The sequence below is a fragment of the Vicia villosa genome, linkage group LG4, assembly GCF_029867415.1.
Source record: "Vicia villosa cultivar HV-30 ecotype Madison, WI linkage group LG4, Vvil1.0, whole genome shotgun sequence".
In the NCBI taxonomy this organism is placed as follows: domain Eukaryota; kingdom Viridiplantae; phylum Streptophyta; class Magnoliopsida; order Fabales; family Fabaceae; genus Vicia; species Vicia villosa.
The window spans coordinates 101,097,463-101,169,551 of NC_081183.1; the positions used below are offsets into that span (position 1 = coordinate 101,097,463).

General features: G+C 38.8%; 2 protein-coding genes across 2 annotated transcripts; one reads left to right on the forward strand and one right to left on the reverse strand.

Moving 5' to 3' along the window:
* Positions 1-11,081: 11,081 nt before the first annotated feature.
* On the reverse strand, positions 11,082-12,104 carry LOC131597577 (uncharacterized). Its single transcript, XM_058870268.1, has one exon. It carries the CDS (start codon positions 12,102-12,104, stop codon positions 11,082-11,084), a length of 1,023 nt encoding a protein of 340 aa, XP_058726251.1.
* Positions 12,105-26,793: 14,689 nt separating this feature from the next.
* On the forward strand, positions 26,794-28,697 carry LOC131597579 (uncharacterized). The gene is made up of 4 exons (XM_058870269.1): positions 26,794-27,373; positions 27,461-27,597; positions 27,685-27,760; positions 27,853-28,697. The coding sequence occupies exons 1-4, from the start codon at positions 26,794-26,796 to the stop codon at positions 28,695-28,697; spliced, it is 1,638 nt and encodes a 545-aa protein (XP_058726252.1).
* Positions 28,698-72,089: the final 43,392 nt, after the last annotated feature.

The following is a 72,089-nucleotide window of genomic DNA, read 5'->3' on the forward strand; positions in this document are numbered from 1 at the left end:
TATTTTTTATTATGGTTTAAAATGTATCACTTGATTATTTACTTTAAGTGGATATAATCGTGTTTAAATTTAAAAAATCAATAAAATAGTATTTTCTAAAATAATACGAAACTATATTTTTTTATTAAAAATCATGATTTTTAAGAAATATTTAGAATCATGATTCATTCTATACTTTAAGTAAATATAATAGAAATAAGGATCCTAATTTTTTAAGGAAATAATAAAAAGTTAAAAATATTAGAAATAATTATGTTTCTATTTATTATCAAAAGTGTGAGGATACTATTTTTATTAAGAATCATGAAAATCTCTATGTGATCATTATATTAAATTAAAATCATGAATTAGAAAAGTGAAAATATTAATATAATTTATTGATGCAATTTCATCCATCAATATATATATATATATATATATATATATATATATATATATATATATATATATATATATATATATATATATATATATATATGAGCTTAAAATATTGTAATTTAAAAAGTAAAAAAGCTTAAATTTGTTCAATGATAATTGTAAAATTACCATTAATATCACTTTAATTAAGAAATACAAAATTATTTTCGATTATTTAAAAAATATATTAATGAATTAATATTATGGTGTGAGTTGTCAAAAATTATCTATTTATTAAAAGTAAAATAAAAAACTTAGAATAATATTTAATAGATTAATATGTTGATATAAATAATATGAAATAATTATATATTTATATGATAAGATCAAATGACACCATATAATTTTACACGAAACCTCAACCGTTAATATAATTGATCAAACGGTAATACTAATTAAAATAAAAAATAAAAAAAAATATATAGCATATTTTTCACTTAAAAAATAGGCTACTTAATATCACAATTTGATCAATCATTTTAACAGTTGAGAATTGATGTCAAATTAAACTTTGACACATTTGTGTTATTTGATCGTATTCGATATCAGAAGATAATATATCTTAAATATTATACTTAGTAATAATAACTCTAATATGTTAATATCAGAAAATCTTAATTTTTTTTTGTTGAAACGATGAGTCTTAATTCGATACACATAAGAAAAAAACATGATAGCATACATTAAACATAATTGAACAATATTTCACTTTAAGATTAAAATATTCTCATACTGTTTCAAATAAATTTATAATATTTCTACAGGTCATAGAACTAAATACTAGATCAAATCATATAATATTTCTACAGGTCATAGAACTAAATACTAGATCAAATCAAATGCATACATTTGAAGTATTTATTAAATACCAATATATCTCCCTTATTATGAAGGACTATAGTTACAAACGCATACGTTACCATCAGCAAAGGGAACAGTACATTTTCCAATACCATCTTTTAAGTTTTTAGAACATCTTGCATTGCAACAAGTGATATCACAACCTGCATTGCAATCTCCAAACATAAGAGTGCACATTCTCAAGTCTCTACTTGGATCTTTAGGAGGTTCATAAAAACATTGACATATATTATGAAAATAACATGTTCCCTTTCCTTCGCTGTATAATCCTTTACATTCCTTATCACAGTCAATATTCTTACATGAACCCAAAAATTTTGAGCAGTAACTTTCTACTAGGATCAATTCAACTGCGAATGGGATACCACAAAAGAGAAGAAAAAAATGTTAAGGATAAAATAATTGGTAAAAATAAAAATGAATAGTAGCATTACATTGGTGGAGAGATTTACTTGTAGAAATTAAAATCAGGATGAGAAAGAAAAATGAAGAACTTGAGATGTGATTTGCCATTAGAGAATAATTTTGTTAAATTTCTTTTGGTTTGGTTCTCTTGTGTGGTTTTTGATGTTTGATAAATAAAATAATGTGTATTTATAAGGCAATGAGATTAGACTAAAGGTGATAAATACTATGTATTTATTACCTTCGGATATTTTATAATTATTTTTAACTTTTGTGAGTCAAATTTTTCTATATATCAACATGTATATTTAGTTTAGTAAAAAATCAAAAAACTTAACATTGTTTTATTGTGTTTAAGTTATGTCCAATTAAAAAAAAAAAAAAAAGCTATTTACATTCTAACTAGCTGCGTGGTCCAGTTTAAAAAAGTTCTCCGCTAAGACTATGTACAATGGTTTAGTTATTCAACACCCTACTTTTTCACTTTTTATGTTCCACATCATCTTCTCTCTTCCACCTCATCATTTAACACACATTCAAATTTTACTCACTGCAATGATTTTGTTTATTAAAATTCAACACCCTACCCCACTACTTTTATTTCTTATTCTTATTTTCTTTTATATATTTGTTTTTATGATTATATATTTCTACATCTCAGTTATCAATTGAAACTAAATTAAAATAATTAAGATTTTAATATTTTATTTTAATTTTTTCTAATTTAGTAATTTATTTAATTTTTTTTCTTCCAATTTTATATTTTTAATTTTTTTTGGGTAGTTGAAAGGATAATTAGTAGAATTTTGGGTGTTAAAAGGATTATTATTGGGATCCATTTCACTACAAAGATGTCTAGAACTACAAACAAGAATTTTTTGAAGGCTAAATAGAAAAAATTGAGAGAAAAAAGTGAATTTTTTTTGTGTGTCCAAATCAAATAAAACAAGTCTCTATTTATAGACAAAAAAAATTATGAATTTTGGTGAAAATAAAAATAAATAAAAAATTGATTTACTAAAAAATAATTTACATTAAATAATTATTATGAAATAAAAATCTAAACATACACAACAACCAATAATATTTTGTCACATACTTTAGGTGGCCCCCACTCTTTTCTTATTCAACATGTTGAAAGTATTCAACACCAATTAATCCACATCACATTAAACACATGATTCAACACACCATTGTAGCTATTCAACTATTGAATAAATTATTCAACAACCCCATTGTAAATGGTCTAATAAGTAAAGAGGAGGACTTCCACAGTTCCACTCTTGATCACACGATTCTTCATATTTCATATTGGGTCATCCGGTGTCGATTCTAACTGCAAATCATACATAAGTGTGACTTAGAGTCCCATTCAAATATTATTCTCATTCATAATTATATAATTTCACTTCTTCCATTTATCGACTTTAGTGTTACAGTGTTAATTAGAGCCGTTAAAATGGGCTAGTCGATAAGGACCGACCCAACAGGTCCAAAAAATCATAGGGTTTGGGCCTTAAAATTATATCCCATATTTTTTAGGGTTTTTTTAGCCCAGTTCTGAAAAGTCCGCTACTCATTAGGATTAGCCCATATGAACCGTGGGTAGACCATTAGGTCCGCATAACTATAAATTTTAAAAATATATATTAATATATATTATCTTACTACAAAATAACATATAAATTTTTCTCACTTCACTAAATTTCATCTCTATTTTATTCAATCTTTCTCTTTTAAATATTATACATTAATATAATTTACATTTTTTCATCGTATTATATTAGTTTTTCTCTTATAATAAATATTTAAGTATTATTTTATACAATTTTGATATATATTGTTTTTAGAAACACATTATAGTATTTATAAGAGATAATATATTACTTAAAATTGCATTATGTTTAAAATAACATAATTTTTAATTTTATTTATAATAAATATTATGGAGATTTTATTTTAACTTTTTTAAATAAAAAGCCCATTTAAGGCCGGGAAGCCCGAAGCCCGTCTAGGGCCGGACTCGGGTAGTGTTTACTGTGGAAATTGGTAAACAACCGCTGGTCCTCCCAAAACCTTGAAACTAAGGGTTACTTGCAAGATCGACCAGTTGATCTTAAGACCACGTGCTAAAGTTCTTCGGGATTGTATCTGTCTCGTCGAAGTGTTTGCCTAAGAAACAGTTTTCTAAGGCTGGTAGCAAATACAATGTTTTTCCACACTAACTGCTAGATTCGACCGACAGGTGACTCGTGACCGACGGTGCGAACTTAGACTTAGATTTTGTGATATTATGACTATTCCGACCCTGACCTTCTGGGGTGACTCGTGACCACCAGATAGCGTCGACTCAAGGGTGGTTTTCTGATGACAACAACCAATTTCAGTTTACTTGGTTGAAGCAATGATTAAAAGACAAAACAAATATTGGTTAAAAAGCACAATACAAATGAAAGCTTCGAAGCATATGAATAACAAGTAAAAGGATTGCATTGAAATTAAAGATGGTGATTCACATACATCAGAACTCTTAGCAACTCTTGTTTCCTGAAGGGTGGAAAATGGGCAGAGTGTAAGCAAGTAGTTTGATTGTAATAGTGAACACACCTTTTCTACATTATTCTAGCCTATTTATAGGCTTTACATGAAGTAACTATCTAGTACAAATCTACGGCTAAGATTTAAATTATCAGCAACCGCCTCACAGGATCTTTCTTTGTGTTTGGCGCCTTTGGCACACGATTCTGGACTGGTAACCACTTCCTTAATATTTCAAACTTTGAATTTTGAACTCTCGCGCTTCACTTGTTTCTGATAACCGTCTTCCGTCGACACCGTGTCCTACTATCGAACGCTTCATCTAAAAAACTGCTAAGTATGGAACCTCCAGGTTCGACTTCTGTTCTTGCTTCGACTCTTAACCATTTCGACATCATATACTATCGATATTTGCTTTGTTTTACTTTTGTGCAGGTTTCCTGTTAGAATGAGGGAGTCCTTTGATGAGAACACGTGTCTTGCTTTGCCTCTAGGAATTTTCTTAGGGTAACAAAATGCCCCTTCATAGATGTCACTTCGACCCACAGATGATGCGTGAAAGTGGCATCTATGAAAATCCTGAATTCGACCTAGCGTTTCCACTCCCCTCGTTTCGACTTGAATGTTTGCATTCACCTAGTGGAACAGGTTCACTGTAACGTCTTGTCCGCTGACGTCATGTCATTATTGCTTCCCCCACGTTTAGTGCCTCGAGACGTGGTTTCATTTAATGCGATGTAATGGCACTATTTTCGTGGCAACAGTGGGCTCTATGTGTGCAGAAACTTAGTTCCATCTACCCCCTTTTCCGCCACGTCTCTTCCTCCCAATGACGTTTTGTTGCTGGCTATAAATAGTCTTTTCTTAGAAAAAAATTCTCTTCTTTCCCGTCTTCATTGTTTCTCCTTCAGTTCTCTGCGTCTTCTGTTTTTCTCGAAACGTTTCTTCTTCCAAAAGTTTATTTGTATAACAATGGCGGCTTCTGCTTCAAACACATCTCCACCCAAGTCTTATGAGCTTCGCCTCATCGATGGCGAACCCTATGTCCCTGAACCTCCATTCGCCGACGAGAAAGCTAAAATCTGGCAATCTCAGGTACTTATTTCTTTTCATATTGAAGGCTCCCCCTTATCTTTCCTAGGTCCATTACCCGTCGATGCTCCTTCTGAAATTTATACCACTGATGAAGGCGCTTTCTTTCCCACTAGAAAAGACTCCAGACCATTAATAACTTCTCCGAGACCCCTCTCTCTGCGCTTTTATGATAGGAACTTTCGAACAGCTCCTCCACTGAAATGCCCTAAGTTTCCTGCCTGGATGGCACGCTTGAAACCCAGCAAGGGCAAACTGTGGGAAGATTTGGGTATCGACACCCTCCTCAACATGTCGCAAGAAGGCACTCCTTACTCTCACAGCATGTTGACAGCCGCACTCTTCTTCTGGGAAGGCTCAACGAACACCTTCCATACAGGCTGTGTTATGATTACTCCCACTCTTTTGGATGTTGCTGCCATTACAGGTTTAAAACCTGCCGGTCCCACGTTTAACCATGTGGACGTCGAAGTGATCCCTGTAAAGTTCGACGTTGGTGAAACAAAAAACCCAACCTTCAACAATTTTCTCACTCATCATCACAAAGACGCTCCCGACATTAGTGATGAGGAGCACGTCGCCTTCTTGACATATTGGTTGTCGAGATGCGTTTTCTGTTCCAGGTCCATGCAGGTGGCGAAGAAATTTGTCTATCTCGCCAGTCATCTACACAATGGTGAGGGCGTCGCTTTAGGACAACTGATATTGGCCAACCTGTACGTATCTCTGTCAGAAGTGGCCCGATAAATCAGACGCTACAATCCCAATGCCATAAAAAAGAAAAATGTTCTGGTGCATGGACCCTTCTTGTTACTGCAACTGTGGCTAAATGCCACTTTTACTGAAGAATTAAAACCCTTCAAGAATTTGAAGATAACTTGTCCTCCTGACAGAATCTGTAGTGTTTGGGAGCTCTTGTCAATGTTAACTCATGTCGATAAGGGTGCTCCCAAATTTTCCCTTTTCATATTGATGTTCGACCTGATGCTAAAAAGGGTCGATTTTCAACCATCTATGGCTCCTTTTGCTGATAGCAAGTCTGATCCTAAGTGGCTAGCCAACATCTTTCCTCCGGTGAGGGAAGAACATAAAAAACTTTCTGTCAACACCTGGCGTCGATTTTTGGTCCCCACTTTTCTATCATACTCCATTGCAAGCACAAACCCAAGTTTGGCAGCCTATCAGCCCAATTTGGTGGCTCGACAATTTGGCCTTTGTCAGTTGGTCCCAAAATCTCTGTACACCTCTCACGAGTTATTGCTGGACGTCCTAAACGACGAAGCATATGAACATGTTAAGGAAGATTACGACAATATATGGAAAAAAACGGCCCTCTCTTGTCTTCACAAATTTTAAACCATCAATCTACTGTACTTATGAGTTCGAAACCTGGTGGCGAACTTATTTTGTAACTTTCATTGGCGACCCTGATAAGAAGGTTTCAGAACTGACTCCTGCTATTGCTCATTTGTAGGGTAAACCCACTCAATGTAAGGCCACCAATATTAAACAAATTCAGGCTTTCCAGAAGTACTTTGGGGTGGTATATTTGCCCACTGATCTTCGTCGAACCATCTCTCAAGCGGCTGAGGCATTAAGGGAGAAGGTAACCAGCAAGATCCCTTCTTTAAAAATCCTTGGTTACGCGAAGGACAAATATCTCTTTGCACTTCATTTTGCAAAACTTAAATTTCCTCCCTTGCCCACTAGCCCTTTGGCTTTGGTATTTCGACCGCCAATCCCGGATTGGTACTATTATCCTTTGTCGGATGTCCAGAATGCTAATAAGAAAAAGGCCGCTAGAGTGGAATCGACGAAGTACAGCTTGGACAACTATCCAGGTGCCTTGCATATTGCCCCTCAATATGTGAGTACGCTCCCTGCCATTCCCAATGGTAACAGCTTCTTGGAAAGCTCCTTTCACTTTCTTCGACTCTTCGTGTTACTAATTTAGCCATTTCTTTAGCCATTCCTCTTGCAGCTATCAAAGACAATCCTCCCTCTAAGTCCGATAAAGTAGCTACTTCCAAGGCAAAGGTATGTCTTCGACCTTGCAGATTTCTATCCTCATGTTTTGCCTTGTTTTGACACTACTTTTGCAGCCAAAACCCGACACCCCCAGTTCTGATGACGAACCCATCTCGACTGCTATAAAGGTTCGATTTATGGTTTATTTCATGTCTGGCTATGTATTTGGTTTTTATTTTCTGCATCTGATTCTGATTGCCCGTCTTTGTGACAGAGTCGAAAGCATTATGTGGCTTCGACTGCTCCGTCTCCCCAATCCAAATCGTCCAAGAAGGACAAAATGCATGCTTCTGAAGGGCCGAAAGTAATTTTCTCTGACCTGACTCTCTGTGTCGAGTTATAATTTTGTCTTTGCATAACCTAATCTTTTTCCAGACATCTCAGGATGCTAAGACACTTCACCAATCCTCCCGCTCCACACATAAAAGAAAGCAGGAGTCTTATGCTGAAGGTGTGGCGGTCAAAAAACAAAAACCAAAACCCAAGGCCCCCGAGTCTCAAGGAGCTGCGCTTCTTGTCGAATCGGGTGAGGAATCAGAAGAAACTCATTCGTCCTTAGTTCTGAAACGGAAGAGTAAGATTTCTGTTCGAAATAACTCCATTTCAACTTTGTTTGGTACTAACTTTCAATTTCATACGTAGCTTCGGCAACTCTCTCTCCAAAAGCTCCAACAAAACAACCAGATTCTCCTATGGTTATAGCAGCTTCGAAAAGGGATGGAGCACAATGGACCTTCGACCCAGCGTTTCAGGTGCGAACTAAACCATGATGAGTTTGTGACTTTAGCCAAGATTTAGAATTTTTTTTTTGAAATTTTTTCTGTTCATTTCAGGCTGACCCTTCTAATCTACAAGCCGATGCTGCCGGTGTGGCTGAATACACTCCTCTCTCTAATGAAGCTTCTTCTCAAGAGGAACTTGCTTTAGCCGCTGGTGAGTTAATCGACTTAACTTTCACGGCTATCCGAAGTGATTCTGACTCTGTCACTAGTCCTGCTACATGCTATGCTTTTTATTCGACTAGTTTTAACTCTAGTCTTTCAGATCGCTCATCGACTCTGTCGTTTCTAGTCTAGGGGCTGCTGAAGGCAATATTGACCTTGTCGAAACTGCTCCTCCTCAACCTGATGGCGTGCAAAGTGATCTTCTGGCTGCCGAATCTACTCCTTTGACAACTACTGAAACTCCTCATGTCGACGAACCTACAGTCGTCTTGCCAACTACCGAGAAGGCTCCTTCGCCTCCGCCGACTATTGATGGTAATGTTGATCAGTCAGCAAAGAAAAACTTGGCTTCGACAGCTTCCATTGAAGATAGCGTTCAACCTTCTTCGATGGATATTGATATCGACTCTGGATTAGCAAGGCTGAACAGCTTCGTGAGCCAATATTCTTTTCCTTCTGATTCGGATCAATCCAGGGAGTACTCGGACAAAATAGGACCTGAAGCTGCCAAGGTCAAATGTTTAACCGACAAGCTCAAACTTCACGCCTTCATCCACGAACTGGTCGATTCACTGCATGATGATCCTAGTCTCGGCCAAGAGCTTCAGGAAACTTGTACTCAACTGCAGGAGTTGTAGATCTCTGATTTCTGCAGGCAAGCAGTAGAAGCTTTCGCTAAACTTCTTCCTTCTCTTATTGAGAATGTAGAGTTGACGAAGAAAAATGAAGATCTGATCGACGCTAAGCAGACAACTGTGAAGACCAATGTCGACACTGTAATCAAGGCGAAGCAGGTGATTGAAGAAATAAAGAATCAGCTTAGCCAAAAACGTCAAGAGCATCTTCCCAAGGCTGAGAGGTCCGTAGCAATTCGCCAAAGGCTTGAAGAGCTGTCGAAGGAGATGTCTGATTTAAACAAGGAATTAGACCTTATCAACAAAGAGGAAGAGGAGTTCTCTAAGGAGATTGCCCCCAAGCAAGAGCTGTGAATACAAGATCACAATCACAAAGATGTTTTTTGATTCATGGCAAACTCAATAAGCATACAAGCAACAAGGGACAAGCAGAAGAACTCAAGGAAAAGCAAGCATTGGTCATTTGTGACAGAGCAGGTCGACCTACTATGCATATAGGTCGACCCAACATAAGCAAAACAAGAAAAATGCAGAAAAGCAGCAGCTAGGTCGACCTACTGTCAACCCAGGTCGACCTAAAATGGAGAAAATTTCACATACCTCTGCTAGGTCGACCCACACATCAACTAGGTCGACCTAAACTGAAGAAATATCCCAAAAACTCATTTGAAGAGAATTTTGGTCGACCTACTTCCCAAACAGGTCGACCTAACTGGGAGCAAAATCATTTCAAGTTAATGCACCTCTGCTAGGTCGACCTAAGCTCTACAAGTGGTCGACCTAACTGATCAAAAATGCCAAAATGTCTGTTATTCTTGGCTCCAACTGATAGGCACTCATATATATTATCAAAGGTTCAATTATAAAATTAACACCAACGACTGAAAGATACACAAAGGCTTCTCATCTTCGTTCTTCGTCATCTCCAACACAATTACACATAATCATTCTTGCGTTGAGGGTTAGTGATCGAGTTCGATAACGTCCATGGAACGGAATTGAAGATTCCTAGTGGGTGAAGATTTGTGGGGTTTTTGGTGAATAAAATCTGCGGATTTTGTCCTCCAAGATAGGTGTTTCTTGGGGGTTTTTATCAAGAGGTTTCATCGAGGATCCATCTGAGTGTGAAGATTGAAGAACAAGGGTTCAAGGCAATTCAAGACACTGCAGAAAAGGGATTAAGTGAAGCTCTTGGATAACCTTGATCTGACTCAAGATTAAGGGGGAAGAAGATTCAAAGGATCGACATAATTGGTTTATGGTTTATCGCTTTGTTATCTTCTTTGTATAAACAGCTTTCAACATTAATGAAAGATTTCCCAATTTCAGTTTGGAATTGGGGGCAGACGTAGTCGTAGCGAGGACGATCGACGAACTGCCTAAACAAATATCGTGTTCTTGTCGCTTTTACCTTTTCATTTACGTTCTGTTCATATTTGGTTATAATAGCAAATTGATCAACGATTCGAGTGTTAAGATTGTGAATTAAGGTCTTATATAAACATGACAATCCATCACACATTGAACTACCATCAATTTGATCATTATCACCAAGTGTTTGTGTTTTTGCTTCTTTCACCATTACTGCATTGCAAACGTCGTTCATCATATAAGAAGTTAATTGATTTTCAATAGAGCTACGTATTGATTCTATAGTGTATTCTCTTATCGTTTATCTCAAGCTGGTTAGTGGTTTTAACACATATACAATCGTTTCAATAGTGGTTCGGAATAGACGCGAGTCGATTCAGAATCACTTCCGCTTAAAGTTCAATTAATTCCGCAAAACTGTGTAAGATCTATTCACCCCCCCTCTAGATCCTAAGGCCAGCGTCTAACAAGAGCATATGTTGAGGATGACTGTCGATGCCGTCGCCGTCAGCAAATCAATGGAACAAATTGAAACAGAGATTAAGATACTTAAGGAGGAATCCGACATCCTGGAGAACCGGGCCTCATACCTTCAGATCTCATTGCGCGAATTTCAAAAATTTTATGGCCGTTTGTAATCTTGTCGAGACCATCTGCGTATGGCTTAGTTTTGATGTAATTTCTCTTTAGTACTTTTTGTAACTCTTCGACAATTGGTCTCCGTACCAACCGTTTAATGCCATATTTTCATTTTACTTTCTGGTCTTTAATTTATTTAACCAGCTCTATTTCAATTTTTAATATACATTGTCGTAATAGTGAGCTCCTGAAGAGTAGGTTTGTATCCCTTTAAGTATTTACCATTTACCCATATGACCCGTCGATCTGGAGCTAACTCCTCTAACTCATAAGCGTTGTTGGTAAAAACTTGGATTACCTTAAACGGTCCCTCCCAGTTTGGTGACCATTTCCCTAGGAACCTGTCGTTTCTGTCCATAGGCAATATTACTTTCCAAACCAAATCGTTAATAGCAAACACCTTATTTCTTACTTTCTTGTTGTAAGCTCTGGCTACTTTTTCTTTTCGTCTTCTCAACGAATCTAGAGCCAGCATTCTTTCTTCATCTAAATCGAAGAGCTCATCTGTCATCATACTCCAATAGTCTTCGGATGGTATCTCATGCTGTCTTTGTATCCTTACCGATTGAGCGTATACTTCAACTGGTAACATGGCGTCATGTCCATATGTCAATCTAAATGGTGTAGTGCCAGTCGCCTCTTTGGGAGATGTTTGACATGCCCACAGGGCTTGACTTAAAGACTGATGCCAAATTTTTGGCTTTTTCCCTACATGCTTTTTTATCAGGCTGATTATCACCTTGTTGGCAGCTTCGACTTGACCATTCGCCTGGGCGTAGTACGGTGTCGACGTCAATAACTTTATGCCAACCTCCTGGGCAAACTCTTGCATTTTCTTCCCAGTGAACACTGTTCCTTGGTCGGTTGTGATAGTCTCTGGTATTCCAAATCGACATATAATGTGATCTTGTATGAAACCTATCACGACTTCTTGATCGACGTTTCTCAAAGCTACAACTTCGACCCACTTTGTAAAGTAGTCGATACCGACCAAAATGTACCTCTGCTGTTTCGATGAAGCTGGTTTTATTTCCCCAATTACGTCTAAAGCCCATCCTCTGAATGGCCAAGGCTTCACAATAGTATGCAATTCGCTTGCAGGGACGTGTTGGATGCCCCCATGCATCTGACACTCTTGACATCCTTTTGCAAATTCTATGCAATCTTTTAACATCGAGGGCCAATAAACCCCTGAGCGCATTAAAGTCCACTTCATTTTGTGGCCAACTTGATGCGCACCACAGGCCCCGCTGTGTACATTCGACACGGGCAGATAAGCTTCGCTCTCTCCCAGACATTTGAGCAGCACTCCTTCGGATGTTTTCTTGAATAGTTCGTTTTCCAACAAAACGAAACTAAGAGCCCTGTACTTGATTTTCCGATCTGTCGAACTTGTAGGGCTTCGCAAATATTCCACCAATGGCTTACGCCAGTCGTCTTCTTGTCCATTATCGACTGTAAAAATTTCGAAATCATGTCATAAGATGAATTTGTTTCCTTCAAATTAGGAAAATAAAAAGCATCTAAATATGAAGAGATTATTTTTTTTTTTAAATTAAAACATGGAAAAAATTTTAGGCAAATTTATGGAGCTAAAATGACGAGAATAAACATAATTAATTAAACGCGTACTCCCTGATGTAATTGTAACGTTAAGCCAAAGAAATTGAATAGAGAGAAAAATTGAAATCAATTTTAAAGTTATTGATTTTTTGACAATAAAATACGATAAATAAAAAATATTGATATTTTATTTATTTATTTTGGGAGATGTAAAAAATCTATAGAATAGACTAAATTTAGGCTAACATTTTAAAACGTTCGCCATTTGTCATCTAATAGGAATGTTTATCTAATATACATTTATAAAAATAAACGTATTTGGAAAAACCACATATACCCTTTTGAGTTCACACTACAAAAAGATGCTCTGCAGCGACGTGGATAACACGTCGCAACATGAAAAATCACGTCACAACAAAAAACTAGCGACGTGAGCAAACACGTCGCAGGAGCACGCGTGGCAACTCGGTAGCGACGTGGAGACCACGTCAGAAAGTAGCGACGTGATTCCAACGCCGCAATAAATTTACATGGGAAACATCCCACTGCAAGCAGAGCAGGTGTGGGAGAGTGTGATGTTGACTTTGTAGCGACGTGGTATTCACGTCGCTACATTAAATGCTATTTTTTTTTAAATTTAATCACGCAGGATATGAGTTGTTTTATATAATTAATTAATTAATTTATATAATAAAATTTATATATAATAAAATTTATATAATAAAATCTATAAAATAAAATTTATATAATAAAATCTATAAAATATAATTTATATAATAAAATTTATATAATAAAATTTTATAAAATAAATTCATATAATAAACTTTATATAATAAATTCAATTAAATAAAACTAAAAATTTAAAACTAATATTTTAATGAATTAAAATGTAGAATAAATTACATAAAAATAAATTAAAAACAAATAAAATACAAAATGTTTTTAAGAGGCATCATCATCCGGAAAATAATTATCCGGATTAAAATCATCACCCACTCCGTCATCCTCCGGCTCTTGCGGAGGAACATTACTGTAATTTCCACCTCCTTGCATAAACCGTCTTATCTGCTCCTCCATCTCAGCTTGCTTCTTCATAATGCCCTCTATCTGCCGCGCATGCTGCTCCTCCATATCAGATTGCTTCTTCCGCATCATCTCCATCTGGGCCTCATTTTCGCGTCTTGCCAATTGCCTTATTAATTCAGTTTGTTCCTGTGTCAGATTTGGTTGACGCAATCCACCCTCTCCATCCTAGACTCTTTGAAACAGATTGCGATCACCAGCTCTATAGTTGGACGCCAAATTTCCAGCCCCAAAAAAGCAACCATTAGGCCCTTTTTCTTTAATAACCTCACACCAAATATAGTGATCAACATCCGGGTGTAGCGGCTCCCCCTCTGCTGGCATGTATTGAGGATTATTTTCCAGAAAAATGGCAAGCAATCTATCATATTCTTCCTGCACACATATTCAATAAAAAAAATTTAAGTTAAATATTTACATTCATATTTAATTATACTAAATAAATATGTACATACTATAAATTAAAATATATTAAAAAGTTGCCACGTGATTTTCACGCCACAACTTATGATTTGCCACGTGATTTTCACGTGGCAATTTATTAATTGCCACATGAAATTCACTTCACAAATTTTTTATTAATTAAAAAAAATAAACAACGTAAATTTCACTTACAAGATACATCCTCGTGCGCTCGTCGACAAAACCTCCCGATCTCGTTGTCCGGGTCCTCGAAATCAGCTCAGGCATCAATGGTCTTCTCCCTAACTCCTTAGCCTGAATAATATAATAAAAATAATTAGTAAAATATATTATGAATAAAGATGTAACTTAAAAATTTTAAAATTTTTGCCAATCGTCGGGCATGCTCGGCGGTGCTAATACTTCCAACTGTGTTGACACAACCGCCCTTTTCAGATGCCCTCATCTTCTTAAAAGTTTCTGATATAACCCAGAATTCTGGAGTCCTCCAATATGTAACAAGCTCCTGAAAAACCTCCCGCCTATCCAGCTAGGACGGATGCCATGAAGCTCATAATTCTCCCTTACTCGCCGCAGCATATCAGACATTCTTTTAGAGCATCTGGTATTGAAAACTTTCTGAACCATTTTTTCACTCAATGGATCCCACACACATTTCTCCTGCAATAATGTTGTATGACATTAAAATAAAATGTTAATTAATTATAATGAGAATTTCATTTAAATAACCATAACTAAAAAAATAAATTAAATGCACAACTTAAATAAATAACAATACCTTAAACATTCTAAACCATTCATCTTTATTTTTGACGTCCCCATAGCTCTTAAAAGCTGATTTATACATCTGCTGAATTATATAGTTAACAATCCTAGCAGCAGTCCGACTCGGCGTAAAACTGAAACAAAAAATGAAAATGTTAGATATAAATTTATACAAAAAATGAAAATGTATACATACTATAAAAGTTTTTAAATAGGAAACTTACTTGCTTCCTTCGGGCTGAATCCAAAATCTACCGTCAACGACATGAATCTCATCGGGATCATCCCTCCCACGAAGATCAGCTCCATCTATCTCATTAACTGCCTCATCAACCTCACATGCTGGTACATGTGTGGGATGTGGGGTGCGTGAGCCTCCAACCTGTGTGGGGCGTGGACTAGGAGATCGTCCAGCGTGTGTCAGATGTAGACGGGGAGATCGTCTAGCCTGTGTGGGGCGTGGACTAGGAGATCGTCCAGCCTGTGTCGGACGTGTACTGCTTGATCCTCCCGTCTGCTGGAAGGATGAAGTCATCTGAATGGGATATGAAAAATCAGATCCTCTAGTCTGCTGGAAGGATGAAGGCATGCCAGTATGGGCGAATGGAAAGCTGGGCGGGGGGCCACCAGTATGTGTGAATGGAAAGTTAGGTCCTCCTGCCTGCTGGAAGGACGAGGGCACACCAGGATGCTGGAAGGATGGCGGTACCGCTGAGTACTGGAAAGATGCGGGTACCCCAGACGGGAATGTGTGGGAGGAGAGTAAAGTGGGTAAAAGCCTGAGTACTGGCTAAAGACATAGGATCAACATGACTCTGAGGGCGGGGACACACGGCCGAGTGAGGCACGTCACATACTACTATCCTCAGACGTTGGGACTTCTTACCACTATCTTTACTCTTAGGTGGCATTTTACCTATTTTATTATTCATCAACAAAAATAATAAATTCACTAAGATCAATATATATTCATTAACAAATAAATAGATATTCATTAACACATAAATAGATATTTAATAGATATTCATTAACACATAAATATATATTCATTAACACATAAATAGATATTTAATAGATATTACATTCAATGTTTAGTTATTCTTCATCTTCGTTATCCATATCATTCACTTCATCATTCTCTTCGTCATTCTCTTCATTATTGTCATCGGATTCAAACTCTTCATCATTCTCTTTGTCATTCTCTTCATTATTGTCATCGGATTCAAACTCTTCATCATTCTCTTCATCCACATTATTTTCAACCAACAATATAGATGCATCAACTTGATGTCCCTCAACAGTTGTGTCAGACAAACTTGTAATGTCTTCAGCTTCAACCACTTCATTAATTTGATCAACATCATCAACTTGATAGGCAACATCTTCTACTTGATCGCCATTTTCAATATGACCTTGCGGTTTTGTTTTTATTACAACACACCATCCTCTTTTACGTGTTACAAATGAAGGATAAGGTACATAATAAACTTGCCTAACAATATTTGACATTATGAAAGGGTCATACTCTTTGTATTTCCAGTTCATCTGAATCTCAACAGTACCGTATGACTTGTCTACTTTTGTGCCTCTACTTGGATCATACCATTCACAATAAAACAAGACAAATTTATTTTCTGAATCCAAGTAATGGTATACCAACTCGTAGATATGTTTAATAACTCCATAAAAGTCGTCTTCACCGCCATATGTAACTCCTTTTACAAATACACCACTGTTTATGGTTTTTTTCCCTTCGGTCCATGCCTCAGTGTGAAACTTATATCCGTTCACGAAGTATGTGTGCCAATCATTTGCGCTTTGGATAGGACCTTCTGCCAACTGCCAAGTTTCTCAAATGGAGTATTTCTGGAGTTGGTGGAAACACGCTAGACAATCTTTGCTTGAACCATAAGGGAAATTGAGCATGAATGACGCCGGATGTTGACTGTACATCGGTACTATGAAAATAGGCATTTTTAAATTCCCTACAAAATATACACCATAAGTTTAATAAGTTTGGTATACAGACATTGTCAACAAAGGTAAAAAAATTTGGGTAAACTTACTCAAGATATTGTTTAACTTCAACGCAGTTGATCAAGACATGGACATGTGCGGATTGCATTTCTTTCTGGGTCAACCAATGCACACTCTTCTTTCCAGAAGGTCGACCTGGAAGACCGAATACTGATAAGGTGAATTGACTCCTCTGATTTACATTTACCGGATTCCGTATGGTTCTAGGAGTTAACATCAAGTGATTCAAATAATGACTGCAAAAATGTGATGTTTCTCGATGCAGGTAATGTGCACATATAGAACCTTCAACTCTTGCTTTATTCTTCACTGACCGCTTTGAATCACCCATGAGCCTTTCAAACGGATACATCCACCTATATTGAACTGGTCACCAAGAAAAGCTTCATATGCAAGATGCACAGGTAAATGTTCCATGGAGTCAAAGAAACCAGGCGAAAATACTTGTTTTAACTTACAAAGAATGATTGCAATGTTTTGGTCCAACTTCATGATGTCTTCCACTTTTAAAGCTGGGGCACAAATATCTCTAAAAAATTGACTAATTTCAGTTAATGGATCAAGAACATGTTTGGGTAGCGAGCCAAATGCAATTGGTAACAATTGTTCCATAAAAATGTGACAATCGTGACTTTTCATTCCATGCAACTTCCCAGTGTTAGGGTCAACACACCTTGATAAATTCGATGAATACCCATCGGGCATTCTCAAATCTTTTAGCCATCGACAAACAGCTTTAGCTTCTTGGGAAGTCAGAGTGAAACAAGCCTTGGGTTTTAACAACTTTCCATTCGGTAGAGGCTTCAACTCCAACTCTCTTCTGTTACACCATTTTTCCATGTCTTGTCTGGCCTTTTCATTTTCTTTTGTTTTGCCTTTCACATCCATCACTGTGTTAAATACATTATCAAAAAAATTCTTCTCAATATGCATGACATCTAGATTATGGCGCAACAAGTTATCTTTCCAATACGGGAGGTCCCAAAATATATTTCTTTTTGTCCAATTATGCGTGACTTCGTATCCTTCAATTCGGAATTCTTTGCCAGTATCTGTAAATTTTGGTAGCTCACTAACTTGTTCCCATATAGCCCATGGTGGCAATCGAGGCGGAGGCAAATCTTTCACTCGTACATCTTTTTTAAAGTTTGTCATGTTTCTTCTATAGGAGTGATTTCGTGGTAGGAATCTGCGGTGAGAGTCAAACCACGAGCTTTTCCCACCTTTATCCAACGTGAACCCTTTGTTGTTTCCCATGCAAAGCGGACAACCCATTTTGCCATGCGTACCCCAACCAGACAACATGCCATATGCTGGAAAGTCGTTGATGGTCCACATCAAGGAAGCTCGCATTGTAAAGTTTTCTTTACGTGATATATCATAAGTCCATTCTTTAATCCACAATCTCTTCAAATCATCAATTAAAGGTTGTAAATACACATCAATTCCTGCTTTTGGACTCGAAGGTCCTGAAATGACGCACGTCAAAAACATGTATGGTTTTGTCATGCACATCTCAGGAAGGAGGTTATAAGGGGTTATAATAACTGGCCAACAAGAATACATACTTCCCGACGCTTGAACATAAGGAGTAAAACCATCTGAGCATAATCCAAGCCTGACATTTCTAGGTTCTGCAGAAAAATCAGGATTTATTCGATCAAAGTGCTTCCATGCCTCGCCATCAGATGGATGTCGCATAGTGCCTGGACTTGTTTTATTTGTGTGATGCCATGTCATTTGACTTGCACTGTGCATTGAAGCAAACATTCTTTTTAACCTTGGTATTATCGGAAGATAAAACATGGACTTTACCGCTACACGGTCTTGATTAGTGTTAACGGCTCTACTGCGAACTTTATATCTTGGACTCATACAAAACTTACATTCCTCCAACAATCCATCTTGAGTACCAAACTCATTATCGTAAAACAACATACAACCATTAATGCAACAATCAATCTTTCTTACTCTTAAGCCCAACTTCGACACCAACTTCTTTGCTTCATAAAATGTTGTAGGCAAGTTGTCTTTCATTGCAGTTGAGTCCAACATCATTTTTACGAAGAATTCCAAACACTGATCGGGAACATTCCATTTTTACTTGGCGGCCAACAATCTCACACACATTGATAACTTTGAGTCAGACGATAATCCAAGCCTGACATTTCTAGGTTTTGCGGAAAAATCAGGATTTATTCGATCAAAGTGCTTCCATGCCTCGCCATCAGATGGATGTCGCATAGTGCCTGGACTTGTTTTATTTGTGTGATGCCATGTCATTTGACTTGCACTGTGCATTTAAGCAAACATTCTTTTTAACCTTGGTATTATCGGAAGATAAAACATGGACTTTACCGCTACACGGTCTTGATTAGTGTTAACGGCTCTACTGTGAACTTTATATTTTGGACTCATACAAAACTTACATTCCTCCAACAATCCATCTTGAGTACCAAACTCATTGTCGTAAAACAACATACAACCATTAATGCAACAATCAATCTTTCTTACTCTTCAGCCCAACTTCGACACCAACTTCTTTGCTTCATAAAATGTTGTAGGCAAATTGTCTTTCATTGCAGTTGAGTCCAACATCATTTTTACGAAGAATTCCAAACGCTGATCGGGAACATTCCAATTTTACTTGGCGGCCAACAATCTCACACACATTGATAACTTTGAGTTAGACGATCCATCAAACAACGGCGTATTCATCTCATTTAATAACTGATAAAATTTCTGCGCTTCCTCATTCGGCAACTCTTCCCCATCAAAATCTTCAGGTTGATCATAGGTCACGTTCACACCAAAAGCATCCTCAACCATGTCACCAATCAGATTATAGTTTTCCTCATATTCCATAGGCGGTCGACTACTTGAAGCATGCGAGTTGCTAGTCTCTGGTACGTTACTAGGCAGTTCTTCACCGTTAAACGTCCAAACCCAATAATTTGCAATGAAACCCCTTCTATGCAAATGAGATGTTATTTCCTGTGGGTCACTAATTATTGGTCTACATTCACATTTAAGACAGGGACACCTAACTCCTCCTTCGCTTCGACATAATTCCTGAGCAAACGCCCAACTGATAAACCCTTCAACTCCAACTATAAAATTGGGTTTAAGTCCCATTCTTCTTGGAAATGTTCTATCGTACATCCAACTACGATAATACCGATAATATTTCATACTGCATATTTATACAATCATTGTCATTTTGAGTTTTAGTAATATTAATCAACTTAATATTATTCTTAGACGTATACTAGTGAATATTTATTATTCTTAAAAATATTATTTAATAACAATACTACTAATATTTTTAACTACACATGTTATATTGAACATATGTTAACCATAAAGTTACTATTTTATTAACTACACATTTTAAACTACACATATTAAAAATATTATTTAATAAAAATACTACTAATATTTTTAACTACACATGTTATATTAAAAATACTACTATTAAATATTTTTAACTACACATGTTATATTTTTAACTACACATGTTAAAAATACTACTATTAAATATTTACTATTATAAAAAATATTATTTATGATGCACGTGATTACTTATATTTTTTATTTTAAATATACATATATAATATATATTATACTTTTAATATATATTTTAATTTAAAAAATGTATTTTCAATTTAATAACAATAACATATATTTCAATTTTAGAAATATACCATATAATCATATTATATTTTATTTAATTTTAAATATACATATATAATATATATTCTACTTTTAATATACATTTTAATTTTAAAAAAAATGTATTTTTAATATAATAACAATAAAATAACATATATTCTTTTTCTATTTAACATATATTATTTTTTAGTAATATTCAGTTTTTAAGATTAATATCATAAAATACATATATTTTATTTAGAAAATAAAAAACAATTTTAAAAATAAATCTAAATTTATGATGCACGTGATTACTTATATTTTTTTATTTTAAATATACATATATAATATATATTATACTTTTAATATATATTTCAATTTAAAAAAATGTATTTTCAATTTAATAACAATAACATATATTTCAATTTTAGAAATATAACATATAATCATATTATATTTTATTTTATTTTAAATATACATATATAATATATATTCTACATTTAATATATATTTTAATTTTAAAAAAATGTATTTTTAATATAATAACAATAACATAACATATATTCTTTTTCTATTTAACATATATTCTTTTTTATTAATATTCAGTTTTTAAGATTAATATCATAAAATACATATATTTTATTTAGAAAATAAAAAACAGATTTTAAAAATAAATCTAAACATTTTTCTATTAATTTTTAAAATTCTAAAATACATATATAATAGTTTTTCTATTAATTTTTAAAAACAGATTTAACATAATATATATATATATATATATATATATATATATATATATATATATATATATATATATATTATGTAAATTAATAACCTAATTAAATTTAAACAACAACATAATATTTAATTTATAATTTCGTTTTATAATAACCTAAAAAAACTATTAAAAACTTACCTCTTCTTCAATCTACTCCTCCTCCTTCTTCTTCTTCTCCTTCACCTTCTTCTTCCTTCAAATTAAATGGAAACAAAAAAAATTAAACTATTGACAGCATAAAACACAGTATGAACACAAAATTATAAAACAGTATGAATACCTTTTAGTGCGATTGAATGGGATTGAAAGTTTGGGGATTTTGGGAGAGGAGAAAATTTGGGGTTTGAGGAGGAAATGGGAGAGTTGCAGAGAAATATATGAAATGGTTTGAAATGGTAAAGGGGAAGAAGAAAAACGTGTGTATTGATTAACACATCAGCGACGTTAAAATCACGTCGCAACCTTGACACGTGGGTTCCACGTCGCTACACTCAAACAGTCATAACAATAATTACACACTCTGCCACATCTGTAAAAGTGGCAGAGTTATTTTCCCAAGTAAAAGGTTGCGACGTGGGGGTAACGTCGCTACTAAAATTTAAAAAGTTTCAAATCTCCCTCCAGCTACAACGTTGAAGTTTGTATTTTTTTTTATTTTTTACTTTTTATTAGCGACGTGACTTAAACGTCGCAACTGTTTTAAAAAAAACCAATCTCTGACACGTCTGATTATAACGTTGGATTGATTTTTTATATGTCGCAGGAGAACATATTTCTTGTAGTGTCACGTTTAAATTTTTTTGATTTCAGGGTTAAAAATGACTAATCAACGCCATGCTTGAACCACATTCATTTGACAATTAATATTGTTGACAATTAATATTGTTGATGTGTGTCATCATCAAAAATTTTGTTGAATTTTATATTATTTTTAATTCACTAATTATTTATTACTAATTAGGTAATTTGTATCAATTGAAAATCACAAATGGAACAATTGGAAAAAGCAAAACATTTAAACATCTTTAGAAAAAGAAACGTCTTCGAATAAACCATCCTTCTCTGCTAAACCATTAAAAAGCCATCTTCATCTAAGATCTAATCTAACTCACCAACTATTTTTTCTCTCTATATAATCTGCAACTTTCAGTGAGCAATAGAGAAAGGATTTATCCTTACTGCATTCAGAGAGTTTTTGATGTTCTATCTACTCTTTTTCTTTCTGTAGGTTCTTCACAAGAGTCATGGTTTTGATTTGCGGTTTCACAGAGAGAAAAAGACAGCAAGGTTTTTTTTTTCTTTTAAAATGAAAAGAGAGAGTCATGGTTGATGTTGACGATTCATATTGAGAGAAAATGAAATCATATTTTTCTGAGATGTGGTTTCGATTTGTTCTAAAAAATAAAAGAGGAATTTGTCGACTAACTTGCGTTGTTTTTTAGTTTTTTATTTTGTGGTGTTTTGCAGTATTTTTTCGATTTGTCCAAAAATATCTCTTCTCAAATCCCATGTCTTTGGGACCAAGAACAAGTAACCATATTCTTTTATTCATTTCATATAAAAAAGATTTGATCTTTACCCATATCATGTTTTGGTCACACAATTTTTAACCTAAAGTTGTGGTTTTTACTTTCTAGAATATTAATTTGAAGTAATATTTATTTGATTAATTAGTTGAGTTAATAGGTTGATGTTAATTTGTGGTTTGTGATTGGAGCACTTCACTGATAACTTACAGCCGATGGCATGGTTTTAAATTGCGGGCAGCAACGCATCGGCAATAGACCGCAATTGCGGTGTGAATGAAAATCACACGCAACAGCCGCATCACCACCGCAACAGAACGGTAAATAACGCAGTATAATGGTGTTTCAACTGCAACAGACCGCAACATACACTTATTCAGTTTAAAATTATTCTTAATAAAACCAAAGCAAGAGAATAAGAATATTAAGTACAAACTGAAAAGTATCTAAAAACTTACAGAAGAATCTTAGATAAAATAGAATAAGAATCTCTGATACATACCTTTATGTCATTTATCAGCTTTTCTTAGATTCCAAATGAATATTATACCAGTTCATAACTTCATATATATCAGCTTTTCTTAACTTCATTTGCTCAATAATTTTCTTTCACCACTGCATAACTTCAATGAATATAATACCAGTTCCGAATCTCAAACTTCATTTCACTTCAAACTTCCATCAATAAGTTTCTCTCTTTTCTCTCAAACTTCATTGTAAGTTTCTCTCATTTCACTTATATATTGGAATAGTTTCTCTTTGCTTCACTATATGCTTGATTTTTTATTTCAAATTAAGAAAAAAACTTGGTCATTATTGTTGTAGTTTACTGGAAAAATTAGAGAAAAAGAAATGAAGAAAATATGGGTTGTTGTTTTAACGCAGGAACAATAGGTAGAATAGAGGGAAGAACATAAAAAATATTTTCTATGATATGTTAATTTATTTATGATTTATGATATGTAGGCCCATGTTATCATTTATTTCCTGAAACATGATAAGCCACGTATGGTTTTTCTTAGCCACAAATATGAAATGTGATATAAATGTCATAGTTTAAATTTAATTTAGGGTTAATACTACTTTACCCCCTGCCATATAGGCGAGATTCGGTTTACCCCCTCTAAAAAAAACTTATTGGACAAACCTTGCAAAATAAAGATTCCATCAAATTTGACCCTGATCAATTTTTTTGACCAAGATTCTTAGAATCTTGCCTACATGGCATTTTTGGTAGTGCTGACTGTACAGCACATAAGCAATGTGGCACAGTCAGCACTGCCACGTGGATTTTAATTTTTTTTAATTTTTTTATTGATTTTTTTTAAAAATTTTTTTAAATTTTTTTTGTTGATTTTTTTTTAAAAAAAATTTAATATTTTTTTTGTTGATTTTTTTTATTATTATTTTTTAAAAAATATTTGACAGTACCTGCGGATTTACATACGAATTTGACAATACCCGCGGATTTACCTACGGATTTAAAAATACCTGCGGATTCACCTACGGATTTGACAATACCTGCGGATTTACCTACAAATTTGGCAAGACCTGGGGATTTACCTTTAAAAATACTTGCGAATTTGACAATACCTGCGGATTTACCTGCGAATTTACCTGCGGATTTACCTACAAATTTGACAATACCTGGGGATTTACCTTTAAAAATACCTGCGAATTTGACAATACCTGCGGATTTACCTGCGAATTTACCTGCGGATTTACCTACGAATTTGACAATACCTGCGGATTAACCTACGAATTTACCTGCGGATTTACCTACGAATTTGACAATACCTGCGGATTTACCTACGGATTTAAAAATACCTGCGGATTTACCTACGGATTTGACAATACCTGCGGATTTACATATGGATTTACTTGCGGATTTACCTACGAATTTAAAATTACCTACGAATTTACCTTTAAAAATACATGCGGATTTACCTGCAAATTTGACAATACCTGCGGATTTACCTACGGATTTGACAATACCTGCGGATTTACCTACGGATTTGAAAATGCCTGCGAATTTATATATAATAAAAATAAATTTTAAATAATAATTAAAAAATTGGAAAAAAATATTAATTTTTAAAAATTGGAAAAATATTTAATTTTTTTTAAAAAAAATAAAAAAAAAGTTCTAAAAAATCAACAAAAAAAAAAAAAAAAAATCAATAAAAAAAATCAATAAAAAAATTTAAAAAAAAATAAAAAAAATTAAATTCCACGTGGTAGTGCTGACTGTGCCACATTGCTTATGTGCTGTACAGTCAGCACTACCAAAAATGCCATGTAGGTAAGATTATAAGAATCTTGGCCAAAAAACTTGATCAGGGTCAAATTTGATGGAATCTTTATTTTGCAAGGTTTGTCCAATAAATTTTTTTTTATAGGGGGTAAACTGAATCTCGCCTATATGGCAGAGGGGTAAAGTAGTATTAACCCTTTAATTTATTTATTTAAATTTTGGTTAAAATTTAGGAGGGAATTTATAGAGGGAATATGGTGTGTGTAGAAAATAAGTCAAAAAAAATATCTTTGAAGTTAAGATAATTTTAATTTTTAAATAGTTTATTGATTTTTTTATAAGTTAATTATGTTAATATTAAAAATATTTTTAAAAAATTGTTAAATTTTAGTCACCTAAAACTTAAATTTTTTATTAAAAAAAAAACTATTTTATATTTTTGACAAACAATTTTTGTTATGTTAGTTAATTTTTGAATAATTTACTTCTTTTTTTATATTTAGTTAATGTTAAAAATATTTTTTTTAAATTGTTAAATTTTAATCATCTAACACTTAAATTTTTTGAGTAAAAAACTATTTTATATTTTTGACAAACAATTGTTTTATGTTAGTTAATCAATTAGTTTTTAAAAAAATATTAGATTTTATTTAAATTTTATATTTATCTCTAATTATTTTTTATATTAAATTAATAGGTGTTATTAAATATACACAATGCCACCAAGAGAAGAATTCCCTACAAAAGCTTTGGATGGTGCTCCAAGTAATGATATTGGGTGGTATTTTGGAACGCCAGAACCCGGAAGTCGCAACAATGTTCGTTGCAAACTTTGTAATGTGGTAGTAAAAGGTGGCATTACAAGATTGAAGCAGCATGTAACACATATGAAAGGACAAGTTGCAGGTTGTGCTAGAGTAACAACTATGGTTAGAGAAAATATGATGAAACTTCTACTTGATTCAAAAGCAAAGAGAAATGATTCTAAAAGAAGAAAAGAAGAATTTGAAGAACGTTTAAGAGAAGATGTTGAACATGAAGATGAAGATGTGGATACTCTTATTTATGATCAATTGAGATATGCAACACAACAAAGCCTTAGATCACATCAAGAATGGGAAAATATGCAACAGTTCAGACGAGAAACAACAAGCTCTGAAAATGTAAACGAACATGGCGGAAGCTCTCGTGTTAGTGTTAGTGGGGCTGAAAGTCCAGAAGATATCTCTTTTTCTTTGAGATCTACTAATATTGATCTTGTTAGGAGCAAAAGCATGAAGCAACCAAGAGCTGGTAAAGGGTTTTTGAAGACATGGAGGAAAAGGCTTGGAGAGGCTGTAAGCAAATTTATAATTTATGAACGTTTGCCTATGAATTTATCTAACTCTCCTTGGTTACATAATTTTCTTTATACTGCTTCTGAGGTTGGAAAAGCCAAATGTCCAACTCCTTATGAAATCTCAAATGTTTACTTAGAAGCTGAATATAAGGAAATGTTGGAGTGGATAAATGGTATGAAAAAAATTTGGCAAGAAAGAGGAGCAACAATAATGTGTGATGGTTGGATAGACAGCATCAACCATACTCATATTATGAATTTCTTGGTATATTGTCACAAAGGTACTGTGTTTTGGAAGTCTGTTGATGCTTCTGATGTTGATAGTAGAAACACTGAATACTATTTTCAATTGTTGGATAAAGTTGTGGAAGAAGTGGGTGAAGAGTATGTAGTTCAAGTGGTAACAACAATGAAGCCGCATTAAAAGCGGCTGGTCAAAAGCTTATGGAGAAGAGACCCCATTTATATTGGTCTTCTTGTGCTGCTCATTGTTTAGATCTTTGCTTGGAGGATATAGGAAAAAAGAAAAGCATACAAAACTTATTAAGTGAAGCAAAAATGGTGACAACCTTCATCTATAACCATACGTATATTGTATGTCTCATGAAAAAATATACTGGCGGTAGAGATATTGTTCGTCCTGGTGTTACCCGATTTGCAACACAATTTCTACAACTTCAAGCAATTGTTAGACAAAGGGAAGGTCTTGAAAACATGTTCAATTCTGAAGAATTTAGAAAAACAAAATATGGTAAAGAGAAGAAAGGACCGGGATATGAAACAAGAAAAATTGTTATGAGTAGGGATTTTTGGAGTAAGGCCAATGACATTTTGAAAGTATTTGAGCCTATTGTAAAAGTTTTGAGACTATTGGATGGTGACGAGAAACCAACAATGGGTTTCATATATGAAGCCATTGGTCGAGCAAAACAAGCAATTCAACAAAATTCTCGTTATCATTCCAAATACAATGATATCATTGACAAACGTTGGAAATTCATGCACTCTGATCTTCATTCTGCTGGTATGTCAATATATTTTATAATTTTAATTTTGTCATGCAATTTAAATTTATAACATCATAACCTCAATAATTGATTTTGATTTCTAGGTTATTTTTTTAATCCACAATTTCAATATGGAATCGAGCATGGAAAAGCTGTTTACAAAGAAACATTTAATGGAACAAAGAATGTAATCATGAAGCTAGAAAGAAACATGGAAGATCAAATCAAAGCTCTAAACCAAGTAAGTAGTGGATATTATATTCTCATATAATAAATTATTTATTAAGAAATCTATTTATGTATTGATATGTTTTGTTATATTACCTAGCTAACACTTTTTAGAGAAAAGAGTGAAACGTTTGGTACACCTCTAGCTCAAAAATCTTGGTCTAAGATGGATGCAGGTAAAATATAAGTTTTTTTTATAAGTTTTTATAAATATACTTTATTTTTTAAATATAAATAATAATTTTCTTTTTTTTCTTTACTTAAAAAGCTCAATGGTGGGAATATCATGACTCATGTGCTCCTGAACTTCAACATTTGGCTATGATAGTTCTCAGTCAAACAACCTCTGCCACAAACTGTGAGAGAAATTGGAGTACATTTAGCTATATTCACACAAAGACAAGAAATAGATTGAAGTACAAAAAATTGCATAAGCTTGTCTTCACACATTACAACATGAAGTTGAGAATGAGAGATAAATTAAGGAAGAGCCGGGAAGAAATAGAAGCAAGTTTTGATCCGATAAATCTTGACTATATATTTCAAGAAGATCCGTTATCTCAATGGATAGAAGAGAGGGAAAATCCATTATTGGATGGAGTTCAAAATGCAGAATGGTTACCAATAGTTGATACAGATGATGAAAATGTTGATGATAATAGTGAATCTAATGATAGTGGTGGCTTAAGTCCACCAAGCGGTAATAGTGGTGATGGGGGTGGTAATGAAGTGGGTAACGAAGGTGAAAATGAAGGTGGAAGTGGGGGTGGTGATGATGAAGGAGAAGATGAAGAGCAATTAGAACTTGATCCATATCATGAAATACCACCTGGTTATAGGCGTTATAAGAACTTGAATGATATAGATCGTTCTGACAACTCACTACTTGACACGAGAGGAAATGTGTCACAATCTGGAAGAAAGGGGAAAAGAAAAAAAAATGCTCCACTTGAAGATTCCTCCTCTTCTAGTATTGCTCATAGTTTTAGTGATTTTGGGATTGGTGATTCTTCACAAAGTAGTCAACAATCGTATCCTCCTGTTTATCAGTATCCTTATTTCAACTTCTATAACCAATATCCTAGTGATCAAGCTCCTTCGTACTACCAATAATCAATGAATTATCACAATCCTTGTCATCAACAATCAAATGGTAGTTTTTTTGGTTATGTCTTTGGACAAGAAGCTACACAAGATGATAGTCAGAGTGAAAGTACAAGTTATGCTCCTTCACGTCATTCCACTATGTGGTAGCAAGAGTCATGTAAGTTACATTTTCAAACATTGAATTTATATTTAGTAAAATATATGTGATGAAAAGTTTTAATATTAGATGCAATTTAAAGGTACTAATTAAGAGTTTCATCTTCTTCTTGTCTTTTTTTTTTTTTGCAGTGAAGACATCAAGATGGCAACAAAGGATATTAATATAATATTTGTGTCTCTAGATCTTTTATTTAAAATAAATTGTAACTTATTTGTATTATGTACTTTAAAATTACTTTCAAGGTTATGTTTATTTAAATAACTTACAAGAATGATTATGATAATGCTTGTTTTATTAGAATTCATTTTAAATTATACATAAATACCATATAATAGACTAAAAGTGAATTAAAACTAATGTAAAATTATAAATACAAGAAAAATAATTAATTACAATAATTTTTAATTTTTTTTTAAAATTTAATGCGTGTATAAAATTATTTCACGCCGCAACGGCCGCAATGCGCAACGCAGTGACCGCATTGACCGCAATCGCAATATCTGCAACCGCAACCGCAATTTAAAACCATGGCCGATGGATCTGATGCCATCGGAGAAGATGACTTTTGTTCAAATCATCATTCCTGCCAAGTCTGTTCCGCATGTTGTATCCTATTTAGGTGAACTCGGAAACGTAATGTTGAAACATAAAGGTCATAGTCAGATGCTTTGTAATTTTTTAAAAATATGTCTAATGCAATACTAAATGTTGTGTTTTGTAGAAATTAAAGGATCTGGTATAAAATTGATTTGTATCACTTATTGAGTTTGTTGCTCAAGGTCAATAGATTAGTGCTATGAAATTGAATTGTTGGTTGACTGACTTGATTACAAGAGAATGACATGCATGAATATTAGTTTTATCAAACTTACATACTAGATTTACATGGCATTTTCTATGATAAACACATTTAGTTCTTTCTTTGATCATGAATCATGCTATTACCAGTTATTAGCTGTCAAGGATTTCGATTAAGCTGTTTGTTTTTGTGTATCTATGTTTCATAGATATAATTTTCGTGAAACTATTTGTTCTGGACTGGGCCAAGGCTAGGCCCAACACCGCTTTCGGCCCAATAAGCCTCAGAGGCCCATGAATAGTTCATTGCCTTCCCGACGCGCCTTGCTCGGCACTAACACCCTAACCGGAGCAGACGACCTTGCTCGGCGTTAACTCTCCCTCGGACGTCATCCTTGCCGAGGACCCCGCTCCGCGCAGGGCTCTTTCATATCCAATCCTCCGAATGACTCGGATCCCACGTGGCTCCTAAAAGACCGCGTCTTCCCTTGGACTTCGGAGCGGTTAACCAGGACAGAGGGCGTACACGCACCTCCGATATTTCCGCTCAGGAAACCTGGCAGTCTCCTAGTTGGGCTTGGGAATCCAACCCAATAGCGAGATCATGGCCCAGCGCTGGGGGCTATATATACCCTCTTTGACTAGAGGGTCAGGTATTCAATTCTCTTCTAACCTTAGCTAGTACTTGCTCTCCTTTGCTCACTTACTCACTTTGGCATCGGAGTACCTTGCAGGTACACCCCCCCTCTCACTTTACGAAGACCAGCATCCGAGCAGGCCTTGACGATTCTTCTGATCAGGTACGATCAGTGGCGCCGTCTGTGGGAAACAAGCTTCCCCTTCTTTAAAGAAACAAAGATCAAAAGCTAATCCATCCTTCGATCGTCATGGCCGGTAACAACAACAACACTGTCCTCGTCCCGACCCCCGATCCTTTCCGCCTTACGGACATGATCGAGGAATCCAGCCAGGCTCTGCATCGACGGGGAGGTCGACGACACTCTGCTGAAAGGAATGGGAGGACAGGTCATGAGACCCCCCAATCCGTCAGAAGACCACCACCTCAGCACGTCGAGCAGGCTCAGAATGACGAGGCCGAGCAGCTCCAACCTCAGAACAACGGAGAGGACACAGCTCGGAACGATCGCAACGCCGAGTTGATCCAAACCCAGCCTGAACAACCGCTGACTCGCGTCCAACACGAGACGGACCACAGGGACGGGCAGACTGCCTCTTCCTCCACCCGTTCCCGTGAGAGACCGAGAACTCACCATCGGCAGACTCGGGATGCTACAGATGCCCATGGGGAAACCGACCCCTCGACCCTCGTCATCCTCAAAGAGCTGCAGCGGACCAACCGCCTCATCCGACTCCAGGGCGAACGGATTGAGAAACTGGAAAAGAGGCACCGTCACCGCTCTCCCCCGCGGAGACACCGTCGATCGCGTTCCTCCTCTTCGCGCTCCCCGCCCAGGAGGACTCGCCGACGCTCACCATCCTCCTCTCGGTCTCCACCGAAAAGATCCCGCCGCCAAAGGTCCTACTCGCGCTCCCCTCTGCGGAAAAGCAGGAAAAATCGGAGGCCTGAGCCCGCAGAGGAAGAGAGCCCTTCTCCCGACAGAGAGGAAAGAAGGCTCGCCAGGAAGGGGAGGAAACCTCGCAAGGAGGAACCCGCCCGGCGTAACACACGCTCGATCTCTCCGAGCGCCAGTGACGAGGAGGAATTCCGCAGCCCCTTGTCTGAAAGCATTAGAAGGGCCCGTCTTCCCCGAGGAATGGAAAAACCCCCGACTTTGGATGCATACGACGGGACTACAGATCCCAACGACCACATCAGGAACCTGGAAGCCGTCATGGAGTATCACGTCGTCCAAGGCTCCATCAAATGTCGGATCTTCCCGACCACGCTCCGGAAGGGGGCAATGACCTGGTACAGGAATCTCCCTCCCAACTCCATCAAGTCTTGGGCCGAGCTCAAGGAACTCTTTCTGAGTCACTTCACTGCTTCCCGCCGTCAACCGAAATCAGAGGCAAACCTCGAAGCTGTAGTCCAAGGGACCGACGAGCCTCTCCGAGACTACCTCGACAGATTCAACAAGGAGGCCGTCCAAGTGGAGACAACCGACTACATGAAAAGGTATCTCCTCGAGCGAGGGCTCCTCCCCGGCAGCGAATTCAGGAAAGCAATAAAGATCGAAAAAATGCGATCTATGAACGCCATCTTGAAAAGGGCGCAGGCTTTCATCTCCTTCGAGGAAGGCGAAGCGGCCGCAGTCAAAGCATCAAGGGGAAATGGCGTTACTCGGAGCTCGAGCCAAGACCCGTCCGCCGCGCCCCGAGCAAACGAAAGAAAGAGGGACGACAGGTCCCGCGACACAAAGGAGCGTAGAGGTCCAGCAGGGCGCTTCAACGACTATACCCCCCTGAAAGTTTCACGGGAGAAGATCCTGGCCGAGTGCATAAATGCCGAGTTCAGAAACTCCAACATCAGGCCCCCGAAGCCGAATCCCTCTCGGCCGGGGACCGACAAGTCCAAATACTGCAAGTATCACAAGAGCCACGGGCACCTGACGGACGAGTGCATACACCTGAAGGACGCCATCGAGACACTGATCAAAGAGGGTCACCTTTCTAAGTACACAAAGAGAGGAGACCCTCTCAGAAGGAAGGACCGTCGGAGCTCCGACGAGGGCAACTCACCGAATGCCAGGCCGCTGCAGGTGGCACTATCCGTCACCCGACCGGAAGACTTCATACCCTCGGTCGGAGCGACATCTGCCCTTAGCGTCTGGGAAGGGTTCCCGACAGCAATGCTGATATCCAACGGCGGGGACCCTGGCTCCCTCACAATCGGCTCCGTGAAAAGGAAGTTCGACGAGTTGATCAGCGCCACCACGGACCTGACCCCGACCCTGAGGAGGTTCAAAGGGAGGTCAGAACCGATCACTTTCTACTTGGAGGAGCTACCCGGCGGCGCTCCGAACGCCACAATCCCACTGCTCGTGCGGGCAAGGATGGCGAACTTCGACGTCCGACGGGTCCTGGTCGACGAGGGAAGCTCAATCGACATCATGTACTCCCACCTCTTCCAAACCCTACAGCTGGACGACTCACATCTCACTCCTTACGTGGGATCCGACCTCCAAGGATTCAACGGGTCAACCACGAAGCCGTGGGGTTACGTCGAACTGCTCGTCTCCTTCGGGGAGGGGGAAGCTTCCAGGCAAGTCAAGACACGGTTCTTGGTGATAGACTGCAAGACCCTCTACAACTGCATCATCGGGCGCCCCACTTTGGACGAACTCACTGCCGTCCCCTCAACCGTTCACTTGAAGATGAAGTTCTATACGAAGAGAGGACGAGTAGTCACAGTCAATGCCGACATCGAAGCCGCTAGGAGGATATTCGACGCATCAGTAAAGGGACTGGAGCTGATCTCCCCACCCTCCAGCTCCAACAAAAAACCAAGGGCTGAGGACAAATCCCCTCCTGAAGATCAGCAGACGACAACAGACGTCAGCTCAGTCGACCTCGACGCTCGTTTCACAGAAGAGGAGCTGAAGAATGGCGAAGAGCCGCAGCCGAAGACAGCTCACCCTATCCGGCCCATTCCGGACGGGGACTTCGAGCTCGTTCCTCTGGGTGACAACCCCGACAAGACTGTGAAGATCGGCAATAACATCCCGGATACACCGAGGAAGCAACTCATAGCTTGCCTGAGGAACAACGCCGACTTGTTCGCCTGGAGCGCAGCAGAGATGCCCGGACTCGACCCTGAGGTCGCCTGCCACACACTCTCCATCAATCCGACCGCAAAAGCAGTAGTTCAACGTAGGCGTCGGCAGTCTCCCGAGAAAGCGGAGGCTGCCGAGAAAGCTGTAAAAGACCTCTTAGAGGCAAATTTTATTTCCGAGGCCAAGTATTCAACTTGGCTCTCAAACGTTGTACTAGTCAAAAAATCTAATGGAAAATGGAGAATGTGCGTTGATTATACTGATGTTAACCGGGCATGCCCCAAAGATGCATACCCGTTACCTAATATTGATAGGCTGGTCGACAACTCGGCCGGCTATAAATTATTATCGTTTATGGATGCTTATTCAGGTTACAATCAAATCCCCATGGCGAGAAGCGACAAGCAATGCACGGCATTCATGACCGAGTCGGGCAATTATTACTACAACGTAATGCCCTTCGGACTCAAGAACGCCGGGGCCACGTACCAGCGGATGATGAACAAGGTTTTCCGGGGAGAGATCGGCGACACCCTCGAGGTATATATGGACGACATGATCGTCAAATCTCGAGAAGACGACGACCACACCGCACATCTTGAACGGGTGTTCGAGCAGGCCAGATCCTGCAAGATGCGTTTTAACCCAGAGAAGTGCACTTTCGGAGTACGGGCTGGCAAGTTCCTCGGATTCTACCTAACCGAACGAGGAATAGAAGCCAACCCGGATAAATGCCGAGCGTTCTCGGAACTTCCTACCCCTAACAACAAAAAATCTATCCAAGTACTAAACGGGATGCTCACAGCACTATCCCGCTTCGTCGCAAAATCCGCCCAGCATGCCCTCCCATTCTTTAAGTTGCTTCGGAAAGAGGCGACCTTCGAATGGTCCGAGGAGTGCGAACGGGCATTATCTCACCTCAAACAGGTACTTTCCAAACCGCCCGTCTTATCCCGACCGGATGGCAACGAGACCCTATATCTCTACCTGGCTGTCTCGAACGAGGCAGTCAGCGCGGCCTTAATCCGAGAAACGGAAGACGGACAGAAGCCCGTGTACTTTACCAGCAAAGCCCTACAAGGGCCCGAGGCCCGATATCAGCAGATAGAGAAAGTTGCGTTGGCCCTAATAACAGCCGCCAGAAGACTGAGACACTATTTCCTCGCTCACACCATAGTCGTTCGGACGGACCAACCGATTAAGCAACTCCTCAGCCGACCAGACATGGCGGGAAGGATGCTACGATGGTCCCTCGAACTATCCGAATTCGATATCCAATACGAAGGAAGAAAGGCGCTTAAAGCTCAGGCGCTCGCCGACTTTGTCGCCGAGATGACCTCAATTGCTAACTACCCAGGCCCCACCGAAAACAAATGGACCATCTACGTAGACGGAGCCTCGAGTAGCTCGGGAAGCGGAGCCGGAATAATCCTGGAAAACGACGAGGGACTCGTCATCGAGGTATCCTTGGTCTTGTCTTTCACCACGTCAAACAACCAGGCCGAGTACGAGGCCCTCCTAGCAGGCCTACGCCTGGCCGAGGACGTAGGTGCTCGCGAAGTCATGGTCTATACCGACTCCCAACTCGTCGCATCCCAAGTCAGCGGCGATTACCAGGCAAAGAACGACACGCTGGCCGAATATCTCACTCTCGTCAGGGAGAAAATGAAAAAATTCTCAAAAGTAAACGTCGAGCACATTCCCCGGGAGCATAACTCGCGAGCCGACATATTATCTAAACTCGCGAGTACAAGAAAGAAAGGTGGAAACAAGTCGGTAATCCAGGAACTCTTACCCAGACCGAGCATAAGCAAAAACGCGCAAGCTCTGCAAGTGCTCGCTATCGGGGACGACCATTGCTGGATGACCCCGGTATATAACTTCCTCACCAAAGACGAACTACCCGCCGACGCGAAGGAAGCTTCAACTATCAAGAGACGAGCCTGCTCGTACACGGTCGTCGAGGACAAACTATACCGACGAGGCTTCTCCATCCCTCTCCTTAAGTGTGTCGACGCCTCGCAAGCATCTGAGATACTCCAAGAACTCCATGAAGGGATCAATGGCCAGCATCTCGGCGGCCGATCACTCGCGAGGAAAGCCCTCAGAGCCGGCTACTACTGGCCGACCATGCAACAAGATGCCAAAGAGCATGTCCGTAAATGCGACAAATGCCAGCGTCACGCCGACATGCACTTGGCTCCCCCTAACGAGCTTAAATCTCTATCGTCACCATGGCCTTTCTCCACCTGGGGAATGGACCTCCTCGGACCATTCCCGGTCGGCTCATACCAGAATAAATATCTGGTGGTCGCCGTCGACTACTTCACGAAATGGATAGAAGCCGAGGTGCTCGCCAAAATCACGTCTCAAAACGTGCTCCGTTTCTACAAACGAAACATACTCGCCCGATTCGGGGTGCCTCAAGCCATAATCACCGACAACGGCACCCAGTTCACCGATAGAAAGTTTCAAGAGTTTGTGGCCAAGCTCGGCACGAAACAACACTTCACCTCGGTCGAGCATCCTCAGACGAACGGGCAGGCCGAGGCGGCTAACCGAGTCATCCTCCGGGGACTAAAGAGAAGGCTCGGCGAAGCCAAGAAAGCTTGGGTCGAAGAACTTCATAGTGTACTCTGGGCATACCGAACAACCCCCCATTCGAGCACAGGTGAGACCCCATTCAGATTAACCTACGGCACCGAAGCCGTGATCGCCGTGGAAATCTGAGAACCTTCTCGGCGCACCGAGGCACCCCTCGAAGAAGAGCTCAATGACGAAGCTATGAGGGAAGAACTCGACATGGTCGAGGAGATCCGCACGGGATCTTCCCTCCGAGAAGCAAAATTAAAACAACAGATAGCCCTCCGCTACAACACCAAAGTTACCAAGCGTGAATTCGAAGTCGGCGCCCTAGTGCTCCGCAGAAATATGAAAGATTCGCGCGAAGGCAAACTAGCCCCGAACTGGGAAGGCCCATACCGAGTTTACGATAAAACCGAGAACGGCGCCTACTACCTTGAAGATCTCCTCGGAGTAAAACTTGCTCGGCCTTGGAACGCTGAAAAACTCAGACGTTATCACAGTTAGACTCGACCTAACACCCCCGGAGACCTGCATCCCGCACAAGTGCAAGCCGGGAAGGAACCCGCGTCATCGGTACGAACAAGGGAACTCCACGACAGCAACGGTCGGATCCTCCCACGAAATGGGAAAACCGACCACGCGGAAGACTCTACACCTAGACCTTCCGCGGAAGTACCTGATTGGCAGAACCCCAGCTCGCGATGGGATCGTTCACGCCGCGAGAACTTGGCCATAAACATGGTCTCGTACCCGCTAAAAGCGCACACCTGCTCTGCGCACCCGGACCGTACTCAACACGCCCGGGCAATCTATCCAAGCCGAGCATCGTCCTTACTCAAAATTCTAATCATCAGATAGGTCCCCGGAACACCCGAGCGGATCCCATACTCATCAATACACAGCAACGCAAACATGCGACAGTAAAATTCAGACATAAGCAGATCCCCGGCATACCCGAGCGTAGCCGGCTAAAAGCGAAAAAATCCTAAGTATGGAAGAAACATCCCGGTTTCCGAGCACCGAGAAGTGTTATCAAAATACGAGCATACAACGATAATACTTTAAAGGAGCGAGTAAACGAATATAGACAAGCAAAACTACAAAACATTAAGGCTGCCGACCAAATTGGCCGGCGATGTCAAAAGTTACAATCATTGCCAGGCACGCAGGCCCCAAAAATTATCCAGGCATAGCCCAACAAAAAGAATGGCACGCAGGCCGGGAAAGACGGACACGCAGGCCCGGAACTACACTTTCTACTCTTCGCTCCCCGGGGACTCAGGCACCAACACGCCATCCACGATCCTCGAAGAGAGCCCGACATTGTCCTCCTTCAAACCAGGGTTCAGAAGCCTCAGCTGGTTAAGAGCACGCTCGAACCCGACATCGGCCATATCGGCCAGACTTATCTTCAAGCTCTCTATCTTCTCCACAAACTCAGCCCTAGACTTTAGAGCTGCCACATCCGGCGACTCGTCAGCCGAGGGAGCCCATTCGAGTCGAAGGTCAGCCAGCTTCTTCTTCTCAGCCGCAACCTCCGCGTCTTTCTGCTTCAGGACCGCGTCGACCTTCTTCCTCAACTCCTTGCGCTCGGTCTCCATGGCCTTCACCTTGTCCTCGGCCACCTTCTTAGCCGCCTCGGCCTCCTTCAGGGCCTCGGTCGAGCCCGAACCTCCGCTGGCCAACACTTGCGCCATCCCCAAGACCCTCACCACGGCGGCACTGTCGCACGCCAACTGTTTCTGAAGGGACGGGGGGTCCATATCACTGATCCGACGGGCTTCGTCCGGTGAGGTAACCAAGGGGAACTTCTCGAAATAGCCTCCATCCTTGTAGCAAGGAGGCAACACGAAGGCGCGCCCAGGACCTAGGTTCGACTGATCTGGACGTCCCCCCTCGGAAGGACGAGATCTCTTGGTTGACCTTTCGTCGGCATGAGTCTTGTGAGGAGAGCCTGCCGAGCCTGAGTTCTCTCCAGCTCCGGTTCCCTGGTTCTTCTTCTTCTGATTCTTCCTCGCATCCAATGCCTGTTTCAGGATATTATCCTCCTTCTCCGGCATAGCCTCTGCAAAGAAAAAATAAACAAGTTAGCGAAATACCGGACAGAGATCACAAAGCAAGGTGAATGGACACAACCTAACAACATCCAGGTCTCCTCGGGAGTCCGACAAGCTAGCAAAGCCTTGGTATTAATAGGCCGCTGCTCTGTGATCGGAACCCCATCCTCATCCAATACAGGATCCCCATTCCTCGTCACCCAACGAGACATAGTAAAGCTATCTACGTATTTGCAGAGGACCGAGTATGACTCCCGGTCTTGATCATCCAAATCATCGTCCTCCCAAGCATAGTATTTCGGAGGAGACGCAAAATGACCCTTCCACCAGAAAAACGGAAACGTCGTGCAGAACTCCCTTACTTCCTGCCCATATTCATCCCTCACTATCTCCCCCTCGGCATCCCGCTCGGCCACCATATCCGACACCGAAGAGTAGGCCGTTGGACTTAGGGGACGGACAACGAAGTATCGATCCTTAAAACCCTTCACGGAATCAGTATACATTCCGAAGAGTTTACGCTCGGCATTCCTGAACGAAACCCAGCTGTACCGCCCGTTTGACGCCTGCCGTTGAACACGAAAACATCTTCCGAACAACGCAGACGTTGCGCCTATACCCAAATAATCACAAACAATCTCGAATGCCCGCATAAAAGCAAAAGCATTCGGATGAATTTGGGACGGCGCCAAAGATAGAAACGCCATAACTGAAACCTGAAAACCAGAGAAAGGTAACCGGAAGCCGAGCTCCCTAAACACGTAATCGTACATCGCAAACCCGTCCCCGGCAAACCGAGAGCATATGCGTTCGTCCGGAGACGGGCAACCTATTTGATAATTGGGCGGATCGCCTTCCCCCAGAACCTCAATTTCTGTAAACGCCCCCTCCAGAGACGCGGTGTACCGAGAAACAACAGATAGAGCCTCCTCGGCTATCCAATCGGGCGCAACGATATGTTCATAACTGAATAACGGCATAGGGGAAACCCCTCCCTCAGCATCCGAACCAGGGGATCCCGTATGAGCGCCTTCGGCCGAGGGAGTGCCATCTTCCTCAATAATTTCGACGTCGGAACTAGTTGCCGTCGAGCTGTCGGAGTCACTGGTCGTCGAGTCGGTGTCCGAGCCGGATCTTGAGGTAGCACTCGAATCTGATTCACCTGCACGCAGAAGGGAGAAGTGAATTCGATAGTCCATCAAATCCACCCTTCCACCGCAAGGCAAGCGAAAGGGTAGAGCAGGAGCAGCAGAGCCCCCGGCCAAACCCCATCGAGGAACAACGCTCGTCAGCCGAGGACTCACAGATGACACGACAACGGGAAAGCTTATCTTAAACAGTTTAACGCCAACGTACTCCGGCCTGCCAACCCACGCTGACCCCCGGGCATCGCTTAGATAACCCGGGGAAGATGACGATGGCGAAGACCTCGAAAGCGAAGCACAAATCCTATGAAAAATAGTGAAGCAACGACAGGCTAAACGAACTTACTTGCAGACATGATGAGGATGGCCGGGGAGAATCCTTCGCTAAGCAACGATCTTGATATGATGAACGAGCTGGGAAATTATTCTCCGAGGAACCCTTGATCGAAGCCGAGCAGATAAACAGAGAAAGGAAAACTCCCTTATGAGAGAATTCGCCCCCTTTTATAGGAAAAAGGCTCGGAAGGCGAAGCGTCACCTCTCCTGACAGGCGCCGCATCCTAGACCCTAGGCCATCATTGCCTATGCCACGTCAGCGCGTGCTTCCCACGCGCGACGTTTCGCGCACCACTGGATTTTCCTCCGAGCGCGTCTGTGTAACGAGGACCGATTCACCGAGCAACCACGAGAATTGGGGTCCGAGCGTAGAAGCAAAGTCACAGCTTCTTAACCAGAAAACTCCGACTTGGGGGGCTCCTGTTCTGGACTGGGCCAAGGCTAGGCCCAACACCGCTTTCGGCCCAATAAGCCTCAGAGGCCCATGAATAGTTCATTGCCTTCCCGACGCGCCTTGCTCGGCACTAACACCCTAACCGGAGCAGACGACCTTGCTCGGCGTTAACTCTCCCTCGGACGTCATCCTTGCCGAGGACCCCGCTCCGCGCAGGGCTCTTTCATATCCAATCCTCCGAATGACTCGGATCCCACGTGGCTCCTAAAAGACCGCGTCTTCCCTTGGACTTCGGAGCGGTTAACCAGGACAGAGGGCGTACACGCACCTCCGATATTTCCGCTCAGGAAACCTGGCAGTCTCCTAGTTGGGCTTGGGAATCCAACCCAATAGCGAGATCATGGCCCAGCGCTGGGGGCTATATATACCCTCTTTGACTAGAGGGTCAGGTATTCAATTCTCTTCTAACCTTAGCTAGTACTTGCTCTCCTTTGCTCACTTACTCACTTTGGCATCGGAGTACCTTGCAGGTACACCCCCCCTCTCACTTTACGAAGACCAGCATCCGAGCAGGCCTTGACGATTCTTCTGATCAGGTACGATCAGTGGCGCCGTCTGTGGGAAACAAGCTTCCCCTTCTTTAAAGAAACAAAGATCAAAAGCTAATCCATCCTTCGATCGTCATGGCCGGTAACAACAACAACACTGTCCTCGTCCCGACCCCCGATCCTTTCCGCCTTACGGACATGATCGAGGAATCCAGCCAGGCTCTGCATCGACGGGGAGGTCGACGACACTCTGCTGAAAGGAATGGGAGGACAGGTCATGAGACCCCCCAATCCGTCAAAAGACCACCACCTCAGCACGTCGAGCAGGCTCAGAATGACGAGGCCGAGCAGCTCCAACCTCAGAACAACGGAGAGGACACAGCTCGGAACGATCGCAACGCCGAGTTGATCCAAACCCAGCCTGAACAACCGCTGACTCGCGTCCAACACGAGACGGACCACAGGGACGGGCAGACTGCCTCTTCCTCCACCCGTTCCCGTGAGAGACCGAGAACTCACCATCGGCAGACTCGGGATGCTACAGATGCCCATGGGGAAACCGACCCCTCGACCCTCGTCATCCTCAAAGAGCTGCAGCGGACCAACCGCCTCATCCGACTCCAGGGCGAACGGATTGAGAAACTGGAAAAGAGGCACCGTCACCGCTCTCCCCCGCGGAGACACCGTCGATCGCGTTCCTCCTCTTCGCGCTCCCCGCCCAGGAGGACTCGCCGACGCTCACCATCCTCCTCTCGGTCTCCACCGAAAAGATCCCGCCGCCAAAGGTCCTACTCGCGCTCCCCTCTGCGGAAAAGCAGGAAAAATCGGAGGCCTGAGCCCGCAGAGGAAGAGAGCCCTTCTCCCGACAGAGAGGAAAGAAGGCTCGCCAGGAAGCGGAGGAAACCTCGCAAGGAGGAACCCGCCCGGCGTAACACACGAACGAGGAATAGAAGCCAACCCGGATAAATGCCGAGCGTTCTCGGAACTTAGGGGACGGACAACGAAGTATCGATCCTTAAAACCCTTCACGGAATCAGTATACATTCCGAAGAGTTTACGCTCGGCATTCCTGAACGAAACCCAGCTGTACCGCCCGTTTGACGCCTGCCGTTGAACACGAAAACATCTTCCGCACAACGCAGACGTTGCGCCTATACCCAAATAATCACAAACAATCTCGAATGCCCGCATAAAAGCAAAAGCATTCGGATGAATTTGGGACGGCGCCAAAGATAGAAACGCCATAACTGAAACCTGAAAACCAAAGAAAGGTAACCGGAAGCCGAGCTCCCTAAACACGTAATCGTACATCGCAAACCCGTCCCCGGCAAACCGAGAGCATATGCGTTCGTCCGGAGACAGGCAACCTATTTGATAATTGGGCGGATCGCCTTCCCCCAGAACCTCAATTTCTGTAAACGCCCCCTCCAGAGACGCGGTGTACCGAGAAACAACAGATAGAGCCTCCTCGGCTATCCAATCGGGCGCAACGATATGTTCATAACTGAATAACGGCATAGGGGAAACCCCTCCCTCAGCATCCGAACCAGGGGATCCCGTATGAGCGCCTTCGGCCGAGGGAGTGCCATCTTCCTCAATAATTTCGACGTCGGAACTAGTTGCCGTCGAGCTGTCGGAGTCACTGGTCGTCGAGTCGGTGTCCGAGCCGGATCTTGAGGTAGCACTCGAATCTGATTCACCTGCACGCAGAAGGGAGAAGTGAATTCGATAGTCCATCAAATCCACCCTTCCACCGCAAGGCAAGCGAAAGGGTAGAGCAGGAGCAGCAGAGCCCCCGGCCAAACCCCATCGAGGAACAACGCTCGTCAGCCGAGGACTCACAGATGACACGACAACGGGAAAGCTTATCTTAAACAGTTTAACGCCAACGTACTCCGGCCTGCCAACCCACGCTGACCCCCGGGCATCGCTTAGATAACCCGGGGAAGATGACGATGGCGAAGACCTCGAAAGCGAAGCACAAATCCTATGAAAAATAGTGAAGCAACGACAGGCTAAACGAACTTACTTGCAGACATGATGAGGATGGCCGGGGAGAATCCTTCGCTAAGCAACGATCTTGATATGATGAACGAGCTGGGAAATTATTCTCCGAGGAACCCTTGATCGAAGCCGAGCAGATAAACAGAGAAAGGAAAACTCCCTTATGAGAGAATTCGCCCCCTTTTATAGGAAAAAGGCTCGGAAGGCGAAGCGTCACCTCTCCTGACAGGCGCCGCATCCTAGACCCTAGGCCATCATTGCCTATGCCACGTCAGCGCGTGCTTCCCACGCGCGACGTTTCGCGCACCACTGGATTTTCCTCCGAGCGCGTCTGTGTAACGAGGACCGATTCACCGAGCAACCACGAGAATTGGGGTCCGAGCGTAGAAGCAAAGTCACAGCTTCTTAACCAGAAAACTCCGACTTGGGGGGCTCCTGTTCTGGACTGGGCCAAGGCTAGGCCCAACACCGCTTTCGGCCCAATAAGCCTCAGAGGCCCATGAATAGTTCATTGCCTTCCCGACGCGCCTTGCTCGGCACTAACACCCTAACCGGAGCAGACGACCTTGCTCGGCGTTAACTCTCCCTCGGACGTCATCCTTGCCGAGGACCCCGCTCCGCGCAGGGCTCTTTCATATCCAATCCTCCGAATGACTCGGATCCCACGTGGCTCCTAAAAGACCGCGTCTTCCCTTGGACTTCGGAGCGGTTAACCAGGACAGAGGGCGTACACGCACCTCCGATATTTCCGCTCAGGAAACCTGGCAGTCTCCTAGTTGGGCTTGGGAATCCAACCCAATAGCGAGATCATGGCCCAGCGCTGGGGGCTATATATACCCTCTTTGACTAGAGGGTCAGGTATTCAATTCTCTTCTAACCTTAGCTAGTACTTGCTCTCCTTTGCTCACTTACTCACTTTGGCATCGGAGTACCTTGCAGGTACACCCCCCTCTCACTTTACGAAGACCAGCATCCGAGCAGGCCTTGACGATTCTTCTGATCAGGTACGATCACTATTAAATGAATGTTTTTAAAATCTCAAGTGTAATTTTATGAAATGAAGAAAAGTAAAAAATGGGTTTGCTTGAGTTTTAATGAAGCAAATGTGTTTTTCAATTGATAGTTTATATTGATTGATGTCATCTGAGGTTGTTATAGATTTTACTTGGGGCTATAAGCAAGTCCATTATCAAATATTTTCTCTGTCACCAGCCATGTTGTTGCATGTAGTAAACAATTGTTATCAAATATGTTGTTTCATAAGAGACAAAATCTCACCTAAATGAAAGTCTGAGAGATCTGAAACTAAAAATATAGTTGTTAATTTTGTCATCTGTGTTACAGGATTTATTCAGTTTTGAAGCCAATCAAGTGGTTCGATGTATGTATGAGGATGATGGAGAGATGTTGTTGATAGTAATAAATAAATTCGGAAGAGGACCTACTAGAAGACCTTAATTTATTAATTGTATAAATTATATAAGAAAAGCAATATATATTAATGTACTAAATGGAAAAAGAAATTTAAATGATGCCAATATTTAAAGTTGAACCGTTTAAAAAGTTTTATGTTTCTTTTCTTTTTCAATTTTCCATACGAAGAATTAATGTATATTATTTATTTTATTTTCTTTTTCAATTTTTCATAAGAAGCATTAATGTACACTCTTTAAATTTATTTTTTTAATTTCCCAAACGAAGCATTAATGTAAATAATTTGTTAAAGCAATTATAGTCTGACTTGTGGTAGTAATATAATCATTTTTTAAAATAAAGCTACATACATCAATAGATCTTTAAATTTGTATTCAACCATTTGAATAAGGGTTTTTCTAATTTTCAACAGAAAAATAATTAATATGATAATTTATATAGAAAGAAATAATTTATTAATTGCCCTTATCCTATACAATGTTGCATAGGTTAGAAAAACCCTAATATTAATTGTTAATTTTTAAGCACATAAAAGAAAAAAGATTAAGGTACATACGTTTTTTTCTTATTGTAAATGAATAGCTACAGTTTGAAATTGGATAGAGGTGCACATGATTTTTGCTTATTTTCAAACACATACCATTGGCATGATAACATTGATAAAGTCACATTTATTTTGAAAATATACTGAACAGTCTATTAGTATTAATGGTTAATTTTTAAGCACATAAAAGAAATAAAAAAATTAAATTTAAAATTAATAGAGTTTTAAAATATGATAGTTCGATTTTCATAAGAGTTATTTTATTCATATTTTCACACGTCACGTGTTATTTTGGTTTCACTCTTTATTTACCTAATAATTTTAATAAAATCTTAAAGTTGTATTTTATTCCTATTTTTAAAACATTTTTTAATATATGCCTTTTTCTTTTCTTATTTTTCTACTAAAAATATCTTATAAATTATATTTATCTATAACACTTCTTTTCTTATTTTTTTTCTACTAAAAATATCTTATAAATTAAATTTATCTATAACACTTCCTCTAAGGTACATTTTAATTTCTTATATTTTTTTCATTTTGAATTATATTTATGTTCTCAAAATTGAATTTGAAATAAAAAATTAAAATCTAAAATAATATGACTTGATATTATTCATGTAATATATGAGTGAACGCATGAGTAACACACCAGTATAGTGTAACGCATGAGTAACACACCAGTATAGTGTAACGCATGAGTAACACACCAGTATAGTGTAACACATGAGTAACCAGGCCAAAATATGTGTGAACACACGGTTAACCAACCTAAAATCTGTGTGAACCCACGAGTAACACACCAGTACCGTGTAACGCACGGGTAACCAGACCAAAATATGTGTGAACGCACGTGTTACACACCAATAACGTGTGAATGCATGGATAACCAGGCCAAAAATGTTTTGTTCTTTAATTACTTATATGTATCTATTTTTTAAATTATATTTTAATTTAATATACAATACTTTTTACATTATATATGATTAATTTCATATTATTGATGTTTTTCTTTTTTAAATTATTGTGTTTCAACAACGATTTAGTTTTGTTTTTCAACATTAAAATATATATGCTTTTAATTTTTATGTAATATTTCTCGATTTAAAATTAAATATGAAATTTATCCGGTCCAATCCATACCAGTACCCGTGCGGTATCCCACTAGTATACCATATAAAAAAAGTTAAGTCTCTGGAAATTTTTTTATAACCTTGCTTCATCTTTCTACCCGTCATCATTTGAAGGACAATTATAGTCATTTTGCATAATTGATATCATTTTATTATTAAAATAATTAACTTATAGCTTCTATGAAAAGCTTTTCTTCATTTAACACACTCTCTCTCATTCTCTTTTTAAATCTGACTACTTTTTATCTCTCTTATTTCCTCACGTTCTCTCCTCCCATTTTTCTTCTGGTTTTGTAAGAAATAGAAAGCAATATTTGACCTTTTCATTTATTTTTCAATACATTTGTTCTTCCTTTGATTTTTACCTTCAAATTTATTTGTGGATTTTATGCAGAACCATTTTATTTTGGGTTCAATGATGTTACCGGCCTATGTAAATGTTAAAGCTTCCAACTTTTTTAAGTTTAAGTTTAAGTTTAACAACTATATTTTTTTTTCTTTAAAATTGTCATCTCTATCTTTAATGTGAAAGCTTCAAACTTTCTTTTCACTTTAATGGAGAACAATTTCATTTTTGATTCAATGATATTTCTCAGAATTGTAAATGTTAATGCTTCAAAAAAAAATTTGATATACTATGAATCAATGGAAGATCCTATTAATTTTCACTTTTTTTTATTATCACCAGTTTAGTCCGGTTCGAAGGTCAGTTATGAATTAATGGAAGATTCTATTAATTTTCACATTCTCTTTTCTTCTCTCTATTTCTTCATCTTCTTTGTTGCTACAACAGAGGAAGTAATTATCTCTTTTTTTTCCTATTTATTTCTAAAATTTTAAAGAGTTACTTGTCTTTGGTAAGACGATGATCTATAAATTTGACATTTATTTAACTTTCATTGTTAAATTAATTTTTATTTGAGCTACAATAATATTGATATTTATTCTCCTTTAAAATCCATCCCTTTAATCACTTTTTTAAATAAAAGCTCAAATCAGGAATGAAAAAGGGAATGAAAACAAAATTAAAAATTGATATTATTATATAACTTTTCGAATTTTGTCTTCTATAATTTTTGTAGTTTTATTTAATATTTTCATTATCCTCATTCATTTCAAATTCAAAAACATTTATTTAAAGAAACTATTTTGAATTGCCATTTAATTGAAATCTATTTTAATGGTAATAAGTAAATGGATTTTTTTCTTCCTTTTTGTTGTATTTGGATTAATTTTTATATTGAATTCTCTTATTAATTTTCTATATTAGCTGTTTTTAAATTGTAGTTTAGAATAAAAAAATAAAGTTTTTTCATTCGTATGCAATTTTTCTAAAAAAATATATGGTATAAATTTAGTATGAAAAGTTAATTTTAAATTGACTGCAACAAATTATTAAGAATTAACATTCAATGTTTAATCAATAAATAATAATAATATTAAAAATGCGTAGAAGAAATGATTTATAAAAAATTGTTTATAACTTATTACATTCACTATTTATAGACAATGTTTGTTTATTATAATTTATTATTTATATAAGTATTGTTTTTTGTGGCTGTTTGTTATAAAACGTAATATTTTAGAAATTAAAGTTGATGAGTAATTGCTATATTTCATTTTGAAAATTCATCCGTATTTAATTTAGTGGAAAAAACAACACATAGTTATTGCACATACTATTAGGCCTATACTTTTAAACATTTATATTACTATTTTTTATAAACATTAGAACAGTGTAAACCTACAAAAAAATCACATCATACATCTTATTTTCACTATTATATGTATTAATTTATGATCTTGAACAAGATAAATAATCTACAAATAGCCAATGAGTAGCAGATACAAGATGAGGTGGCTATGGATGAAGATAAAGTTGGAAAGAATTTTCTGATTCAAAACTCAGAAAGTGGCTAAGGCTGTAACATGTATAGTAATGTGTTGGCAATGATGATGGTGCATGACATATAATTGTTGGAACTATTCTTAACTGAAATAATTACCTCTGTATTTTCTGTTATGCTGTTACAAAAGTAGATTTATATTATACAACTTATATTCAATAGCTTAGTGTGTTGCCCTAACCTTGTATGTATACTACACTATAGCTAATATCAATACACGAGGAATTCCAATATCTCTCTTATCTTCTGCATTGCTTTACTTCATAATATGGTATCACATCAATACACCTACTTCTTCTTCTTTTTTCTGTAACCTTCTTCGATCCTTTCTCACGGCGCCTCCACGCAATCAACCTCTATCCAATAACGAGCATTCAAGATGGAGGAAGATGAGAACATTGAAGCAATGTTTTCAAGATTCCAGACTTTCACTGCTGGATTGAGAGTGCTAGATAAAGGCTACACCAAAGCTGATCATGTAAAGAAGATCATCAGAAACTTACCCAGAAGATGGGGATCCATGGTGACTGCATTCAAGATTGCCAACAATATGAATGAGGTGCCTCTTGAGGAGCTGATAAGTGCCCTAAGGAGTCACAAGATTGAGCTGGATGCAAACGAGCCTCAAAAGAAAGGTAAGTCCATTGCATTAAAATCTAATAATAAAAAATGCACTAACGCTTTTCAGGCTGAAGAAGAAGATTCTGACGATTCAGAATCAGAAGAAGAAGAAGATGAACTATCTCTGATATCCAGAAGAGTAAATCAACTATGGAAAAGCAAGCAGAGAAAGTTCAAGAACTTCAAGAACTTCAAAAGACCTGAGAAGGGAGAATCTTCTAGACACAGAAGATCTGACAAGAAGAAGGTGACGTGCTATGAATGTAAAGAGCCCAAACACTATAAGAATGAATGTCCAAAGCTTCAGAGGGAGAAGCCCAAGAAAAGATCTGAAAAGAAGAAAGGTCTTATGGCTACTTGGGATGACTCAGACTCTTCTGATCAAGAGTCAAACTCTGAAGATGAGCAGGCCAACATAGCACTGATGGCCATTGTTGATGAAGAATCAGAATCTACGTCACACTCAGATTCTGAAGAGGTATCTTCTGAACTTTCTAGAGATGAGTTAGTTTCCAGCTTAACTGAACTTCTGGAAATCAAGGCTCAACCTAGTATCAAATACAAAAAGCTGAAAAAGCTCTTTGCATTTGAAACTAAGAAACTTGAAATAGAAAATTCTGAACTGAAGGAAAAAGTTTTAAAATTATCTAAAGATGTTGAATCATCTTCAAGTTCAGAAAAGTATATTCCAAGCGTGAATAATATTCTGAAGGAATATGACTTGAGTTTCAGAAAGTTTCTATCTAGAGGTATTGGCTCAAATTCACCACCATGATCACTTCTGACCTTTATGATTTTGCATTCCTTCTCAGATTGAATCTGAGTGCAGAAGTCAAAGAACACAGTATGTGACTCATCCTTGTGTTTCAAGAACTTTACCCACGCCCATCTGCTATAGTCGTCTACGATGACTAATCCATATTTCTACCCTCTGACTGATGCTGTTTTGACTGGGCCAAAAAGATCAATGTGCAGAAGTTCTAGCGGCCTAGAGGAAGAGACAACATTTTTAGACTTGAATGCAGGTTTTGAAAACTTCCCTTTCTGACATGCTTCGCAAAGAGCATCTGATTTATATTTCAGATTAGGGAGTCCTCTGACCAGATTAAGTGTGTTAATCTGAGAAATCTTTCTCAAACTAGCATGACCTAATCTTATGTGCCAGACCCACTGCTCTTCACTAACATCACATACCTTTTGATTCAAGGAATCTATTGTAACCTTCGATGTTCACATACTCCTATTTAAAACTATTGTACCCTTAAAGTTTTGTTGGTCTTGCCTTCATAATTTTACATGACCATGTTGTTTGATCTTAATTATGTGTCATACTTGCCAATTTTCTTGAGAAGGGAATGTGGCATGACATTGACACAGGCAACACAATATATAAGAACCTTATTGATCCTAACACCATTGACCTTAGCCTTTATATACAGATGTTTCATATGTTCTTGCATGGCCATGTTGGGTCTATCAAATATGGCCCTATCCTCACCGACAAAAACATCATTCATTACATAATAGCAAAGAGGCTTGTGGGTTGCCATATATTTGTCCAAGCCATATTCCTATTTAGTCACTTCGGTGATTGTATCGTATTACAATAGTGACAATGAGATCAAGTTGCAAATTATATCCAATTCAGGTTGACAGCCTAAATCAAAATCATTTGTTTACATCTCCTCGTCTTCCATCATTTTAGAATCCTACTCTTCTTTTTCTTTTAGATGTGAAAGTGAGGGAATCAACCTCTGTTTGATAGGATTTTTTACTTATTGGCCCTCACTAGCAGCTTGGATGCTACTACTTTTGCTAGAGCTACTAGCCTCATAACCCGCTTTCTTGTTCCTTTGGTGCATAACCATTGGGTTCTTATCATGGGATTGTTTCTCATATAATTTTTGGATATGTAGGGGTACTTCTCGGAAGTTTGAAAATTACCATGAGATGAAGACCCTACACTTACCACGACTACTTTCCACTACTCTCATCAGTTGTGGACCTCCGTGCAAGTCTGGTACACTCTCTATAAGGCACACTTCTAAGGAGGAATGTAGGTCACGTCTTTGTGGATTCTTTGAGGAACTACCTTTTTGTTAAAGAATGACTCTTTGGTTTATCTTATTGAACAACCTTCTTCGACTGGTAAAGATTAACCTTTTCCAATTCTTTGGTGGCCTCCTTGTCAAAAATAGTGTTGCAATATGGGCATAACATGACTTTTGAGTCCTTTATCCTGCATTTGTTTAGAAAACAACTGAGTTCTTATTCAACTACGGGAAAAAAATACTTCCATTTGATCCTCATAGCTTGTTTGAACCTCCCGTATTTCATTCTCATCGACAATGTCGACCATTAGCACTTAAATTGGTTCAATAAGAAGAGCTTGCTCAATTTTATTGTCGACTTCTTCCACCAGTTGAGGCTTTTGTTTATCAGCGAACTTAAATATCACATCCTTCAATGCGTTATGGACTGGATCCCTAAAAAGAATACATTTAGAGGTTTTATGACCACGGAAATTATGAAATTTACAAAATCCTTTTTTCTTTCTATGTTCTAATGGCGGGGTCTTAAGCACCTTAAAAATTACAATTTTACCATTAAACACCAGAAGATCGAATATTTCGTCACACTTAGCAACATCGAATGTATATGTTTTGGTAACCTATTTTTCATTTTTTGGTTCGACAAGATTTTTCCTATTCAGAGGTTTTAGCAACTTGCACGCAAAAGAAGGTTTCAACTTAAGTTTTTCCATGTTAACCTCACTGAAATTCTGTTATGACAGAACTCAGATGTCCAATAGGATGTTGGGACATCTGATCTGACAGCAACATGTACAAGGTGTATAACATTCAAAACAGGTACTGAAAATATAAACAAAGACACATAATTGATCACCTAGTTCGGTGACAAACACACCTACTATGGGGGCATACCAAGCCAAGAATGAGATCCACTATCAGTAGTATCAATTTGTAGATTACACAACAACCACACCCGATTATGTAACACCCTTCTAACCCCGCGGCAATTTAAACAAATAATCAGAGTAAAAACATACACACAAGGGTGTCACAATTATTTAAAATAAATAAACCAATCATGGTCAAGTCATGCTTTATTAGGAAACGATTTACCAAAAAAACACAATTATGTTTATCACAGCGGAATAAGAAACATCATCAACATAACCAAATGAAAACATAGTCCAACACCAAATAAAATAGAGAATTCTCATAAATCTCTATAACTATCGTCCCCCAGTGTTACAAGATCAGAGCATGACCGACACGACCCAAAACCACGGATAAACTCTACGAGTCATCCTCACCAAGCACTAATGTCGCTACTCCTCAATCTGAAAATGACAACATGTAAGGGTGAGTCTCATTCTCAATTAGTAAATATTATGCAATTCATAAATAACAAGCATCATAATATACCGTTCACCCAATTATACATATTCAGATTCACACAATAATGGATTACAAAACATAACGCAGAAATCCATACAATCATGTTATGACGAAATGCAATGACACAACCGACACTATGCATGTGGTACCAATAAACCGTGGAATCAATCCACCTAACCGATCTACGCCTCATCGAGATACGGCCCACCGACACAATTTCCGCACAATGGGAAATATGTCCACCAACAATCCAAACATCACCGGGATCCAACATCAAATGCATATGAATGAATGAAACACACATAACATACTTAAAACATCACCGAATCACGTTGAACAATTCATCTCAACACCACATCACCGAATAGTATGTACATGTTTTCAACATCATTCAAATAGTCATGCAATCATCATAATCATAATAATAATCACAACCAATTCATCATCACATCAAACACATTGTCACACCTATCTCATATGCACACAATGTTCAATTCTCATCAAGTAATTAAATCGAGTTTTAAAGAAATAAAGTCGGCCACCGCCCATATTCATCATTCGTCATATAAAACATTTAATTACTTGCACAACGCTCAAAACGGCACTAAGAAATGATACACAGATCAAAAGTTACGTTATTTTAAAGTTTTAGAAATATTCACCCAACAAGGTTCGCTCAGCGAAGCAAGACAGAAGCGAATCCTTTAGACCTCCGCTCAGCGGACCACTAGCGACGTCCAACAGAAGAGAACTACGTTGGGACCTCCACTCAGCGGACCCCCCTCCGCTCAGCGGACCTGCGATTTCAGCAAACCCCAAGTCTGCGACAGACCCTGCGATTTCACACCCTTTTCACCCAAAAACGATTCCAGACATCACATACAGGCATACAATTATCATATATTCAATTATACACCACAAAACATCATTTAAACGCATTATTAACCAAATAGTTCACACAATTATCATCAATTCAATCCAATTATAACAACCTAACCTAACAACCCCAATGTCTAATTGAATCAAACCATACATCAATCTACCTATTACCTAAGACCACATAAGAGATACTAAAAGGAAGAGTCCCCCCTTACCTCGATGAATCTCTTGAATGTTTTCCTTCTGGTTCCACGTTCTTGCCTCTTTCTCTTCTCTTGCCCTTTTCACGTGTTCTTCCTTTTCCCCAAATGGTTCCTTTTTTTCTTCTTATTTTCTGAAAAATAAAATAAAATAAATTAACCACAACTTAGTAAAAGGCCTAACTAATTAGCACCCCTCTTTTACTAACATCGCACCATAAGCCCAACAGCTTTACTCCATCATTTTCCAATTAAATCCAATTAAAATACTAAAATTCCACTTATTTAATTTAAATCCAAATCAAATTAATAAACTGAAATTATGGGATGTTACAACTCTCCCCCACTAAAAGAGTTTTCGTCCTCGAAAACATACCTTAGACGAAAAGTTCCGGGTAAGAGTCCTTCATCTGGCTCTCTAACTCCCATGTAACATTTCCACCGGCTGGTCCTCCCCAAACCACTTTCACCGTTGTTATCTCTTTACCCCGCAACTGCTTCACTTTACGATCCTCAATCCTCATAGGTAATGTCTCTACGGTCAGATTATCTCGCACCTGTACATCATCTACCTGAATCTCATGAGACGGATCCGTAATGTATTTCCTCGACTGAGATACATGGAACACATCATGCAAATTAGCGAGTGCAGGCGGTAAAGCAATCTGATAAGCAACCTTTCCAATCTTCTTAGTAATCTGATATGGACCAATGAAACACGGAGTTAACTTCTTCGACTTCAAGGCTCTGCCAATGCCAGTCATCGGAGTAACTTGTATGAACACATGATCTCCCTCCTTAAATTCAATATCCTTCCTTCTTTTGTCATGGTAACTTTTCTGACGACTCTGAGAAGCTTTCATCTTCTCCTGAATCATCTTGATCTTTTCTGTAGTTTGTTGCACAATCTCCGGTCCAACCACCGCATTCTCTCCAGATTCGTACCAACACAACGGCGTTCTACATCTCCTACCATACAATGCTTCAAACGGAGCCATACCAATACTCGAATAATAACTATTGTTGTAGGTAAACTCAATCAAAGGTAAGTAACTATCCCAAGCACCACTTTTTTCCAATACACATGCTCGCAACAAATCCTCTAACGATTGAATCGTTCTCTCCGTGTGACCATCTGTCTGCGGATGATAAGCAGAACTCAATCTCAACTTAGTACCTAAGGCTTCTTGCAATCCTGTCCAGAACTTAGAAGTAAACCTCGGGTCTCTATCTGAAACAATACTAGCCGGAACACCATGCAAACTCACTATCTTCTCAACATACCACTGAGCCAACTTCTCCATCGGATAATCCATTCTTATTGGAATAAAGTGAGCAGATTTCGTCAACCTGTCCACAATAACCCAGATAGAATCACAATTCTTGCTCGTTCTAGGTAAACCAGATACAAAGTCCATAGAAATTCCATCCCACTTCCAATTTGGAACAAACAACGGTTCCATCAATCCAGACGGTTTCTGATGCTCAATTTTCGACCTCTGACAAATTAAGCAAGCATAAACAAACTCAGCAATTTCCTTCTTCATTCCAGGCCACCAAAACAACTTCTTCAAGTCATGATACATCTTGGTAGCACCAGGATGAATACTCAATCCACTTCGGTGTCCTTCTTCCAGAATACTCTTTCTGATCTCAGCAACATCGGGTACACACACTCGGTCTCCAAACCTTATAACACCATTCTCATCGACTCGAAATTCACCTCCTCGACCTTGGTTAATCAATGTCAGCTTATCTACCAAGCCAACGTCAGATTTCTGCCCATTTCTAATCTCCTCAAGGATGCTATTAGTCAACTTCAACATTCCCAACTTAACACTATTGGAAGTATTCTCGCATACTAAACTCAAATCTCGAAATTTCTCGATTAAATCCAATTATCGCACCATTAACATAGACATATGCAATGACTTCCTGCTTAATGCATCAGCAACCACATTTTCTTTACCAGGATGGTAATTCAAACCAAAATCATAATCTTTCAGAAATTCTAACCATCTCCTCTGCCTCATATTAAGTTCCTTCTGATCGAAGAGATACTTCAAACTCTTATGATCCCTGAATACTTCAAATCGAGAACCATAAAGATAATGTCTCCACAATTTCAACACAAACACCACAGCCGCCAATTCCAAATCATGAGTCGGATAATTCCTTTCATGAATTTTCAACTGTCTTGAAGCATAAGCTACTACCTGCTTATCTTGCATCAAAACACCACCTAAACCCATCAGTGAAGCATCACAGTACACATTGAAAGACTTCGCTGGATTAGGCAAGATTAGGATCGGAGCACTTGTCAATCTTTTCTTCATTTCTTAAAAACCTTTTTCACATTCTGAATCCCATACAAATACTTGTTCTTTCCTTGTTAACTTAGTCATTGGTAATGCCAACTTCGAAAATCCTTCAATGAACTTTCTATAGTAACCTGCCAGACCAAGAAAACTACGAATCTCTGAAGCATTCTTCGGCGCCTCCCACTGAGATACTACTTCCACTTTCATAGGATCCACCGTGATACCATTCTTCGAAAGTACATGGCCAAGAAAACTTACTTTCTTCAACCAGAATTCACATTTAGACAATTTCGCATACAGCTTCTTCTCCTTCAATAGCTCCAAGACCACTCTCAAATGCTCTGCATGTTCTTCATCACTCTTCGAGTAAATTAGAATGTCATCAATGAACACTACCACAAACTTGTCAAGATACGGGTGAAATATCCTGTTCATATACTCCATGAAAACACCAGGTGCATTAGTAACACAAAATGGCATAACAGAATATTCATAGTGTCCATACCTCGTTCGGAATGCCGTTTTCTGAATATCTTCCGCCTTCACACGAATTTGGTGATATCCAGACCTCAGATCAATTTTGCTAAACACATAAGCTCCAACCAGCTGATCCATCAAATCGTCAATCCTCGGCAACGGTGTCGCTACCCGCGAAAATTAACAGAGTCGCCACTAACATATTTATCCTGAAAAGGAACGGAATGCCAGCAAACCACAAAACAAAACAAAACAACGGTCTCACGACAAGAGAAAAAGGGTAAGGGAGTCGGTTACGCGAGGGGAAGGTATTAGCACCCCTCGCGCCCATCGTACTCGATGGTATCCACGCTTATGTCTAAACCTATGGGTGTGTAACAAATCTATGCTAATCTGGACTAAAATGAATGCAGAATGTAGGGAAAAGAAAGGATTATGCTCGCACGGGCCCTACCCCGCTGCCTACGTATTTGTTTTGCAGAATCAGAGCTACCGTAGCTCGGCTAACTAATTTCTGTTTGTTTTGTGTTTTTTAGGTGAACGAGTTACATTCACACTCCGCTGCTCGACCTTTGGAGACTTACGCTTGGGAATGGAGCGGAAATAACAAGCTCTTAAGAAAAGAACATCAAAGAGTGTGGTTTGTGTTTTAAAAGATGCATGAGGAAGACCTAAGCTAAGGAGGGAAAGCTTGCTACCTAATGTTATCATACAAAGGGTGCAAATCTAACTAAACTAACAACCTATGAGAAAAGGGGGAAGCATACAATAATATCACACAAACGAGCATCCGCTCGTAAAGCAAACAAACCAACGGTACTGACCGAATGGTAGAAAAGCGGTCCCGCCATAGCCAAGGGGAGCAGCTCAACCCAAGTCAACCAAGCATTAGACCTCGCGAAAATGATCGGGCCATAGACAAGAGGGCGGACCCCTCTCAACAACCAAGCCGTCACGGATCGTAAAGGAAAACAGTGCGTGCGTACACCGAGCATCAACGTCGAGCGACGCGAGCTATAGGAAAGGCAGAGGTCCGGCTGCATGAACCCTTTTCCTGACATACTCGATAACAAGATCTTGTGCTGGTTCAGAAGCGAGCCACGCGTAGCGTGCGCATACTGAACAGACTCGATGAGACTAGGCGGGGGTTGATTGCTAACCCTTTCCGCGTGCCTTCCAAGAGGACTTAACGGAGTGCCATATAGGACTTATTACACCGTGACTCCCTTCCGCAAAGCACAAATGTAAACACACCAACAAAAACAGAGCCTCTTTCGAGGGCTTGGCCAGATGCATGTCTAAGTCCTACTTCTCATGTTAAAGGATGATGCGAGAAAGCGATAAAGTGTGAGAAAAATAAAATGAAACGGGATCAATACCAAACGGATGATGATCCGTAAACTGTAGTGAAGTGAGCGAGTAAACTAGGATCCCGCGAGCGAGCTAGCAAAGCAACAGCAAATGGTCAGCACACCGATTAGCCATGAAAGCACACAAAGGTCGACATGCGCGTCAAGCATAATCACAATACACCTGCAAGAGGAACAAGCAAACCAAACAAGCAGATATAAAGTAATAGAGATGTGTCTCCAAGATGAGAATACAATACGAATGAAGGAAATCGTGTTCTGCAAGTAAAGCGGAACACTCAAGCAATGAGCGTCGATCGGTGACTATCCAAGAGCCTTGCACATTAGCACACAAGTTAGAGATAACAAACATCGCAATCGGAATTGCGTTATTGCTATAAACCGAAAGAAACGGGCAAGTAATATAAACATGAAATGGACAATGAAACATCAAAGAGAAATCAAACATGAATGATCTACAAATTAATGAAAACTAAGCATCTAGCTAGATAGTACATCTCATAAGCTTTCCGACGATATAAAGAACGCGCAAATCGGAGTTACGAGCAAAAAGTTATGCGAGAAAGAAGTTAGAGGAAAAAAACACACTGGGGAACCGGTTCCCCCATTTGGGAACCCAGGTTCCAGGGCATTCTGCCACCCGTTTTGGCCTCTGATGGATGGGAACCGGTTCCCCAAAGCTAGGAACTGGGTTCCACTGTTGGAAAATCACTTTTTTGCTATTTTTTATGCTTGGGAACCAATTCTACCCAACTTGAAACAATGCCAACTTACAAGCATCATAAAAAGCCATCAAAACACATTCAAAACACAATGAAAAACACCCATGGAAACAAGGCACGATATCACGGTAACAATCAATGGCATATGAGTCAATTAGGCCAAATAACAACAAATCGAGCAAAGTGCGACGCGTCAAGCCAAACCACAATTCTAACATCATCACCAACAATTATATAAATGCAACAATGGCAACAAGTATTTGCACATGAGATAGTGATCAAGCTACACAACATATTCAAATCATGACTTAAGCATCAAGCAAGGCACATTATCAAGCAAAAATTCACCGCATGCATTTGTACAAACACCTTGAGTGCGTCGCAAGCAACATACATGAACATCATCAATTATGCACGTAAAATCAACACCGAATCATGGATTCAAACACGAATATCACAATTCATCATCAATGATCATTAATTACATGCAACAATTATTAGATCTCATCAAATCACTATCAATTCTATCAATCCACATGCAAATTCACCGATCAATCATCATCAATCATCAATTAATCAACAACAAAATAGGAATCTAAATTCGAATCCTCATAATGATCAACAATTAAGCACTTAATTCAAGATCCAAAAGCTTACCGGATGAAGATCTAGATCGACGCGCGAACACGAACACGATATGAACGCGAACACGACACGAACGCGACACAAACTCGAAAACGAAATCCGAAGGGAGAGAGAGTGAGGGCGCGCGAAACTTGGAGTAGAGAGGAAGAGAAATTCGAACTTCCGACCTTGATTCTTCAATCCATGTTCTTGATCTTGATGAAGATTGATGAGTTTTGATGAAAGTTTTATGTGATTTGTGGTTTTGATCTATGAGAACTGAGAGAGAATTGAGAGAAAGTGTTTTTGATCTTTTGGTGAATTGAAAATTATGAGAGTTCTCCCTTTGATTTGTGAAGAGCAAAAGTTTATATATTGTCAACGCGAAACGTCCAAATTGCCCTCGGTGCGTCTTATTTTGGCTCGTTTTTAAGGAAACTCGATTCGGCTCTGAATTCCGGACCGAAACCAATGCCATTGTGAAGATGACCAAATTCGTGACTCGTAGCCGCGAGAATCGTCTCAATCCGATAAGCGATGAAGAAAATACGCCCGTTTGAATGACGAGAAACACCGATTTATCTGGGGCGACTGTGCAGAATTTTGTGCGTACCGCTCAAAGAACTTGATAAAACTCCATCTTCGACTCAAAATCTGAACAAGCATGTGTGACGAAGAATCGAAGCTAACGAAATTTCTAAGAAAATGCCGCCGGAATGGACTTCATACGATAAAAATCGAAGAAGTTATGAATTTTCAAACTAGGCGCGACATACTCGAAAACACACTTTTTACTGAAACAACGCGACGATCCTTAAAATTCTGGGAATTTTCCGTGCATAATTGGCCTTCGGTCCGAACAAATGAAATCTTGGTAATGATGGTACGGAGCTCCAGTTAAATTTTCAAGTGAATCCGACAAGCGGATTAGGAGATACGAATTTTCCGAGGTCCGAAACCCTACATTCAGCACTGTTTTTCACTACGAAACCTCAAGTAATTTGCAAATCTGGTGACCTTCCTCAAAGAATTGGCTTCCGAGCCAAACACGAAAGTTGTAGATATCGTTGAAACGGTCAGGACCACGCGGGAACTTAGCTCATATCTCCTTCCAAATATGACTTGCGAATTTTCTCGTATTTCCACTGTTTAAACCATTTTTCACGCCTTTCTTCTTAAACCCATGAAAACTCTTTATTATTTTTCTTCAATTTTTGAATGACGAAATAAACGTCATTAATAACTTATAGCTCAAATAAAGAGGGCAAATTTTGGGGTGCAACAAACGGGTATCGGTTCTTGATTGTCACCTTGTTCAGTTGTCTATAATCAACACATAGTCTCGTTGAACCTTCTTTCTTCTTAACCAACAGTACCGGCGCACCCCACGGTGACACACTAGGACGAATAAACTTATTTTCCAACAATTTCTCTAATTGTTTCTTCAGTTCAGCCAATTCCGATGCCGACATGCGATACGGTGCCATCGACACAGGACTAGTTCCAGGAATCAATTCTATAGCGAACTCCACTTCTCTTTCAGGTGGCATCTCATTAACATCTCCTGGAAATACTTTCAGATACTCATTCACTACTCGTAGTTCACCAGTATTATCGCCCCCTTTCACTTCCATCGAAGAGCACAACATAAATACCACTGCTCCATCATTGACAGCTAAATTCATCTGTTTGACTGACATAGTCAAATCCTCAACACTAACCTCTTCAGGAAAGATAACCGTCTTCGTAAAACAATTGATATGAACTCGATTAAATTGCAACCAGTTCATCCCCAAAATGATGTCAAGTTGTTCAAGAGGAAGGCACACTAAGTCCATTCCAAACTTTCTACCAAATATGTCAATAGGACAGTTTAAACAAGCAGAAGAAGTAGTTACTGAACCCGACGCAGGAGTGTCAATAACCATACTTCCATGAATAACAGATATTTCTAATCCCAATCGTTTAGCACAATCCAATGAAATGAATGAATGATTCGCTCCAGTATCGATAATGGCAACTAAAGGTGTGTCATGGATAAAACACGTACCTTTAATCAGACGATCTTCCGGCGTAGTCTCTGACCCAGACAATGCAAAGACTTTTCCACCAGCCTGATCCTTCTTCGATTTAGTGCATTGTGGACTGATGTGACCCTCTTTGCCGCAATTGTAGCAAGTCACGATCTTCACGCTACAATCAGAAGCAATATGACCCGTCTTACCACACTTGAAGAATTTCTTTTCTCCACTCTTGCACTCATTCCTTCTATGCCCAGTCTCACCACAGTTATAGCACCTAACGGGAGCACCAGAATCTCCCCCACTAGGCCTCTTCCAATCCCCAGCTCTAGGATTTCCTCTACCATATGGCTTACCTCTATCCATAGGCTTCTTACCTTTCTTGTCAACCAACTCGCGAGAGTGAGATGACTTCAAGTTAAGGTTATCCTCTTCGAAGATCCTACTACAGTCCACCAAATCGAAAAATCGCCGAATCCTCTGATATCGGATTCCTTGCTTGATCTCATCGCGAAGACCATTCTCAAACTTGATGCACTTTGAGAATTCACTGGCTTCGTCATTGTTGTAGTGAACGTAGTACTTCGCCAACTCAACAAATTTCGAAGCATACTCTGGTACCGTCATATTACCCTGAGTCAGCTCCAAAAATTCGATTTCTTTCCTGCCTCGAACGTCTTCAGGAAAATACCTCCTCAGAAACTCTCTTTTGAACACAGCCCAGGAAATAGCTACACCGTCAGCATCCAGTTCAGCTCTAGTAGCCATCCACCAGTCATCAGCCTCTTCGGACAACATATGAGTACCATACCTCACTTTCAGGTTCTCAGCACAATCGATGACTCTGAAAATCCTCTCGATCTCCTTAAGCCACTTCTGAGCACCTTCAGGATCATGCGTGCCCTTGAACTACGGAGGATTGTTCCTCTGAAAACTGTACAACTGCGTGTCAGCACCAATCACAACTCCATTGACATTCCCTCCCAGCACACCAGCAATCATGCCCAAAGCCTCAGCGATAGCATCGTCGTTTCTTCCACCTCTTCCAGCCATTGTTCTGCTAATCCACAAAATAGTTCCATTAGAATCAAATTATCGACAGTGATAACTCGCACTCGTCGCATACAAAAGGGAAAGACTGACACTAAGACTCTGGTCACAACGACCGACTATGCTCTGATACCACTATTGTAACACCCTTCTAACCCCGCGGCAATTTAAACAAATAATCAGAGTAAAAACATACACACAAGGGTGTCACAATTATTTAAAATAAATAAACCAATCATGGTCAAGTCATGCTTTATTAGGAAACGATTTACCAAAAAAACACAATTATGTTTATCACAGCGGAATAAGAAACATCATCAACATAACCAAATGGAAACATAGTCCAACACCAAATAAAATAGAGAATTCTCATAAATCTCTATAACTATCGTCCCCCAGTGTTACAAGATCAGAGCATGACCGACACAACCCAAAACCACGGATAAACTCTACGAGTCATCCTCACCAAGCACTAATGCCGCTACTCCTCAATCTGAAAATGACAACATGTAAGGGTGAGTCTCATTCTCAATTAGTAAATATTATGCAATTCATAAATAACAAGCATCATAATATACCGTTCACCCAATTATACATATTCAGATTCACACAATAATGGATTACAATACATAACGCAGAAATCCATACAATCATGTTATGACGAAATGCAATGACACAACCGACACTATGCATGTGGTACCAATAAACCGTGGAATCAATCCACCTAACTGATCTACGCCTCATCGAGATACGGCCCACCGACACAATTTCCGCACAATGGGAAATATGTCCACCAACGATCCAAACATCACCGGGATCCAACATCAAATGCATATGAATGAATGAAACACACATAACATACTTAAAACATCACCGAATCACGATGAACAATTCATCTCAACACCACATCACCGAATAGTATGTACATGTTTTCAACATCATTCAAATAGTCATGCATTCATCACAATCATAATAATAATCACAACCAATTCATCATCACATCAAACACATTGTCACACCTATCTCATATGCACACAATGTTCAATTCTCATCAAGTAATTAAATCGAGTTTTAAAGAAATAAAGTCGGCCACCACCCATATTCATCATTCATCATATAAAACATTTAATTACTTGCACAACGCTCAAAACGGCACTAAGAAATGATACACGGATCAAAAGATACGTTATTTTAAAGTTTTAGAAATATTCACACACAGCAAGGTTCGCTCAGCGAAGCAAGACAGATGCGAATCCTTCAGACCTCCGCTCAGCGGACCACTAGCGACGTCCAACAGAAGCGAACTACGTTGGGAGCTCCGCTCAGCGGACCCCCCTCCGCTCAGCGGACCTGCGATTTCAGCAAACCCCAAGTCTGCGACAGACCCTGCGATTTCACACCCTTTTCACCCAAAAACGATTCCAGACATCACATACAGGCATACAATTATCATATATTCAATTATACACCACAAAACATCATTTAAACGCATTATTAACCAAATAGTTCACACAATTATCATCAATTCAATCCAATTATAACAACCTAACCTAACAACCCCAATGTCTAATTGAATCAAACCATACATCAATCTACCTATTACCTAAGACCACATAAGAGATACTAAAAGGAAGAGTCCCCCCTTACCTCGATGAATCTCTTGAATGTGTTCCTTCTGGTTCCACGTTCTTGCCTCTTTCTCTTATCTTACCCTTTTCACGTGTTCTTCCTTTTCCCCAAATGGTTCCTTTTTTTTCTTATTTTATGAAAAATAAAATAAAATAAATTAACCACAACTTAGTAAAAGGCCTAACTAATTAGCACCCCTCTTTTACTAACATCGCACCATAAGCCCAACAGCTTTACTCCATCATTTTCCAATTAAATCCAATTAAAATACTAAAATTCCACTTATTTAATTTAAATCCAAATCAAATTAATAAACTGAAATTATGGGATGTTATAGATTACACCTACGCACTTAATCCCTACCCAATGCAATCTCTACCTAGGTTCTGGAGGATAGAAAAACACAGTAAGGAGGGTTGGATTGGATTTTTAATAAAATAAAAACTTAATGACACGTTTAGTTATCCTGGTTCATTTGAACTCAAACTACTCCAGCCCACCCTATTAAGGTGATATTGCCTCTCTCTTATGAGGTCTTAATCCACTAATCAAACTTGATTACAACTTTCACGATGACAACTGTCAACATCTTCTCGAGATTCAAACCATAACCCGGTTTGCTCAAGGTACAACAATAACAATAACAACTAAAACTTAATCTTATGTGTTTATAAAGTGCTTCTAATAAGTTGTATCACAATCGTGATGTATACACTATAATCCAAATAACAAAAGCAATAGATAAAGAAAATATGAATATCATTTTCAGCCTCTTGCTTTTTCATGCGTATTTGCGTCGTCCAATTCTTCAACAATTACTTCTTTATATAGGAGAGCATTTTGATCCGTTGGAAAACACACTTTCTTGATTTGGAAACTTGATGAATTGTAGAATTAATTTGTTTCCATATGAGAAGATTATGTCTCTCGAATATTGTTTCCAGCCTTTTTTTAGAGAAATCTTGCATTTAGTTCTTGTAACGGAACTATTCATCAAAGTATTGTTTTAGCGTTGGTGCATGAAGCGCTTATGTATCAGAGTTGTTCAGAACTTCTTGTTCTTGTAAACTTCCTTCAAAGTCTTCGGAACTTCTTGTTCTTATAAACTTCCTTCAAGAGATAGATCTTCTTATTCATATAAACTTCTTTAGGAATTTAGATCTTCTTATTCTTGTAAACCTCTCTCTATGTAGCCTTCTGATTCTGAGAGATCAATGTTCATAACATCTTCTTCTTATAAGCTTCCCTCAATGCAGCCTTCTGCTTCTGAGAAATCACTGTTACCCACTTCAGAACTTCTGCAAGGTAAAACATAGGATTAGAGTGCATATGTGTTCTTATCTAAGTTTATGTGTTTGTTATCATCAAAAATCTTTCGAAGATGTAGAACCAAACTATGTTCTAACAATCTCCCCCTTTTTGATGATGACAAAAACTCATATTTTGAAATAAAATTACGAACAATATAAAATTAGAAAGACTCCCCATGAATGAAATACTCAGATAATTTAAATTAGAAAGACCCCCCCTGAGTGAAATACTCAGATATTTTAAATTACTTCCCTGATACGTAGGACTCTTCATGAGGAAGTTCTGGTTGATTTTACTTTCACTGATTTCTTCTTCAGAATTTCTGCTGGTCTTCTAGTTTTAAATATGCATGTTCTTTCAGATATATATATATATATATATATATATATATATATATATATATATATATATATATATTGAAATGTTTGAGGCTTAGTCTCGGTGAGCTGTTAAGATTTCAAAATAACTTTACGTTTCTCCCCCCTTTTTATCATTAATAAAAAAGAACATAAATATAAGCAGAGGGAAACTTTAAACTGCCAAAAGAAGGTCATTTCATTCATAATATAATGCAGTCAGAAAAATTAAAAAAAACAACCAAACAAATAACATAATGGAAACTAAGCTAAGGTGAGGGTCCAGGTGAAGGTTTTGCGAACAATGCTGCCATGAGATCTTTAATCTCGTTGCTTGACTTTTCTTGCTTGCCCAGCATTCCTTTGATTTCGTCATTGGTTTCATCCTGTTTGTCCAATCTAGCCCTGACAACTTCATTCTCTTTCTTTAACTCATCCAGAGTTTTAAGAACCAGAGAGGATGAAGAGGCTTCAACGGAAGAAATGGGAAGCTCAAAAACTGCCGTCGTTGCTTGCTCAGAAGAAGTTTCAGCAGACTTTCCTTTATCTACAAACACAACCATCGATTGGGGTTCATGAGATTTCTCTTTAGCTTCTAAATTTTGTTTCTCCACCCATGGTTGGTTGTCTAGATGAAGAATCAATTTGTTTCCCTAGAGACTTAGAGCTTGATCTTTGAATGCCTTTAGATGGTCGCAGAAGTTCTGTTGGGCAAGGTCATAGCTGAGTTCCTTAATCTTTAGCGACTCTTTGTTGAACCACTTTCTGAACTGGGTCCAAGGGTAGTCGGAGGCAGTTGGATTTAGATTTTCCAAACAAGTTTGCTTCAGAGAACCAACCCAACCTGTATTTTAGTCTCAAAAGCCATCATAGATTTATCAACATCTGATTTGGATGGTTTTGGTTTGGTTTTGGTTTTGGTTTTGGAATTGCTGATTTCTGAAAAGATGAGACAAGTTTGTCCCATGCTTCTAGATCAATGATGGTTCTAAGGAGGTCTTTAGAAGATTCTGAAGGAGGTGGATAAGGGGTGTCAGAGATGATAATGGGAGAGTTTGGAGGAGTTGATTCAAAAGGAGATGAAACATAAGGGAAGGAGACGATAATGGGTAGAGTACTTAGAGGAAGGTCAATGCCAGGGACAGAAGTTGGAGGGTCATATATTTGTTCAGATAAGTTATTTAGATTTTCTATTTGGGGAGCATTAAAAGAAGGTTCAAAACGTTCAATATCAAGTAGAACTTGAGCAAGTTCTGGTTGAGTGGAGGGTGTGTTGTTGAGAGGATTTGTTGGCATGGAGTCATCAATTTCTATGTCGAATTCATCAATAGTTTGAGATGTTGGTTGATCAACAGGTTTGGGTGAAGTTTCAGATGTTGATAAAAATGTGGATTCTACAACTGAAGTAAAGGATGAATTACCTTTCCTTTTAGCAGATTTTGGAGTCTTCTGAGAAGTTCCTTTAACAACTTTTCTCTTCTTATTTTTTCTGATGACCACTTCTGGAGCTGGTTTCCTAAGATCTCGTATGTTGACTTTTGGAACTGTTCCATCCCTTTTGCATGCGTATAAATATCTAACGATAATGTTTGGGTTAGTCTCTGCTGAGAAGAGAGGGAAATCATCTAGAGGCACCCTTCTGGTAGTAATTACTTTCTTGGTTGTGAGAGAGGAATCCTTTTTAATTGCTTCAATAATTTTCATCTTTTTGAGATTTTTAGCATTAAAGGATTTTCTAGCGATTGTTTCCAGAACATGAGTTTGTTGTGTTTCAGTCAGATGTTCTACCAGCTTGTTCTCTGTTAGAATATCTAAGATTAGTCTTCCAAGAGGGATCCAATCTCTTTTGGTTTTTACTTCTTCTCTCGTTTCTTTGACACTTGTCTTCAGGTGAGAGAAAAGTGAGTGAGGGACATGAACCTTCTGATTTATGGAGATGAAGTAGAGTAGGTATTGTTGATCAATATTGATGTAGTCTGATGAGCTAGTTGCTTTGATGTGGTTAATGCAACCCATAAGTATTCTGTACCAGATTCTGAGATTGCTTTTCAGATCTTTGATTTTTTTAGAGGGTTGCTCAGAAGTGAAGATTTCTTTGGAGACAGTGGCGAGTGTTCCACCCCAAAATTTGCCCATCTAATTTATTTATAATTGGCTTAAGTTTCACATTCATTTGCATACATCTTAGGGCATAAATAAAATCATGCATTCATTTAATCAATAACTGGATATGGGATCAAGGATTATGGGACAGATTAATGTTTCTACCATCACCAGAGACTCAATTGAGTTAATCCTCGACGTCCTACAACCTGGTTCAAGTTTAAGTTTATTATTTGAGATATTGGGCCACGTGGTTACGTGGATGAGATTCAAGCTACAAATTTAGTAATCCTTGGAGTTCTGAGCTCAATTGATACACATTAAAAAAGAGAAGGAATTCAAAATTTGTTCAAGGCACCAAAGGCATCCATTATAATTCAAGATCATTACATTGTTTGAGTGCATCAAATACAAATATCATTCATATTTATCCAAGTTACAAGGGCATGTCACTCTTTATCAACAATTCACCAAGATACATAAACAAATTACAAACATTACACCATTCAAAATCCATCCACATTTACATAAAAAAATCAAGTCTAGGTTACTACATCATTACACTTCATCAAATAAATACAAAAGAAAAAGGAACCATTACAATTATGTTATAACACCATTCTTTCACAAGTCAATATTCCTATCCTAAACCATTTCTCTTCATTTCTTCATCTTCAAGCCATTTCCGCTTCTTGTATAGTCTCGTCACCGTGTCATGCCGCTTCTTTGTTTTAGATGTCACAGCTTCTTGCTTCAAACCTCCACAAAAACCATGCCCTGCATTCATATAAAACCAACACACATACAAACAGCAGCCCCATACTTTCATTCATAACAGAAATCAAACCATTCCTACCAATCATTCAAATAACCACAACATAAACCATGGCAGCCCTGCATATTTATGATCAATCAACACTAAGACTCATTGAAGCTCACATTTCAATTGCCATAATTCAGCATTAGATGCTAACAGAAATTCAGTTTAGGAGATCATGGACAGCTAGCACATTCCAAAAAGAAGAACAGATTCAAGCAAGGCATATCAAAGGAAAAAAGAAGACATCATAATTTCTCAATAACAGGTTTTAACAAGCCAGTCTCAAACTTATTTCAAACCCAACTCACAAATAGAAAACCAATTAACATTCAGCCGCTTATTAACGAATTCCAAACAGAATTAGTTACACCTAACAACAACCTAACCACTTCTCATAACTACCCAACTAAACCTAACCATTCTCTAACAGAAATCAATAACAGAACCCACACTAACAACCTAATTCATAACAAACCTCTAACTGTCAAAAATCCTAATAACTAACTTAACCTCTTCTAACCACTTTGTAACCATCAAAACAATTTGTAACTAACCTTTTAACCATCATAAATCCCAACCTTCTAACTAACTCCAACGGATATAACAGTTCCCTAACCGATTTCTAACAACTCCTAACAATCTATAACTACCTTCTAGCAGAACTAACAGATTAATAACTGAACTCCCAATCAACTAACAGAAAATCAGAGTAAGGAATTTACCTCAGATTCAATCTCCTCCACCTCTATAAAATCAGAACCACCACACTTCAAAACCTCTCTCCACCATTCTTCCAATTTCTCAGCTTCTTCACCATTTTCAATCACCTTCAACACAACCCCAATTCAACTTCTTCAATCTTCATCTACACACCATCTTCTCCTCCACCATTCTTCATCATCTACGAGCATCAATCCACACTTGATCAACCTTCATCCTCACTCTTCTCTCTCTATCGGATCTTCGTCTCCAAAACTGCGTCATCATCTTTATCATCAAACTCTTACTCTGCAAGAACAGAAGCCGGACTAATCTTCACCACCAATTCAACGACTCCATCTCCATCGAATCTTCATCTTCTTCACTATAACACCAGCGCAGCAAGAACAACATCTTCACGGATTCTTCGTAATCTTCCAATCTCGTAACAACAACACAAAAAAAGAAAAATCTCAGAAAGTGAACAAGAAGGAGAAGAAAAAGATTCGTTGCAAAAATTAAAGGAATTGAAGGCTAGTACCTGAACTTCGGAGTTACGTTCTATCTTCATCTCCAAATCCGAGAATCGCCGGAGTCCGCCTCCAAGAGGTAAGCCTGAATCCTTTTGCTCCCGACGTCAATCGCACTCATTGTTGTTGATTTATGCTTGTTAATGCTCGTATGAATCCGGATTTGCTTGAAACCTAGCGTATTAGGCGAGATTTTACCTTGATTTCTCCTCATGAACATTTAGGTTATGTTTGGGAGTTTGGAGGGGAGGGGAGGGGAAGGCTTCCGAAAACGAATTTTTAAAAAAATATAGAGAAATATTTGACATTTTTTGAAAAAATGATTTTGTTTAGAATGATAAAAGAGTCATAATCATTACAAAATTTTTAATTTTCAAAATAGTATAACAACCTAAAAGATATTTGGAAAATTTATATAAGCCCTTCAAAACCCTCCAAAACCCTCCTTCAATACAATTTTTGAGTTCCCCTATTTTATGGGGTTTTTGGTGTTATGAATAAAACCAAACCCTCCAAAACCCTCCTACTCAAAATCCTTTTATTCTTTTCACCCAATTCTTCTTATTTTTTAAAACCCTCCCCTCCCCTTCCCTCCAAACTCCCAAACATAGCCTTAGGGTTTACTTTCCCCTTTTCTACCTGAGAGAGACTAGGCAGTTGATTGAGGAGTTTGAAGAGAGATTATGATTGAAAAAGGGGAAGGGTGGTTCACGGCGGCGTTCTTCGCCGGAAATCGCACGAAGAGAGAGTACAAGAGTGAGGAAGTTGAGTATGTGGAAGGCGAAGAGTCATAAAATGAACCCTAATGCCCCTTTCTATTTTGTTTTAATTAAAATATTATTAATTGAGATTAAAGGTGTTAATTAAGATCATTAAGCAACAATCAGATAGATTAGCAAAATCTAATTAACCAAAATCTGATTAAACCAAGCATAATTTCTGCTGGATAATCAACTGGGCCACACAAATTGCTTATGCACACCCCCATAGGCCCACGACATTCTTTTTAGCAATAATGTAACAAAAACAATCCCTGGGCCTCAATCTGAATGGTCCTACGCCCTAATTGCTCCTCACCATCATAAAATCAACATACACCCCCTGACTCTATTTAAAATTGCTAGAATTTTAGGTCTTTTTACTTAGATTTTTCCCACTTTCTTTTAGGCAATAAAATGACTATTTTCCCCTTATTTTTTAGACTTTTAGCACAATTTTTGACATATAATAATCCATAAAAAATAGTAGTTTTAGGCTATTTGATTTAGTCTTACTTTATTTGTAATTCAATTCTCTTTCATAAAAATCAATATAAAAATAGTAGTATTTTACTTCATTTTTGCACTATTTTTTGACTTGTTACTTCATGCTTGTGTGTAATATTGTACCATATCTTTGCTTATAATTGTGACTTTATTTTCCATGTTTCTTTAATTCCTAACCTTAGGTAGAAACCATGATAACATTAGGATCTAGAAATTCCCATTTTAACATTAGGCTAGTTAATTCATATTAGGCTAGTTTCCCATTTCTTTTCCTTTTCAACTTTAAAACACCTAACAAAGGCTTGATTTTAATTCCCTTAAAAGATACAAAGAAAACACCTAAAAAATGCTTAATAAAGGTCAGACTAATAAAAAGGGAATGAAAACTCTCGTCCCTCTTGTTTAAGGGGATCACTTGAGTGGAAGATCCCAATCTTAAAAAACACCAACAAGAGTAATTCGAGTCTCCCTTGTTTAAGGGGTACACTCGAAACGCTCGACAAATCTCTCTCTTCTCTATCTCGCCTCCGAGGCATTCTTTCTCCTAATCGGACACGTTATTTCCGCTCCATTCCCAGCTTAAGACTCCAGAGGTCGAGCAACAGAGTGCGAATGTAACTGTTCAACTAAAAAACACAAAAATAAACAAAAACTAAAGAGCCGAACTACGGTGCTCTGATTCCTGAAAAGGATACGTAGGCATTAGGTCGCGGGGCCTAAGCGAGCACAATTATTTTTAAACCTTTTTTTCCCCGTGTTTCTTTTCTTTCATTTGCATTGAGCTTTAGATTTATAGTACACACCCTTTAGATAGCAACAAACATAGGTGGATACCATCGAGTACGATGGGCGTGAGGGGTGCTAGCACCTTCCCCTTGCGTAACCGACTCCCGTACCCTATCTCTGGTCGAAAGACCTCGTTCTTATTCATCTTAGGTTTTCTGATATTCCTTTCCCTCTTTGGGATAAATATATTGGGGGCGACTCTGTTGTTCATTTTCGCGAGTGTGCGACAGCGAGGTTAGAGTTCTTGTCTGCCATATCCGTACACTTGATACCATTTCCATCATGGCCTATGAGTTTTCCAATAAGATCTTCAGTAATGACGATCTTCTTCCCCATCACATAGGAGGTAACTTGATGATTTGAAGCAGACGCATGAATCCTTAATTCTTTTACCAATTTAGGAAAAACTGAACCTATAAGCCTATCGAAGAACTTTCCCCAGCATTGAAACTCAACATTTTGAGTGAGGTCGCAACCATTTTATTTCATACTTTCAAAATCCACAATCATTTCACAGAGGACCTCTAGAGAATTGATGGGAGTGAGAAGAGTTCTTACAGGTTCGACATATCTTTCTTCAGGGTTGATTTGAGCAGCAGAATCTTGAATTTGTTGTGGTTGAGAAGAGGAAGCCATTGTTCGCAAAACTTAGGGATTCCAAAAAAAAGGTTTTAAGGATTGCACGTAGGAAGAAAACGAAAAGCAGGTACACGCAGGATTCAGAGAAAAGAAAAAAGTGAGTGAGAGTGAAAGGGATTGTGAAAGTGAAGTGAGTTGAATATATATATATATATATATATATATATATACACACACACACACACACACACACACATCTAGCCAACGGGAATAAATTAAAGACATTTAAGAACATAAATGTAATGATTAATCAGAGTAATGATTTCTGACGGGGGAAATGGCGTAAGTATTTTTGAAAACACGTGTTCAGCCTCAGAGGGTGATCTGTCGTTTATAGGTTGATAGTTGTTGATTTAGACAACTGCATGATTTAATTAACATTTTCCAGATCTTCTGAGAAAATTCTGAAATACTTTTTCTTCTAACTTATGAAGAATAGTTTGTCAGATATTCTCAAGCAGGTTCGACAACCAAGAAAAATTTTATCAGAAATACTAACTTACAGTAGCTTAGTCAGAGTTTCTGTGTTTCTTGGAACGTCTAAGCTATCAAATAGAAGTTCTTACTGAAGTACCAGTAGTTTCAGAGTCACTGATTTTTTCTTTCTGATTGCTTCTGAAACCTACGTAACCTCGTTCTTTAAGTTCCAGACTTTAGAACATATGCTTTATTCCCGTCACGTGTCGAGAGCATCCAGAGTCCAGGTACCATGAATGGTGTTTCAATATTGCTGTTAAGGACATCTGCAACATAAATTATTTTATTCTTAG

Bases quoted from the DNA above. Each gene is read 5' to 3' on its own strand.
- LOC131597579 (XM_058870269.1), top strand. From the start codon at position 26,794: ATGGAGAAGAGACCCCATTTATATTGGTCTTCTTGTGCTGCTCATTGT. The intron at 27,374-27,460 runs GTATGTCAATAT...TTTGATTTCTAG, and splicing joins CTCTGATCTTCATTCTGCTG to GTTATTTTTTTAATCCACAA. The intron at 27,598-27,684 runs GTAAGTAGTGGA...TATATTACCTAG, and splicing joins AAATCAAAGCTCTAAACCAA to CTAACACTTTTTAGAGAAAA.
- LOC131597577 (XM_058870268.1), bottom strand. From the start codon at position 12,104: ATGTTAAAAGATTGCATAGAATTTGCAAAAGGATGTCAAGAGTGTCAG.